This window comes from Bos grunniens, chromosome 3 (assembly GCF_055505025.1).
Source record: "Bos grunniens cultivar Pamir isolate PY7600 chromosome 3, Bosgru_T2T1.0, whole genome shotgun sequence".
In the NCBI taxonomy this organism is placed as follows: Eukaryota; Metazoa; Chordata; class Mammalia; order Artiodactyla; family Bovidae; genus Bos; species Bos grunniens.
The window spans coordinates 104,140,933-104,213,021 of NC_141167.1; the positions used below are offsets into that span (position 1 = coordinate 104,140,933).

General features: G+C 41.0%; 8 long non-coding RNA genes and 1 pseudogene across 8 annotated transcripts in view; 5 read left to right on the plus strand and 4 right to left on the minus strand.

The window, feature by feature from the left end:
* Window positions 1-5,721: 5,721 nt before the first annotated feature.
* Window positions 5,722-7,107, minus strand: LOC147376528 (uncharacterized). Its single transcript, XR_015161026.1, has 2 exons — window positions 6,900-7,107; window positions 5,722-6,255 (listed from the first exon to the last, which is right to left on the minus strand). It is a non-coding gene; the product is annotated as an uncharacterized LOC147376528 (long non-coding RNA).
* A 3,625-nt stretch (window positions 7,108-10,732) lies between these two features.
* LOC147376529 (uncharacterized) lies at window positions 10,733-12,272 on the plus strand. Its single transcript, XR_015161029.1, has 2 exons — window positions 10,733-11,189; window positions 11,748-12,272. It is a non-coding gene; the product is annotated as an uncharacterized LOC147376529 (long non-coding RNA).
* A 12,104-nt stretch (window positions 12,273-24,376) lies between these two features.
* LOC147376530 (uncharacterized) lies at window positions 24,377-26,187 on the plus strand. The gene is made up of 2 exons (XR_015161036.1): window positions 24,377-24,979; window positions 25,659-26,187. It is a non-coding gene; the product is annotated as an uncharacterized LOC147376530 (long non-coding RNA).
* A 5,581-nt stretch (window positions 26,188-31,768) lies between these two features.
* LOC147376531 (uncharacterized) lies at window positions 31,769-33,556 on the minus strand. Its single transcript, XR_015161028.1, has 2 exons — window positions 32,874-33,556; window positions 31,769-32,322 (listed from the first exon to the last, which is right to left on the minus strand). It is a non-coding gene; the product is annotated as an uncharacterized LOC147376531 (long non-coding RNA).
* Window positions 33,557-36,069: 2,513 nt separating this feature from the next.
* Window positions 36,070-40,140, plus strand: LOC147376532 (ATP synthase F(0) complex subunit C2, mitochondrial pseudogene; annotated as a pseudogene).
* A 7,501-nt stretch (window positions 40,141-47,641) lies between these two features.
* On the plus strand, window positions 47,642-49,028 carry LOC147376533 (uncharacterized). Its single transcript, XR_015161031.1, has 2 exons — window positions 47,642-47,893; window positions 48,455-49,028. It is a non-coding gene; the product is annotated as an uncharacterized LOC147376533 (long non-coding RNA).
* A 10,087-nt stretch (window positions 49,029-59,115) lies between these two features.
* Window positions 59,116-60,512, minus strand: LOC147376534 (uncharacterized). The gene is made up of 2 exons (XR_015161037.1): window positions 60,336-60,512; window positions 59,116-59,651 (listed from the first exon to the last, which is right to left on the minus strand). It is a non-coding gene; the product is annotated as an uncharacterized LOC147376534 (long non-coding RNA).
* A 3,934-nt stretch (window positions 60,513-64,446) lies between these two features.
* LOC147376535 (uncharacterized) lies at window positions 64,447-65,680 on the plus strand. Its single transcript, XR_015161684.1, has 2 exons — window positions 64,447-64,577; window positions 65,138-65,680. It is a non-coding gene; the product is annotated as an uncharacterized LOC147376535 (long non-coding RNA).
* Window positions 65,681-71,284: 5,604 nt separating this feature from the next.
* The window catches only part of LOC147376536 (uncharacterized), a 2,568-nt gene continuing 1,763 nt past the window's right edge, over window positions 71,285-72,089 (minus strand). The window contains exon 2 of the long non-coding RNA XR_015161035.1: window positions 71,285-71,823. This is a non-coding gene — a long non-coding RNA (uncharacterized LOC147376536). The remainder of the gene's footprint in view (window positions 71,824-72,089) is intronic.

The window sequence follows — 72,089 nt, forward strand, 5'->3', positions numbered from 1 at the left end:
CAGCCTAGTGCTCTGTGACAACCTAGAGGGGAGGGATAGGGGGCAGTGGGGTGGAAGTAAGGCTCACAGTGGAGGAGATATATGTGTACTTAGAGCTGATCCACATTGTTGCATGGTAGAAACCCACAGAACATAGTAAAGCAATTCTCTTCCAATTAAAAATAAATTTAAAAATTATATATGTCAGCTCTAAAGGCTAGAAAAACTGATAATTATGAATAACTACTCAAAATAACTGATCAATAATGTCAAAGATGCTCTAGATCTTATAAAGAATCGCATTGTGTAGACTGTTTCCCTCGCTAAGACCCCTGCCTGCTCCTCTCTTTCTTCTAGCTGTATCACTGCTAGTTAGAAGGTCAGTTGGAAGGCACTTGAAGAATCCACATCTTTTTACTAGTAACAGAGGTCTTCCTTCTCCACTGCCTGAGGGAAGATTTCAAGCATGTGCTCTTGCCTGAAAGGAGACCGTGTAGCATCTGCTGTGTTTCTATCTTGACTGGGCTGATGTAGTTCAGAAAAAGATCAGTGGCATAAACCGGGTGTTTGAAGAGGTAGGAACTTCTTTAGACTGAGTCCTGCTCCTGATCTCTTTCTCAGTCTCTCAGAGAACCAAGATGAGGACCGCTGTTCCCGCCCAGTCCTCTGAGATTGCACAATGCAGTAACCAGGATCACCATTAAGAAATAGACGCCCTTCAGGAATCCTGGAAGGAACAGCAATGTCTTGGGATGGATTAGGTGCTTTCACAACAGTCTTTTCATGATGAAGTCTTAGGAACTAGGTGGTACCTGCTGGAGTAAGAGAATTATCTAGGGAATATGTGACTTAGTTTTACCAACATAATTTTATATTTGCTTATCTTTCTCCATGAATTACTAATAGATTTCAATATATTTTTACCAATAAATTCTGTGGGTTGTCACTTACGCTTGGTAAATTGAAGGAGGATTAGTTTTTCTTAAGAAAAAGGTGTCTAATGAGGTTGCGGACTTAGAAAGAGGGATAATTAGTTCTTGATAACAGAGAAAGTGACTCAAGGACAAATGGTCCGCATTCTTTCCAAATAATGGATATTTTTTCATATAATGGATGTTTTCCATTTTACAAATGGGCATTTGTACCAAACCGAATCTCTGAATCCCTTGAAAATCGTGTAATATCTACATGAGAGTTTGCTAGATTTATCTCAGAAACTAGTAACAATGGTTATCTAGGAAAGAAGCTGACTGTTGGGGAATGAGTAGAAGAGAGGCTAAGTAAGCCATGAGGTAGAAAAGAAATCATCAGCAAATATACATGCTCAAAGAGTTATGGAGCACTGCCTCTAAAATTCCAAAGGAAAATGTTTTTTGAACCTACAATGTTACATGTAGCCAAACTATTAATCAATTATGAATAAAATAATATAATTTCCACAAATATATTTTCTGATAGCTTCTTGAGGTTTTGCTCCTACAAAACAAAGGTTAAAACTCAAATTGAGAAAGACCCAAAATGCAAAAAAAAAAAAAAAAAGCTATGGACATAATTGAGAGTAATAAGAGAATGAAAGCCCTAGGGTGACAAGTGTTGGGGAAACCTACAGATCATCATGATTCTACTGAGACACTTTGTCAAGGATACCAGAAATTATATTTCCAGTTGGAAACTCTATTTAATATAAGGACAGAAAGAATGACAGGCCAGTTAATTTAAAGATATACAGTAGTCAATACTGTGGTGGTAATTGATTATCACTCTACTCTCTGGAAAGGAAAAAATTGTATGTGTAGACATTGAATTCACAGCATAAAACTACACAAACTACATATTCATTACACTGAACTCTTAAAAAATTTATTTTTAGTTGGAGGGCAATTGCTTTACAATGTTGTACTGGCTTCATGCAGTAACATCAATCAGCCACAGGTAAACATATGTCTCCTCCCTCTTTGACCTCCCTGCCCCCTCCCACGCCGTCCCATCTCTCTAGGTTGTCACGGAGCACCAGATTGCATTCCTTGTGTCATACAGCAAATTCCCACTTTCTTTCTATTTTAGGTATGGCAATGTAGGTTTCCATGTTCCTCTCTCAATTCATCCCATCCTCTTCTTTCCCCACTGTGACAAGTCTGTTCTCTACGTCTGCATCTCTCTTGCTACCTTGCAACTAGGTTCATCAATGTCATTTTTCTAGATTCCATATATATGCAGCAATATATGATATTTGTTTTTCTCTTTCAGACTTGCTTCACTCTGTATAACAGGCTCTAGGCTCATCCACCTCATAGGATTGACTTAAATTTGTTCCTTTTAATGTTGAGTAATATTTCATTGTATACATGTACCTCAACTTCCTTATCCATTCATCTATGTTGCTTCCATGTCTATTTTCAATATTGCTGTGATGCATATTGGGATACATGTACCTTTTCAGTTATGGTTTCCTCAGAGTATGTGCCCAGTAGTGGGATTGCTGGGTCATTTGGTAGTTTTATTCCCTAGTTTCTTACGGGATCTCGATACTGTTCTCCATAATGACTGTATCAGGTTACTTTCCCACCAACAGTGCAAGAAGGTTCCCTTTTTCCTTTTCTCTTTGAAGGCTGAGCTCTGAAGAATTGATGCTTTTGAACTGTGGTGTTGGAGAAGACTCTTGAGAGTCCCGTGGACTGCAAGGAGATCCAACCACTCAATCCCAAAAGAAATCAACCCTGAATATTCACTGGAAGGACTGATGCTGAAGCTGAAACTCCAATACTTTGGCCACCTGAGGCAAAGAGCCAACTCAATGGGAAAGACCCTGATGCTGGGAAAGATTGAAGGCAGGAGGAGAAGGGGGCAACAGAAGATGAGATAGCATCTTGGATAGCATCACCTATTCAATGGACGTGAGTTTCTGTAAACTGCAGACAATAGTGAAGGACTGAGAAGCCTGGCCTGCGGCAGTCCACTGAGTTGCAAAGTGTGGGACATCGCTTAATGACTGAACCACAACAATGTCAAAGAGTGTTCTTTCTATGTTTTCATCTAAGAGTTTTAGGGTTTATGGTCTTACATTTAGATCTTCAATCCATTTTGAGTTTATGGTGTTATCTTTGTGTATCAGCTTCCTTGGTAGCTCAGATGGTAAAGTGTCTGCCTGCAATGTGGGACACCCAGGTTCAATCCCTGGGTTGGAAAAGGAAATGGCAACCCATTCCGGTACTCTTGCCTGGAAAATTCCCTGGATGGAGGAGCCTGGTAGGCTACAGTCCATGGGGTAGCAAAGAGAGGGACATGACTGAGCGACTTCACTTTCACTTTTCACTTTCATGCATTGGAAAACAAATGGCAACCCACTCAGTTTTCTTGCCTGGAGAATGCCAGCGATGGGGGAGCCTGGTGGGCTGCCGTCTATGGGGTCGCAGAAATCGGACATGACGCGAGTTCACTTTCTATGGTGTTAGGGAGTTTTCTAATTTCATTCTTTTACGTATAGCTGGTCAGTTTTCCCAGCACCACTTACTGAAGTGTCTATCTTTTCTCCTATGTATATTCTTGCCTCCTTTGTCAAACATAAGATGTCCATAGGTGCATGGCTTTATCTGGGCTTTCTATCTTGTTCCTTTGGTCTATATTTCCAGTTTTGTACCAGTACCATACTGGCTTGATGACTGTAGATTTGCAATACTACACATTTTTAAATTAATCTTAGTTATTAACATTTTAAATCAATTTCTCAAGTCCAGACAATCCACCAACAATTAATCAAGTCCAGATTTGTAGCATTGTCCAACAATTGTCCCTCATAAGCTTGAAAGAACACACAACTTGCTGTGCCAGCAGACTGTAAATTCCCAAAAGAATGAGGAAGAGGAACAGGAAGAAGAGACAAAGAAGATAGAGGAGTGGGAAGAGCAGACAACTTAAGATGCCAAAGCAAAAATCTAATACAGGAAAGATATAGGCTAAATATGCTGCAAACTATAAGATTATCACAACTGTAATGAGAAAAGTACTGCTTCTTTAAGTGGCATAGGGGCCAAGGCATTAAATTCATAGATTAAAAAGTAACCACACTGACAAAGTATGCTCATGGGCTGAGCAGTTCTGATGCACTGGCAGTAACATCTGATCCTCATTGTGCTTTCTGTGTGCTGACCGACTTCTAAATGCTTTATATATACATATAAATGTAAGGTTCACAACTAACCTATAAAATGAGTACTATTATTATTCCCACTTTTAAAGTGAAGAAAATGAGAACTTAAAATGAGACACAGAGATCTTAAGCAATTACCCAAGATAATTACCAGTTGTTACTTAGAGGAACCATGAAGTGAACTCAGGAAGGCTGGCTATAGGATCTGTGATCTCAGAAACATGATTGTGGTCACTTCTAGTGGAGAAAGTATGAGATGCAATTTATTTAGGAAACGTGGGTCTTTTGAAGGGTTGGTAATGTTTTTTTCTTATCTTCGTGTTTCTTGACAATAAAGAGATCAATGTATAATTACCCATTCATATAGCAAAGCTTTATGAACTTTCTGATTATGTTGATCATGTTCTCCTAAAATCATACAAAATTTTATTTTTTGTTTTCTTTTTTCTTGTTTTTCTTCAAGACAAAATTGGGGAGGGAATCATGTCAATAATATTAGGCCAGAGCCCTGTTCAAGAGTACAAAGTCAACCCTCCTAAAAATAAAATCACTTCTTCTTAGTGTTGGAAGCACAACAACAGTAAAATTCTTTACGCATTTTTTACCTATAAGGTGATTGAAATTAATGGAGTCAAGTTCCCTCTAATATGAGAACATGTTTAATAATAGACCTGCTTTTCATATAGTCACTCTCATGAAATACATTATTTTTGCCAAAGAATTAATATATTCCTCAGCCCTTTTAACCATTAAGAAAAAAAGTCTTCAAAAGATCATATGTACTTTCAGTTAAAAGAAAACAGATGTAATAGTAGAGAATTACATTGAAAGTTGAGACTCTGAACTTCAGTATAGTATGACTAGAAAACTGTGAATGAATTATTAAAATCTTTGATACATCTTTCAGATCCAATGCCTTCAACCCCGTTTGGAGACATTGTCTCTCTGATGACTGTTCTCCCTGCAGTTACTCTGCCCTGCCTCAGCACTCACCATCTCCTCTCATAGGTACATGTACCCCAGATACTCAAGGCTCACTCATCTCTTCACTCAAGTCTTTGCCCTAAAAGCCACTTTGGAAGAGCTTTTCTACACAGTTGTCTCTAACATTCCCCCTGCATCACTATAATTTGCCTTGTATGTGCACGTGTGTGTGTGTGCAAAATCCCTGCAAAAGTTTTGATGGAAAAAGGACTTTGGGCAGCATCCTCATGTCCCTAGCACATAAGAGACTGCTTGGCATGTGTTAATAATGGGGAAACATTTGTGAATAAATTAATTTCTATGAGTACATGGAATTGAATAGATTCTTGCCTACGGGTTTTACAAATAAGGGACCTGAGACTGAGAGAATTCAATTCTTTTCAGGGTCTTCAAGATAGAAAGATAGAAACAAGTCAGAAACCAATGAAGGAATTCTTTGATGGATCCAGTGCAAAAGACATATTTCAGACAAAGCTGAACTCAATGATGGAAAAGTCTAATTCTGATAATCCAAAGGGAAGGAAAAGGAATGCTCAGAAGAATACATGTAGCTGACAGAAGAGAGGAAATACACTATATGCAAAAAAAAAAAAAGAAAGAAAAATACATAATGGGCTATGAATATGTTTTATTGGAGAACCAAAGGAATAGACCCACTAATTGCTCATGGGGTAGATATCACAACAGGGATTACAGATGGGCACATGGCACAGAGAGTACAATCGATGATCCTGCTGCTCTTCTTCCAACAACGTGGTGTCAGCTTCAGGCAGCAAGCCTTTCCTCTGTCTGCTGTCGGTTGAGGAGGGAGATTAAGGAAGATGCAGTCTGTCCCCATGGCCAAAGGGAGGAAATGGAAGAGCCAGGATCTTGTTCCTTGGTCCAGATGAAATCTGGTGCTATTACTTCCACTTGGGTGGACACTTCTGCTCACATGGTGGGCATGGTGGTCCTGGAGGGCATTTCTTCTGGCTCAGTGGAGGTGGGCATGGATGAGGTGGGCAAGGCTCATGGCACTTGGGTGGGCACACTTTTGGAGGTGGATGGCAGGGCTCCTTGCACTGATGGTGATGCTGATGCTGATGCTGATGCGGATGGGGATGAGGATGCTGGTGGTGAGACATCCTTCCTGGGTCTCAAGGAATCTGAAATACAAACAGACAACTTTCTTAATACCTATGAGTCTGATTGGTAGAACATTTAGCTGTGCCAACAACCCTCCCATCACTAAGGACTCTTCTGGATTCCTAATGCAGACTTTATGTTTTTTCAGAGCTACTTCACCCTTCATTTTTAGTATCTCTTGCCCTCAGATCTTAGTCTTTTCTGATTAACCTTTGCTTCTACCACTTTCTCAAACAAAATTACCTACAAGGTGTTGTATGAATACAAACATACTCTGAAGTATAAGCTGGATAATAGACTTGTAGCCAATCCCCAAACAAATCTCTACTTATTTCTCCCATGAGGTCTTGGTTGCTGGCCAAGCTGACCTGACTGTGGGCTTCTGAGGAGAATTGGATGCTGAGAAGTGTGCATTTGGAACTAATGTGTGCTGTGCTGTAGCACAGTATCTTACTGTCTCTCAGGTTAAGACTGTGCCTCTGACTCCATTATCTCCTCACATTTAAGATTGCATTCATGACCAAATATCAAAAATTTACCCCTAAATCCTCATTATCTTCTTTTTCCCATACAGAGCTCTTATTGCTTCAATTAACACCACTTCTACCCCTGGATTAATCCCAACACCCAAGTTCCATAAAGATCTCTTAAGAGTTGTACTCACCAGAGGCTCCAAAGAAGACCTATGACCGTCACGACAATGACAGCACTGTGATGGAGATTCTTTTTATAAGGACCAGGCAGCTCCACCCAGGGGGGATACCCCAGGACTGGCATGATGCACTTGTTTCCCATCCCAAATTCCACATGATTGCAATCTCAAAAATCAATGCCCCAGTCATACTGATATCACACAGTTCCCTTGTCCGTGGACTTGCTCACCCTTCAGTGAGGAATTACAGAGTGATTCATTTAGACTTTGTCTCATACTTCCTCTCCCTGTGTCATGCGCCATAGGAAATATGAGGAATGCTTGAGAATGGTGCTATTCTTCCATAGTTAGAAATGTTGTTCCCCCTCTTGCCAGCTCCCCACGCATTGGTACGTAAAACTTACTACCCCATTCCATTTCTTGTGTCAGCATCCAGCTTTTTTTCCATTGATGACAGAGACCAGAGTTTCCTAACTGCATGTATTTTAACTCCTACCTCCAGCTTTTCTAAACTCGCCTTGTACCATATACTACTCTTGACATATAAGTGACTTAAACCTGGCCACAAAATGTACCTTGATTTTTAAGTGCAAGCAGTCTCATGTCAGATGTGCTTTCACATGGCTCCATACACGGACTTGAACAGGACAACGTGATCCCTCAGTTTCTTAGAACATAAATCACAAGCTCTGATCCCTTCTTGAAGCTCTACTTTTGCAGGTTTATGCACTGATCTGAACTCTGCAGACCCATGATCTGAGTCATTTATGGTCTACTAGAAACCCAAATTCCTCTCCTCTCATTATCTTCAAAATGAACTCAGTGTCTGGGCTATATGCATTTAGAAGCTTTCCCACTAATACTCCCTAAATATCTTGGACTTCTTTCCCCTACAGCAGTTAATTCAATTGACTCGATCAGGTCCTTTATTTTAAGTGACACTTAGTGTGTTTTCAGACATTCTTAGTACACTCAGGGGATGAACCTCCATGAATCGATTCAGCCATTCAATCCATGGGTATTTTTCCTTAAATGAATAAAATAGGGGTGACATAGAACCCACTGATAATTTATTAGTGTAATTTGTTGACCGACAGTAACACTTCAGCTCATAATATTTACTATGCCTTGCAGGGGAAAACTTGAGTACCTTGACTATCAGTTCAGTTCAGTTCAGTTCAGTCCAGTCACTCAGTCATGTCTGACGCTTTGCGACCCCATGAAACTGCAGTACCCCAGACTTCCCTGTCCATCACCACCTCCCAGAACTTGCTCATACTCATGTCCATCGAGTTGGTGATGCCATCCAAATATCTCATCTTCTATCATTCCCTTTCCTCCTGCTTCAATCTTTCCCGGCATCAGATCTTTTTCAATAAGTCACTTCTTCACATTAAGTGGCCAAATTATGGGCGCTTCAGCCTCAGCATCAGTCCTGCCTCTTGAGAATCCTGTATGCAGGTCAGGAAGCAAGTTAGAACTGCACATGGAATAACAGACTGGTTCCAAATAGGAAAAGGAGTTCGTCAAGGCTGTATATTGTCACCCTGCTCATTGAACTTTTATGCAGAATACATCATGAGAAATGCTGGGCTGGAAGAAGCACAAGCTGCAATCAAGATTGTCAGGAGAAATATCAATAACCTCATTTATGCAGATGACACTACCCTTATGGCAGAAAGTAAAGAGGAACTAAAAAGCCCCTTGATGAACATGAAAGAGGAGAGTGAAAAAGTTGGCTTAAAGCTCAACATTTAGAAAACTAAGATCATGGCATCTGGTCCCATCACTTCATGGGAAATAGATGGGGAAACAGTGGAAACAGTGTCAGACTTCACTTTTTTGGGCTCCAAAAGCACTGTAGATGGTGACTGCAGCCATGGAATTAAAAGACACTTACTCCTTGGAAGGAAAGTTATGACCAACCTAGACAGCATATTCAAAAGCAGAGACATTACTTTGCCAACAAAGGTCCATCTAGTCAAGGCTATGGTTTTTTGAGTAGTCATGCATGGATGTGAGAGTTGGACTGTGAAGAAAGCTGAGTGCTGAAGAATTGATGCTTTTGAACTGTGGCATTGGAGAAGACTCTTGAGAGTCTCTTGGACTGCAAGGAGATCCAACCAGTCCATCCTAAAGGAGATCAGTCCTGGGTGTTCATTAGAAGGACTGATGCTGAAGCTGAAACTCCAGTACTTTGGCCACCTCATGCGAAGAGTTGACTCATTGGAGAAGACTCTGATGCTGGGAGGGATTGGCAGCAGGAGGCAAAGGGGACAACGGAGGATGAAATGTCTGGATGGCATCACCGACTCAATGCACATGTGTTTGGGTGAACTCCGGGTGTTGGTGATGGACAGGGAGGCCTGGCGTGCTGCAATTCATGGGGTAGCAAAGAGTCATACACGACTGAGTGACTGAACTGAACTGAAATAAACTGAATGGAAAAACTTCTAAGTGGAACAGTCCAGATATTGAGACAATTTTGAAGATAAAGAGATGAGAAGAATTAGGGTTTCGAGCAGACCGAGAAGCAGCAGACCAACAAGCAACAGTAAGAACCAGACATGGAAAAATGAACTGGTTCAAAATAGGGAAAGGAGTAAGTAAAGGCAGTATATTGTCGCCCCGCTTATTTAACTTATATGCAGAGTACATGATGCAAAATTCTGGGCTGGATGAAGCACAAATTGGAATCAAGATTGCTGGAGAAATATCAATAACCTCAAGTATGAAGATGACGCCACCCTTAGGACAGAAAGCAAAGATGAACTAAAGATCCGCTTGATGAAAGTGAAAGAGGAGAGTGAAAAAGTTGGCTTCAAACTCCACATTCAAAAACCTAAGATCATAGCATTCGATCCCATCACTTCATGGGAAATAGATGGGGGAAAAAAGAACACAGTGAAAGACTTTATTTTGTTGAGATCCAAAATCACTGAGGACTGAGACTGCATTCATGAAATTAAAAGATGCTTGCTCATGGGAAGAAAACTATACCAAACCTAGACAGTGTATCAAAAAGCAGAGACATCACTTTGCTGACAAAGGTCCTTATACTCAAAGTTATGGTTTTTCCAGTGGTCATGTATGGATGTCAGAGTTGGACCAAAAAGAAGGCTGAGCACTGAAGAACTGAGGCTTTTGAACTGTGGTGCTGGAGAAGACACATGAGAGCCCCTTGGACACCAAGGAGAGCAAACCAGTCAATCCTAAAGGAAATCAACTCTGAATATTCATTGGAAGGACTGATATTGAAGCTGAAGCTCCAATATTTTGGCCTCCTGATGTGAAGAGCCAACTCCTTGGAAAAGACGTTGATGTTGGGAAATATTGAAGGCAGGAGGAGAAGGGGACGACAGAGGATGAAGTGGTTGGATGAAAATGTCCAACCATCACTGAGTCAATGGACATGAGTTTGAGCAAACTCTGGGAGATACTGAAGGACAAGCAAGTCTGGCATGCTGCAGTTCATGGGGTGGCAAAGAGATGGACCCGAATGAGCAACTGCACAGCATCAAACAACACGAGACTACAAATGACTCATGGTCAAGGGGCAGCAAAAGTAGAGTTTCATGAAGTGGCCCCAGTCTATGAGCTTATGGCTGAGAAACCTGAGGGATCATGTTGTCCTGTTCAAGTCCATTATGGAGCCATGTGAAAACACAGCTGAAATGAGACTGTTAGTACTGGAAAATCATGATAGACTTTGTGGCCATGGTTAAGTCTTTTAATTGTCAAGAAAAGCCCAGAGATCAGTAGAATGTGGTATAAGGGGAATTTAGAAAAACTGTGGGTGGGGGTTAAGATATGTGCATTTAGTAAACCCTAGTCATGACCATTGAGGGAGACAAACCTGGGTGTTGAAGGTGAAATGGAATGGGGTAGTAAGTTTTCCATACCAGATGTGTAGGGAGCTGGGGAATGTGGTAAGCACAATCTTAACCATGGAGGAGCAGAACCATTGTCAAAAAATTCCTCATATTTTCTAACTGATGCATTTCCTAACTGGTGCATGATACTGGCTGGGGCTTTGAGACAATGTATTGAGTGACTCACTCTGCACTGCCTCAGTGAAGGGTGAGGAAGTCCATGGCAATGGAGCTTTGTGATATCAGCGTGAGTGCGACAATTTGTTTTTGAGATTGCAAGCACATGGTATTTGGGGTAGGAAACAAGTGCATCATGCCAGATCTGGGATATTCCCTCTGGGTGGAGCTGCCTGGTCCTTATAAAAGGAGTCTCTACCACCATACTGCTATCTTCGTGTAACTCACTCATAGGTCTTCTTTGGAGGCTCTGGTGAGTACAATTTTAGATGTTTTTAGCACTCGTGTGGTAGGGTATAATCTTAGGGTAGAAGTGTCTGTATTTTAACAAATTAGTGCTCTCTATGGGAATAAGAAGATAATGAGAATTTAGGGGTAGTTTTCATTACTTCTTCTTGACATCTTTATGCTCTTAAATGTGTCAAGAAAAATGGAGTCAGCGGCACAATCTTAACCTAGGGAGAGTCAGGGAGATGAGATGCCGTGTCTCAGTGCACCCTGCATTCATTGCAAATGAAGTCTTCTCAGCCTGCAGTTCCACTGAGTGCATGTGGGCCTTTGCGTTTCTCCTTGGAAGCCAACAGTCAAGTCAGTTAGACCATCAACCAGAACCTCAAGGGAGAAATTAGTAGAGATGTGTTTTGAAAGAGGCTACAAGTTTCACATCCTGATTATTATTCTTCAGAGTGTGCTTGTATTCACACAGCACTTGTGTAAGTAATTTTTTCTTTGGAAAGTGGTAGAAGAGGGCTCCCTATTAATGAAGAATAGGACTTTCTGTTAAGAACAATGCTGTCTGTTTGTATTTCAGATTCCTTGAGACCCAGGAAGGATGTCTCACCATCTGCATCCGCATCCGCATCCGCATCAGCATCACCATCAGTGCAAGGAGCCCTGCCATCCACCTCCAATAGTGTGCCCACCCAAGTGCCAAGAGCCTTGCCCACCCCATCCATGCCCACCTCCACTGGGCCAGAAGAAATGCCCTCCTGTGCCACCATGCCCACCATGTGAGCACAAGTGTCCACCCAAGTGGAAGTAACAGCACCAGATTTCATCTGGACCAAGAAACAAGGCCCAGGCTCTTCCACTGTCCTCCCATCCGCCACGGTGACAGATTCCATCTTCCTTAATCTCCCTCCTCAACTGACAGCAGACAGAGAAAAGGCTTGCTTCCTGAAGTTGACACCACATTGTTGGAAGAAGAGCAGCAGGGTTATCGCTGGTACTCTCTGTGCCATGTGCCTGTCTGTATCCTCATTGTGATCTCTACCCCATGAGCAATTAGTGGGTCTATTCCTTTGCTTCTCCAATAAAGCATATTCATAGCCCATTATGTATTTCTTTCTTTCTTTTTGCATATAGTGTATTTCATCTCTTCTGTCAACTACAAGTATTGTTCTGAGTGTTCCTCTTCAGTCCCTTTGGTTTATCAGAATTAGACTTTCCATCATTGAGTTCAGCTTTTTCTGAAATATATCTTTTGGACTGGATCCATCAAAGAATTCCTTCATTGTCTTCTGATTTGTTTCTATCTTTTTCTACCTTGAAGACCCTGAAAAGAATTGAATTCTCTCAGTCTCAGGTTCCTTAATTGTAAAACCAGTAAGCAAGAATCTATTCAACTCCATGTACTCATACAAATTAATTTATTCACAAATGTTTCCCAATTATTAACACATGCCAGGCAGTCTCTTATGTGCTAGGGACATGAGGATGCTGCCAAAAGTCCTTTTTCCATCAAAACTCTTGAAGGGATTTTGTACAAGCACACACACTCACACACGTGCACATACAAGGCAAATAATAGTGATGCAGGGGGAATGTTAGAGACTGTGTAGAAAAGCTCTTCCAAAGTGGCTTTTAGGGCAAAGACCTGAGTGAAGAGATGAGTAAGCCTTGAGTATCTGGGGTACACTGTACCAGTGAGAGCACATGGTGAGTGCTGAGGCAGGGCAGAGTAACTGCAGGGAGAACAGTCATCAGAGAGACAATGTCTCCAAATGGGGTTGAAGACATTGGATCTGAAAGATGTATCAAACATTTTGATAATTTATTCACAGTTTTCTAGCCATACTATGCTGAAGTTCAGAGTCTCAACTTTCTATGTAATTCTCTACTATCACGTCTGTTTTTTTTTAACTGAAAGTACATATGATCTTTTGAAGACATTTTTTTGAAAATGGTTAAAAGGGCTGAGGAATATATTAATTCCTTGACAAAAAAATAATGTATTTCATGAGAATGACTGTATGAAAAGCAGGTCTGTTAGTAACAATGTTCTTATATTAGAGGGAAGTTGACTCCATTAATTTCCATCACCTTATAGGTAAAAAATGCATAGAGAATTTTACTGTTGTTGTGCTTCCAACACTAAGAAGAAGTGATTTTATTTTTAGGAGGGTTGACTTTGTACTCTTGAACAGGGCTCTGGCCTAATATTATTGACATGATTCCCTCCCCAATTTTGTCTTGAAGAAAAACAAGAAAAAAGAAAACCAAAAATAAAATTTTGTTTGATTTTAGGAGAACATGATCAACATAATCAGAAAGTTCATAAACCTTTCCTCTATGAAGTGGATAATTAGAGATTGATCTCTTTACTGTCAAGAAACATGAAGATAAGAAAAAGAACAATACCAACCCTTCAAAAGACACATGTTTCCTAATTAATTTGCATCCCATACCTTCTCCACTAGAAATGACCACAGTCATGTTTCTGAGATCACAGATCCTATAGCCAGCCTTTCTGAGTTCACCCCATGGTTCTGCTGCTTAACAACTGTATGATCTTGGGTAATTCGCTTAAGGTCTCTGTGTCTCATTTTAAGGTCTCATTTTCTTCACTTTAAAAGTGGAAATAATAATAGTACTCATTTTATAGGTTAGCTTGGGAGCCTTACATTTATACGTATATATAAAGCACTTAGAACTGTGTCAGCGCACAGAAAGTACAATGAGGATCAGATGTTACTGTGAGTGCATCAGAACTGCTCAGCCCATGAGCATACCTTGTCAGTGTGGTTACTTTTTAATCTATGAATTTAATGCCTTGGCCCCTATGCCACTTAAAGAAGCAGTACTGTTCTCCTTACAGTTGTGATAATCTTATAGTTTGCAGTATATTTAGCCTATGTCTTTCCTGTATTAGATTTTTGCTTTGTCATCTTAAGTTGTCTCCTCTTCCCACTCCTTGCCCTCCCCTTCTTCTGTTCCTCTATCTTCTTTGTCTCTTCTTCCTGTTCCTCTTTTCCTCATTCTTTTGGGAATTTACAGTCTGCTGGCACTGCAAGTTGTGTGTTCTTTCAAGCTTATGAGGGACAATTGTTGGACAATGCTACAAATCAGGACTTGATTAATTGTTGGTGGATTGTCTGGATTTGAGAAAGTGATTTAAAATGTTAATAACTGAGATTAATTTAAAAATGTGTATTATTGCAAATCTACAGTCATCAAGCCAGTATGGTACTGGTACAAAGCTGGAAGTATAGACCAAAGGAACAAGATAGAAGCCCAGATAAATCCATACACCTATGGACACCTTATGTTTGACCAAGGAGGCAAGAATATGCATAGGAGAAAAGATAGTCTCTTCAATAAGTGGTGCTGGGAAAGCTAGCCAGCTATATGTAAAAGATTGAAATTAGAAAACTCCCTAATACCATACGAAATGAAGTCGCGTCGTGTTTGACTCTGTGCAACCCCATAGACGGCCGCCCACCAGGCTCCCCCATCGCTGGGATTCTCCAGGCAAGAAAACTGAGTGGGTTGCCATTTGTTTTCCAATGCATGAAAGTGAAAAGTGAAAGTGAAGTCGCTCAATCATGTCTGTCTCTTTGCTACCCCATGGACTGTAGCCTTCCAGGCTCCTCCATCCAAGGAATTTTCCAGGCCAGAGTACCGGAGTGGGCTGCCATTTCCTTCTCCAGGGGATCTTCCCACCCCAAGGATTGAACCTGGGTCTTCCACATTGCAGGCAGACACTTTACCATCTGAGCTACCAGGGGAGCCTATACACAAAGATAACACCATACACAAAGAGAAACTCAAAATGGATTAAAGATCTAAATGTAAGACCATAAACCCTAAAACTCTTAGAGGAAAACATAGAAAGAAGACTCTTTGACATTGTTGTGGTTCAGTCATTAAGCGATGTCCCACACTTTGCAACTCAGTGGACTGCCACAGGCCAGGCTTCTCAGTCCTTCACTATTGTCTGCAGTTTGCAGAAACTCATGTCCATTGAATTGGTGGTTCTATCTAACCATCTCATCTTCTGTTGACCCCTTCTCCTCCTGCCTTCAATTTTTCCTAGCATTAGGGTGTTTTCCATTGAGTTGGCTCTTTGCTTCAGGTGGCCAAAATAATGGAGTTTCAGCTTCAGCATCAGTCCTTCCAGTGAATATTCAGGGTAGATTTCCTTTGGCATTGACTGGTTGGATCTCCTTGCAGTCCACAGGACTCTAAAGAGTCTTCTCCAACACCACAGTTCAAAAGCATCAATTCTTCAGAGCTCAGCCTTAAAAGAGAAAAGGGAAATGGGAACCTTCTTGCACTGTTGGTGGGAAAGTAACATGATACAGTCATTATGGAGAACAGTATCGAGATTCCTTAAGAAACTAGGGAATAAAACTACCAAATGACCCAGCAATCCCACTACTGGGCATATACTCTGAGGAAACCATAACTGAAAGGGACACATGTGTCCCAATATTCATTGCAGCAATATTGACAGTAGTCAGGACATGGAAGCAAACTAGATGAATGGATAAGGAAGTTGAGGTACATGTATACAATGAAATATTACTCAGCATTAAAAGGAACAAATTTAAGTCAATGCTGCGAGGTGGATCAACCTAGAGCCTGTTATACAGAGTGAAGCAAGTCTGAAAGAGAAAAACAAATATCGTACCTTGATGCATATATATGGAATCTAGAAAAATGACATGGATGAACCTAGTTGCAAGGTAGCAAGAGAGATGCAGACATAGAGAACAGACTTGTCACAGTGGGGAAAGGAGAGGATGGGATGAATAGAGAGAGGAACATGGAAACATACATTGCCACACCGAAAATAGAAAGAAAGCAGGAATTTGCTGTATGACACAAGGAAGGCAACCTAGTGCTCGATGACAAACATGGGATGGCGTGGGAGGGGGCGGGGAGGTCAAAGAGGGGGGAGACATATGGATACCTGCGGCTGATTGATGTTACTGTATGAAGCCAGCACAACACTGTAAAGCAATGACCCTCCAACTAAAAATAAATAAATTTTTTAAAAGTTCAATGTAATGAATATGTAGTATGTGTAGTTTTATGCTGTGAATAGCTATGTCTACACATACATTTTTTTTCCTTTCCAGAGAGTAGATAGATAATCAATTACCACCACAGTATTGACTTCTGTATAGCTTCAAATTAACTGGCCCATAATTCTTTCCGTCCTTATATTAAATAGAGTTTCCAAATGGAAATATAATTTCTGGTATCCTTGACAAAGTGTCTCAGTAGAATCTTGTTGATCTGTAGGTTTCCCCAACACTTGTCACCCTAGGGCTTTCATTCTCTTGTTACTCTCAATTATGTCCATAGCTTTTTTTTTTTTTTTTTTCTTTTGCATTTTGAGTCTTTTTCAATTTGAGTTTTTACCTTTGCTTTGTTGGAGCAAAACCTCAAGAAGCTATTAGAAAATATATTTGTGGAAATTATGTTATTTTATTCATAATTGACTAATAGTTTGGCTACATGTACCATTGTAGGTTCAAAAATATTTTCCTTTGGAATTTTAGAGGCACTGCTCTTTAAGTCTTCAAGCATGCATATTTGCTGATGATTTCTCCTCTGCATCATGGCTTACTTAGCCTCTCTTCCACTCATTCCCCAGACAGTCAGCTTCTCTCCTAGATAACCGCTGTTACTAATTTCTAAGTAAAATCTAGCAAACTCTCATGTAGATATTACATGATTTTCAGAGAGATTCAGAGATTCGGTTTAGTACAAATGTCCATTTGTAAAATGGAAAATATCCATTATATGAAAAAAATATCCATTAGTTGGAAAGAATGAGGACCATTTGTCCTTGAGTCACTTTCTCTGTTATCAAGAACTAATTATCCCTCTTTCTAAGTCCGCAACCTCATTAAGCACCTTTTTCTTAAGAAAGACTAATCCTCCTTCAACTTACCAAGCATAAGTGACAAGCCACAGAATTTATTGGTAAAAATATATTGGAATCCATTAGTAATTCATGGAGAAAGATAAGCAAGTATAAAATTATGTTGGTAAAACTAAGTCACATATTCCCTAGATAATTCCAGCAGGTACCACCTAGTTCCTAAGACTTCATCATGAAAAGACTGTTGTGAAAGCACCTAATCCATCCCAAGACATTGCTGTTCCTTCCAGGATTCCTGAAGGGCGTCTGTTTCCTAATGGTGATCCTGGTTACTGCATTGTGCAATCTCAGAGGACTGGGCAGGAACAGCGGTCCTCATCTTGGTTCTCTGAGAGACTGAGAAAGAGATCAGGAGCAGGACTCAGTCTAAAGAAGTTCCTACCTCTTCAAACACCCAGGTTATGCCAATGATCTTTTTCTGAACTACATCAGCCCAGTCAAGATAGAAACACAGCAGATGCTACACGGTCTTCTTTCAAGCAAGAGCACATGCTTGAAATCTTCCCTCAGGCAGTGGAGAAGGAAGACCTCTGTTATTAGTAAAAAGATGTGGATTCTTCAAGTGCCTTCCAACTGACCTTCTAGCTAGGAGTCATAACAGCTAGAAGAAAGAGAGGAGCAGGGCAGGGGTCTTAGCGAGGGAGACCTTAGTCAACATGATGGTATTCTTTATGAGATCTGGAGCATCTTTGACATTATTGATCAGTTATTTTGAGTAGTTATTCATAATTATTAGTTTTTCTACCTTTAGAGCTGACATATATAATTTTTAATTTTATTTTTAATTGGAAGATAATTGCTTTACTGTGTTCTGTTGGTTTCTACCATGCAACAATGTGGATCAGCTCCTAGTACACATACATCTCCTCCACCGTGAGCCTTATGTCCACCCCACTGCCCCCTATCCTTCCCCTCTAGGTTGTCACAGAACATGAGGCTGAACTCCCTGAGCTATAAAACAGCTTTCCATCGTCATCTGTTTTGCACAGGGCAATGCCTGTATTTCAGCGCTACTCTCTCAATTCGTTCCACCCTCTCCTTCCCTCATGTGCACACAAGTTTGTTTTCTACATCGACATTTCTATTCCTGCCCTTGAAAGAGGTCCATCAGGGCTATTTTTCTGGATTCCATACATATCTGTTAATACACAATTTTGTTTTTCTCTTCCTGAAATACCTCACTGTGTGTAAAAGGCTCTAGATTTGTCCACCTCCATTCAACTGACTTAGATTTGTTCCTTTTTATTGGTTGAGTTATTTTTCATTATATGTATGTGCCACAATACCTTCATCCACTCCTCTGTTGATTGACATCTAGGTTGCTTCCATGTCCTGGCTATTGTAAATAGCACTGCAATGAACACTAGGTACACATGACCTTTTGAATCACGGTTTTCTCAGGGCAACTACTGGGCCATTTGGTAGTTTTGCTCCTAGTTTTTACATGAATCTCTGTACTGTTCTCCATAGTAGCTGCATCAATTTACATTTTTTTTTAAGTTTTATTGTGTTAGGAACACCTAACATGAGGTGTATTCTCTGAACAGTATTTTAAGTATATAATACAGTGTTGTTATACATAGGCTTGATGGTGTGAGCTGATCTCGAGAACTGAGATACCTTTCAGGACTGAAATTTTATACTGTCAACTAAAATATATAGTCACAACCTGAAAGGAGACTTTTATTTTATCTGGTGGGAAAGTTTAGGACTCCAAGCCCAGGAGACAGCATCTCAGTAGCTCTGAGAAAAGTGTTCCCCTTGGAACATGGAGTGGGAGTCAGGCTGCATACAAATTTACAGCAAAGGGAGCAGGCAGACTGAACATCAAAGATCAGGTATCAAATAAGCAATTTAGCATTGGATGTATGGGAAGATTCAAGCCTCTGGGCTCACTGAATTCATTGTTTTCATATGTACCTCAGCTATGTGGGCCAAATCCTATTTCCTTGTTCACCTTAAGCAGTGGCAGCTGTGCCAGATGGCTGCTCCTTGTGTTCCCCCAGCTCCTCAGCAATCACCATGGCAGGTGGCAGCATCTGCAGGATTGAGCTTTGGGAGCCCGCATTCACATTTGGAGGCCAGAAATCGCTGATGGCTATGACATTTCTTTTTCTTTTTCTTTTTTTTAAATTTTATTTTATTTTTAAACTTTACAATATTGTATTAGTTTTGCCAAATATCGAAATGAATCCGCCACAGGTATACCTGTGTTCCCCATCCTGAACCCTCCTCCCTCCTCCCTCCCCATACCCTCCCTCTGGGTCGTCCCAGTGCACCAGCCCCAAGCATCCAGTATCATGCATCGATACTACCCAAAGCAATTTATAGATTCAATGCAATCCCTATCAAGCTACCAACGGTATTCTTCACAGAGCTAGAACAAATAATTTCACAATTTGTATGGAAATACAAAAAACCTCGAATAGCCAAAGCTATCTTGAGAAAGAAGAATGGAACTGGAGGAATCAACCTACCAGACTTCTGGCTCTATTACAAAGCCACAGTTATCAAGACAGTATGGTACTGGCACAAAGACAGAAATATAGATCAATGGAACAAAATAGAAAGCCCAGAGATAAATCCACGCACATATGGACACCTTATCTTTGACAAAGGAGGCAAGAATATACAATGGATTAAAGACAATCTCTTTAACAAGTGGTGCTAGGAAAACTGGTCAACCACTTGTAAAAGAATGAAACTAGAACACTTTCTAACACTATACACAAAAATAAACTCAAAATGGATTAAAGATCTCAACGTAAGACATTTCTTGTTTATTGATTTGGCAGTAGAGATTTTCATTTCACAATACCTATTGATTCAGTTCAGTTCAGTCGCTCAGTCGTCTCCGACTCTTTGCGACCCCATGAATCGCAGCACGCCAGGCCTCCCTGTCCATCACCCACTCCCGGAGTTCACTCAGACTCACGTCCATCGAGTCAGTGATGCCATCCAGCCATCTCATCCTCTGCCGTCCCCTTCTCCTCCTGCCCCCAATCCCTCCCAGCATCAGAGTCTTTTTCAATGATAAGCAACACCCTTTTACTCCATGCCTCCATCCTCCAGATCCTGACAACTACTATTCTATTCTTCATTCCATGAGCTTGACTCTTTTCGATACCTCATATAAGGGGATTCATGTGGTACTTGTCCGTCTGTTTCTGGCTTATTTCTCTTGGCATAATGTCTTCCAGGTGAGTTCATGTTGTGTCATAGGACAGGATTTCCTTCTTTTCAAGAAGGAATAATAATCCTTTGTATGTATATACTACAGTTTACTTATCCACTCATCTGTTGATGGACATTAAGGTTGTTACCACACTTTGGCTACTGTGAGTACTGCTGCAGTGAACTTGGGAGTGCTAATGTGTCTTTGAGACTTTGATTTCAATTATTTTGGGTCAATGATTTAGATGTAGAATGGGTGAAACCTATGGTAGTTCTGTTCTTTCTGTTTTTAACTTTCTGAGTGACCTTCATATTCTTCATAATGGTCACACCATTGTGCCCTCCACTGCCAGGTACAAGGGTTCTTTTTTCCTCCATAAATAATCTCACCAACATTTGCTATTTTGCTTTTTTGATTATAGTCATTTTTCAGGTGTGAAGTGATACATCATTGTGGTTTTGATTTGCATTTCCCTGATGATTAGCAATGATATTAAACTCCTTTTCATGTACCTGTGGTTATATATATATATATCTTCTTTAAAGAAAGCTCTATTGAAGTCCCTTACCTATTTAAAATTAAGGTTCTTAAATTTGTTTCTATTATGTTGTACGAGCTCCTTACATACTTTGAAAATTAACCCTTTATCATATATATGGGGCTCATATTTCCGTGGGCATTGTAACCAGAAAGAGTTAATTTTGAATTTACGCTGGATCAGCTTCTGTGATTTTAACCCTCATCTTGCCACTTTTGTTATTGTAGCATTCATAATGGACTGCTTTTGGGAGATAACCTGAGCTGTCTACCTGTGAGGGACTGTAAGGAAGCAAATCTAACATATATTCCCTTGCCTGAGGCTTGCCATCAGTTCAGTTCAGTTCAGTTGCTCAGTCGTGTCTGACTCTTTGCAACCCCATGAATCACAGCACGCCAGACCTCCCTGTCCATCACCATCTCCCGGAGTTCACTGAGACTCACGTCCATCGAGTCGGTGATGTCATCCAGCCGTCTCATCCTCTGTCCTCCCCTTTTCCTCCTGCCCCCAATCCCTCCCAGCATCAGAGTCTTTTCCAATGAGTCAACTCTTCCCATGAGGTGGGCAAAGTACTGGAGTTTCAGCTTCAGCATCATTCCTTCCAAAGAACACCCAGGGCTGATCTCCTTTAGAATGGATTGGTTGGATCTCCTTGCAGTCCAAGGACTCTCAAGAGTCTTCTCCTGCAGGGAGCGAGCTCCGCCCGTGGCAAAGGTCATGAGGAAGGAGGCTTGGCATATGCAAAGGCGGGATCAAGCCTCAGGCGTCTCCCTGGAAATTCTCGAGCATCTACCCCCAAAACCAGAGTCTGCCTACTTTATGCTTTGTGCTTTCACCTACACCTCTGACTTTGGGGGCTGTCCCCCACTACCTCTCTCTGAAAAAAGAGTTAGCTTACAGCTCCAGTTAATGATTCCTGGGTGTGACAGTGTTTCAACCTACAAACTCCTTTGGAAATCCTCTAGCCTGCCTGAATAGGTTTTTCCGGCCACATGTGATTGTTCAGAGCCTCCCAACTGTGAGAGGCAGGAGATATTCTAAACTGTCTAAACACAGATTGCTTTGAGTAGTTAAAAGATTGATTAGAAATTGTATTGGTGAAGGGTTTTTCACTTATTGGGCCAATGTTTGCTGCTAAGTCTCCATACTCCTTACCTACTGTGTCCTTGGCAGTGTATTGATTGATATAATGGGTGTATAGAAATGTAAGTAGTAGCCTCAATGTTTGTAACCTTAGACCCTTTTGTTAATTCTTTTCTTGATTGAGCCCACCTCACCTTTGCACTATAGGAATGCAGCTTTGTCCAGTGCTTTTTTGGAGGCTGGTGCCTGACTTTGGAATAATCACCTTTAGAGAAAGAGAAGTTTCTTAAAATGTTAAGAGGCCTCCTGGCCAGAAGATGATGTAATTCACCTGAACTTTTGCATATGATAAGTTTGAAAGCCTGGCTTCGATTAGGACCAGGAACTGCTGTCCTTGCATGACTCCACCCCTTCCCCCATTATCCTCTATGCACAACTTAAGGTATAAAAACTACTTTGGAAAATAAAGTGCGGGCCTTGTTCACTGAAACTTGGTCTCCCCATGTCACTCTCTCTCTCAAATTCTGGCTGAGTCTCCATCTGGAGCGCGGAACCCGCCATGCTTGCTAATTATGCCTGGGCTTCTAAGATCCGACCAGGGAGGCCTCAGTGTCTCCTCTCCTTCGGGAGAACGGAAGGACACCTGCGGCCTACGTAAGTGGTGCAAACTTCTTGTCTTGAAGTTTTATTGATGTCCCGCGTAAACCAAGCTACTCAGCCTCTTTTCTCCACTAAATTTTCCTGCTGAGCTATCCTCATCCTATTACTCTTTATATCTTTGATAACATATTTAAATAAATAGGTCGCCGACGCCGTCCCCACTTCGAATACCCTGGATCAGCCGGGGCTGGTCCCTGGCATTCTCCAACACCACAGTTCAAAAGCATCAATAATTCAGTGCTTAGCTTTCTTCACAGTCCAACTCTCACATCCATACATGACCACTGGAAAAACCATAGCCTTGACTAGACGGACCTTTGTTGGCAAAGTAATGTCTCTGTTTTTCAATATGCTATCTAGGTTGGTCATAACTTTTCTTCCAAGGAGTAAGCATCTTTTAATTTCATGGCTTTCCATACTAGAGGAAATTTGCAAGGACTGAGTAGTCTTTTACTTTGTTTCCTTACCTCCACCCCATTCCTGACCCATAAAAGAACCTGGCAACCAGAACCCAGATGATTATTTGGTGGCACTAACTCGTCATTATCTCAGCCAGTGGGTTCCTGAACAAAGTCCCTTTCTAGTCTAGATGGGCTTCCCTCATAGCTCAGTCAGTAAAGAATCTGCCTTCAAGAAATGAATCGCCAGTCCAGGTTCGATGCAGGATACAGGAAGCTTGGGGCTGGTGCACTGGGATGACCCAGAGGGATGGTATGGGGAGGGAGGTGGGAAGGGGGTTCAGGATTGGGAACACATGTATACCCGTGGCAGATTCATGTTGATGTATGGCAAAACCAATACAATACTGTAAAGTAATTAGACTCTAATTAAAATAAATAACTTTAAATTTGAAAAAAGAATTTAGCCACAAAAGTAAATAAATAAATAAATAAATATGCCATCTAAAAAAAAGAATCTGCCTTCAGTGCAGGAGACTCGGGTTTGATTCCTGGGTGAAAAATGAAATTTTTCGTTTCTTTTTTTCCTTTTCCTAGTCTAGACACCTCATCTCAGATTCACTGCAGCAAGCGGAACAAGCTTGGACTTGGTAACAGACTATGTCACATGCCTTATATTAGACATTTTTTTGTTTCCATAGCAAAATTTTGAGGCAAGTATAGCTCTTGTCTCTAATTTACAGCAGTGTTAGTAAGCTGATCTTCAGAGCAGTTGGGAAACATTTAATGTCACAAAGTACCGGTGCCTATAGATGTCTGCATACCCAGGGCACTCAAGGTCCCCCATGGAAGGCTTAGTGCTTAGTATTAGCTGAAGCGATGCTGCATTTCAACAAATTATACTAATAAATTCCTGATGGGTTCTATGTCATCCTTAGTTTCTTTGTTTAGAGAAAAATATCCATGGATTGAATGGGGGGGTCAATGACTCATGGAGCTTCATTCCTTGAGTATACTGAGAATGTCTGAAAAAACACTAAATGTCATTTCAAAAAATAAAAAAAAATGGCAGGATAGAATCAATTGAATTAACTGTTGTAGGGTAAAGTGTCAAAGGATATTTGGGGAGTACTAGTGGAAAAGCTTCTTAATGGATAGAGCCCAGACATTGAGTCAATTTTGAAAATAATGAGAAGAGAGGAATTTGGGTTTCTAGTAGACTGCAAGTTGCTCATGGTCATGTGGCTGCAGAGACCAGATCAGTGTATACATCTGCAGAAGTAGAGCTTAGTAAAGCATCTCAACTTGTGACTTTATGGTCCAGAAAACTGAAGGATCAAGTTTTCCTGTCGGGTCCATGAATGGAGCCGTGTGAAAACACACCTGGCATGAGACTGCCAACACCAGAAACTAGAAAGTTAGAAAAACAAGATTCAACTTTGTGGCCCCAAGTCATTTAATTGTCAAGAAAAGGCTAGAGACCAATGAGGCATGGTGAAAGGAAGGTGGGTTTAAAAAAACTGTGGGTAGTGCTTAAGATATGTGAGATTAGTAAATCCCAGTCTCGACCATCAAGGGAAACAAAGCTGGGTGCTGGCAGGTGAAATGGAATAGGGAGGAAGTTTTACATAGCAGATTCTTGGGGGCTGGGGAGTGAAAGAATCACCAAGTCTGACAATGGAGGAACAACACTATTGTCAAAGAATTCCTCATATTTCCTAATCAGTGCATAACAATGGCACAGGGAGTATGTGACCAGGTCTCCATTGAATCACTCTGCACTTCCTTAGTGAAGGATAAAGAAGTCCATGGACAAGGGAGATTTGTGATATCAGCATGAGTGTGGCAATTTATTTTTGAGATTGCAAGCATGTGGTATTTGGGGGTGGGAAACAAGTGCATCGTGCCAGTCCTGGGATGTTCCCCTGGGTGGAGCTGCCTGGTCCTTATAAAAGGAGTCTCCATCACAGTGCTGTCGTTGTCGTGAAGGTCATAGGGATCTTTGGAGCCTCTGGTGAGCACAACTCTTAGAGATCTTGATGGAACTTGGATGTTGGGTTTAATTTGGGGGTAGAAGTGGCTTTAACTGAAGCAATTAGTGCTCTGTATGGGAAAAAGAAGATAATGAGGATTAAGGGAGAAATTTTTGGTATTTGGTCATGTATGCGATCTTAAATGTGAGAAGAAAATGGAGTCAGAGGCACAGTCTTAACCTGAGAGAGAGTAGGGGGGATGAGATACTGTGCTACAGCACAGCACACATTAGTTCCAAATGCCCCCTTCTCGGCATCCAATCCCATTGAGTGCCTAGTTTGAGCCTTTGCATTTCTCCTCAGAAGCCCACAGTCAGGTCAGCTTGTCCAGCAACCAAGACCTGATGGGAGAAATAAGTAGAGATTTGTTTGGGGATTCGCTGCAAGTTTATTAACCAGATTCTTCTTCAGGGTATGTTTGTATTCGTACAACACCTGTGTAGGTAATTTTGTTTTAGAAAAGGTAGAAGGAGACACTAATCAGAAAAGACTGAAGATGAGGGCAAGAGATACTAAAAAAGAATGGTGATGAAGCTATAAAAAACCATAAAGACTGTATTAGGAATCTAGAAGTGTCCTTAGTTACGGAAGGGTTGTTGGCACAGCTAAATGTTCTACCAATCGGACTCTCTGCTATGAAGAAAGTTGTCTGTATTTCAGATTCCTTGAGACCCAGGAAGCATGTCTAACCATCCGCATCCGCATTCGCATCCACATCAGCATCACCATCAGTGCAAGGAGCCCTGCCATCCACCTCCAAAAGTGTGCCCACCCAAGTGCCATGAGCCTTGCCCACCTCATCCATGCCCACATCCACTGAGCCAGAAGAAATGCCCTCCTGGGCCACCATGCCTACCATGCAAGCAGAAGTGTCCACCCAAGTGGAAGTAACAGCACCAGATTTCATCTGGACCAAGAAACAAGATCCAGGCTCTCCCATTGTCCTCCCTTTGGCCATGGTGATGGATTGCATCTTCCTTAATCTCCCTCCTGGACTGACAGCTGGCAGAGAAAAGGCTTGCTTCCTGAAGCTGACACCACGTTGTTGGAAGAGCAGCAGGATCATCGCTTGAACTCTCTTTGCCATCTGTGTGTCTGTATCTGCACTGTGATCTCTGCCCCATGAGCAATTAGCATGTCTATTCTTTGCTTCTCCAATAAAGCATATTCATAGTCCATTATGTATTTCTATCTTTCGTTTTTTTGCATATAGTGTTTTTCATCTCTTCTGTCAACTACAAGTATTCTTCTGAGTGTTCCATTTCATTCCCATTGGATTATCAGATTTAGACTTTTCCCTCATTGAGTTCAGCTTTGCCTGAAGTATGTATGTTTGGAATGGATCCATCAAGGAATTCCTTCTTTGGGTTCAGACTTCTTTCTATCTTTGTCTACCTTGAAGACCCTGAAAAGAATTGAATTCTCTCAGTCTCAGTTTCTTTATTTGTAAAACCAGTAGGCAGACTCTATTCAACTCAGTGTACACATAGAAGTTAATTTATTCACAAAGGTTTCCCAATTATTAACACATGCCAGGCAGTCTCTTATGTGCTAGGGACATGAGGATGGTGACTAAAGTCCTTTTTCCATCTAAACTCTTGAAATGAGTTTGCACAAACACACACATACACACGCACATGTGCAGATACAAGGCAAATAATAGTGATGCCTGGGGGTATTTTAGAGACAACTGTGTAGAAAAGGTTTTCCAAAGTGACTTTTAGGGCAAAGACTTGAGTGAAGAGAAGAGTGAGCCTTGAGTATCTGGGGTACAATGTACCAGTGAGAGGCGATGGTGAGTGCTGAGGCAGGGCAGAGTAACTGCAGGGAGAACAGTCATCAGAGAGACAATGTCTCCAAATGGGGTTGAAGACATTGGATCTGAAAGATGTGTCAAAGATTTTGATAATTTATTCACAGTTTTCCAGCCATACTAGGCTGAAGTTCAAAGTCTCAACTTTAGGTCATTCTCTACTATCACATCTATTTTCTTTTAACTGAAAGTACATATGATCTGTTAAAGACAGTTTTTAAAAATGGTTAAAAGGACTAAGGAATATACGTATACCTATGGCTGAGCGCTGAAGAATTGATGCTTTTGAACTCTGGTGTTAAAGAAGACTCTTGCGAGTTTCTTGGACTGCAAGGAAATCCAACCAGTCCATTCTAAAGGAGATCAGTCCTGGGTGTTCATTGAAAGGACTGATACTGAGGCTGAAACTTCAATACGTTGGCCACTTCATGCGAAGAGTTGACTCATTGGAAAAGACCCTGATGCTGGGAAGGATTGGGGCCAGGAGGAGAAGGGGTCGACAGAGGATGAGATGGCTGGATGGCATCACCAACTCTATGCACATGAGTTTGGGTGACCTCTGGGAGTTTGCGATGGACAGGGAGGCCTGGCATGCTGCAGTTCACGGGGTGGCAAAGAGTCGGACACGACTGAGTGACTGAACTGAACTGAACTGATGGCTGATTCACGTTGAGGTTTGTCAGAAAACAGCAAAATCCCGTAAAGCAAGTCTTCATCAATAAAAATTAAATTAATTTAAAAAATTAATTCTTTTGCAAAGCAAAAATTTATTTTATGAGAGTGATGATATGAAAGGAAGCTCTATTATTAAGAGTGTTCCCATCTTATAGGGAAGTGGACTCCATTAAATTCCATCACCTTATAGGTAACAAAATGCGTAGAGAATTTTACTGTTGTTGTGATTCCAACACTAAAAAGACCTGATTTTATTTTTACGGGTGTTGACTTTGACCTCATGGATAGGCCTCTGGCCTAATATTATTAACACTATTCCCTCCCCAATTTTGTCTTGAATAAAAACAAGAAAAAGGAAAAGAAAAAATAAATTTTTTTTATTTTAGGAGAACATGATCTACACATTCAGAAAGTTCATAAAGCTTTGCTGTATGAAGTGGATAATCATAGACTGATCTCTTTATTGTCAAGAAACATGAAGTTAAGAAAAAGAAAAATACCAACCCTTCAAAAGACCCAAGTTTTCTTATTAAATTGCATCCCATACCTTGTCCACTAGAAGTGACCACAATCATGACTCCTAATAATCACTTTCTTGCTTTTTCTTTATGGGTTTTAACTACTGAGAAGCAAAAAGCTAAGGAGAAAAGGAAAGATATAAACATCTGAAAGCAGAGTTCCAAAGAATAGCAAGAAGAGATAAGAAAGCCTTCTTCAGCGATCAATGCAAAGAAATAGAGGAAACAACAGAATGGGAAAGACTAGAGATCTCTTCAAGACAATCAGAGATACCAAAGGAACATTTCATCCAAAGATGGGCTCGATAAAGGACAGGAATGGTATGGACCTAACAGAAGCAGAAGATATTAAGAAAAGGTGGCAAGAATACACAGAAGAACTGTACAAAAAAGATCTTCACAACCCAAATATTCACGATGGTATGATCACTCACCTAGAGCCAGACATCCTGGAATGTGAAGTCAAGTGGGCCTTAGAAAGCATCACTACGAACAAAGCTAGTGGAAGTCATGGATTCCAGTTGAGCTATTCCAAATCCTGAAAGATGATGCTGTGAAAGTGCTGCACTCAATATGTCAGCACATTTGGACAACTCAGCAGTGGCCACAGCACTGGAAAAGGGCAGTTTTCATTCCAATCCCAAAGAAAGGCAATGCCAAAGAATGCCCAAACTACCACACAACTGCACTCATCTCACATGCTAGTAAAGTAATGCTCAAAATTCTCCAAGCCAAGCTTCAGCAATATGTGAACTGTGAACTTCCAGATGTTCAAGCTGGTTTTAGAAAAGGCACAGGAACCAGAGATCAAATTGCCAACATCTGCTGGATCATGGAAAAAGCAAGAGAGTTCCAGAAAAGCATCTATTTCTGCTTTATTGACTATGCCAAAGCCTTTGAGTGTGTGGATCACAATCAACTGTGGAAAATTCTGAAAGAGATGGGAATACCAGACCACCTGATCTGCCTCTTGAGAAATTTGTATGCAGGTCAGGAAGCAACAGTTAGAACTGGACATGGAACAACAGACTGGTTCCAAATAGGAAAAGGAGTTCGTCAAGTCTGTATATTGTCACCCTGTTTATTTAACCTCTATGCAGTGTACATCATGAGAAACGCTAGACTGGAAGAAACACAAGCTGGAATCAAGAGTGCTGGGAGAAATATCAATAACCTCAGATATGCAGATGACACCACCCTTATGGCAGAAAGTGAAGAGGAACTCAAAAGCCTCTTGATGAAGGTGAAAGTGGAGAGTGAAAAAGTTGGCTTAAAGCTCAACATTCAGAAAATGAAGATCATGGCATCCAGTCTCACCACTTAATGGGAAATAGATGGGGAAACAGTGGAAACAGTGTCAGGCTTTATTTTTCTGGGCTCCAAAATCACTACAGATGGTGACTGTAGCCATGAAATTAAAAGACGCTTACTCCTTGGGAGGAAAGTTATGACCAACCTAGATAGCATATTGAAAAGCAGAGACATTACTTTGCCAACAAAGGTTCGTCTAGTCAAGGCTATGGTTTTTCCTGTGGTCATGTATGGATGTGAGAGTTGGACTGTGAAGAAGGCTGAGCGCCGAAGAATTGATGCTTTTGAACTGTGGTGTTGGAGAAGACTCTTGAGAGTCCCTTGGACTGCAAGGAGATCCAACCAGTCCATTCTGAAGGAGATCAGCCCTGGGATTTCTTTGGAAGGAATGATGCTAAAGCTGAAACTCCAGTACTTTGGCCACCTCATGCAAAGAGTTGACTCATTGGAAAAGACTCTGATGCTGGGAGGGATTGGGGGCAGGATGAGAAGGGGACGACAGAGGATGATATGGCTGGATGACACCACTAACTCGATGGACGTGAGTCTGAGTGGACTCCGGGAGTTGGTGATGGACAGGGAAGCCTGGCGTGCTGTGATTCATGGGGTCACAAAGAGTCAGACATGACTCATCAACTGATCTGATCTGATAGGAATATCTCAAAAATTATAGTTAAGTTACTAGCTTTTTCACTACATAAATGGAATTATACTGTATACCTTATTTTTGTCTCTCATCCTTCAGTTGACACTATGTAGCTTTGGTCTATCCACTAGTGACGTTTAGTATGTCATTGTGTGACTATACAGCACTTCATTTCTCTCCTTGTTGTACTGTTGGTTGACCTCAAAGTTGTTTCCTTTGTGGAGCTGTTAGGAACACTAGGACGTTTTCCTCATGTCTGTTAGTGCACATGTTCACACATTTCTGTAGCAAATGATCCCAGAAGTATCCCACTTCTGCTTTTACAGATAATGCCAAACTGTTTTCCCAAGTACTGGCAACAATTCCAGACTCCTCCCAGAGGTGTTGTGTATTTGCTGCTTGTCCTGTGTCTTAATTAAATTAGTTTGTCATTTCCAGACTTTTGAAGGCTGTACCCATCAGGTTTGCATTTTGAATACTCTTTCTTAAATGTTGTGACTTTCAGAAGCTCTAAAAATAGTTTTGTTGACCATATGAAGGTATTTTCTTTGTAAAGTGACTGTTGTCCACTTTTCTTTTCAGTGTCTGTTTATGACTGACTTTATGAGTTATTTACATATTTTGGATACTGATTTTTAATAACAGTTAGGCTAACACATCGCAGCTAAGATTTTCTCCTGTTTTCCTCTAGAAATTGTAGAATCATAGATCTTATGTTGTAGTCTATGATACAATTTGAGTTAATATTTATATGGTGTTAGCTAAAGGCCAAGCTTCAATTATTTGTGTATCAGTATCCAACAGTTTGAGTATCATTTAGTGACAAGGTTATTTTTCATCTGTTGAATTACCGAGACACCCTTGTTGAAAATCAGTTGACCATGTATGGTGTGGATCTATGTCTGATGTTCTATTATTGCATTGATCTCTGTGTCTTTTCTTATGGGATAGCATCCTCTCTTAATTAGTGCAGCTCTATCATGCAGTCCTACAATTCATTCAGCAATTTTGATTTATCTTTAATTTATAGTTGAGAATTGCATAGATATAAAATTTGAGACCGTTAGGCCATCAGCATAGTATGACTGTCAAACTATGAATAAATAATGAAAATCATTATTAAATCTTTGGATCCCAACCTCTCTGACCCCATTTGGAGGCAGTGTCTCCTTGATCACTGTCCTTTCTGTGGTTAATTTCCTCTGCCTTAGCACTTGCCGTCACCTCTCATGGTACAATGTAAACCAGATACACTCAAAGCTCACTCATTTCATCACTCAGGTCATTGCCCAAAAAGCCACTTTGGAAGACCTCTTCTCCAAATTTTCTCTAACATATACACACACAGGACTATTATTTGTCTTCTTCATATGTGCGTGTGTGTGTGTGTAAAATGCCCTCAAGAATTTAGATGGACAAGGACGTTGGTCACCATTATCATGTCCTTAACATATGGGTCTGGCATGTATCAATAATTAAGAAATATTTGTGAATATATTAATTTCTATGAGTACACTGAGTCAAATACACTCTCTCCTCATTTTCTCAGGTTAGGAAACTGAGGCTGAGAGAATTCAGTTCTTTTCAGGGTCCTATAAGGGAAGAGAGATAGACACGTTTGAAACCAGTGAAAGAATTCCTTGATGGATCCAATCCAAAACATATTTCAGGCAAACCTGAACTCAAATCAAGGAAAAGTCTAACTCCAAAAATCCAATGGGAGTAAAAGGAACACACAGAAGAATACTTGTTGTTGACAGGAGACATTAAAAACACAAAGTGCAAAAGAAAAACGTAAGAAGAAATGTGCACTCACTAAGACACAGGCTTTATTGGAGAATCAAAGAATAGACACACTAAGTTCTCACAGGGTAGAGATCACAATGTGGATTACAGACGGGCACATGGCAAAGGCGATCAGGCGATGATCCTGCTGCTCTTTATTCAACAAGGTGGTGTCAGCTTCAGGAAGCAAGCCTTTTCTCTGTCAGCTGTCGGTTGAGGAGGGAGGTTAAGGAAGATGAAATCCGTCACCATGGCCGAAGGGTGGACAACGGGAGAGCCTGGATCTTGTTGTTTCTTGGTCCAGATGAAATCTGGTGCTGTTACTTCCACTTGGGTGGACACTTCTGCTCACAGGGTGGGCATGGTGGCCTAGGAGGGCATTTCTGCTGGCTCACTGGAGGTGGGCATGGATGAGGTGGGCAAGGCTCATGGCACTTGGGTGGGCACACTATTGGAGGTGGATGGCAGGGCTCCTTGCACTGATGGTGATGCTGATGCTGATGCTTTTGCGGATGCGGATGTGGATGCGGATGCGGATGCGGATGGTGAGACATGCTTCCCTGGGTCTCAAGGAATCTGAAATACAAACAGCATTGTTCATAACAGAAAGCCCTATTCTTCCACTAATAGGGAGCCCTCTTCTACCACTTTTGAAGAAAAAATTACTTGCACAAATGCTGTGTGAATACAAGCACACTCTGAAGAAAAATAATCAGGATGTGAAACTTCTAGCCAATCTCAAAAACATCTCTACTAATTTCTCCCTTGAGGTTCTGGTTGCTGGTCTAACTGACTTGACTGTTGGCTTCCAAGGAGAAATGCAAAGGCCCACATGCAGCACTCAGTGGAACTGCAGGCTGAGAAGACTTCATTTGCAATGAATGCACTGAGACACGGCATCTCCTCTCCCTGACTCTCCCTAGGTTAAGATTGTGCCGCTGATTCCATTCCTCTCGTCTCCTTTAAGAGCACATTTAAGACGTCAAGAACAAGACTAAAAACTACCGCTAAATTCTCATTACCTTCTTATTCCCATAGAGAGCACTAATTTGTTAAAATACAGCCACTTCTACCCTAAGATTATACCCTACCACACAAGTGCTAAAAACATCTAAAACTGTACTCACCAGAGGCTCCAAAGAAGACCTATGACTGAGTAGCACAAAGATAGCAGTATGGTGGTAGAGACTCCTTTTATAAGGACCAGGCAGCTCCACCCAGAGGGAATATCCCAGATCTGGCATGATGCACTTGTTTCCCACCCCAAATACCATGCGCTTGCAATCTCAAAAATAAATTGTCACACTCATGCTGATATCACAAAGCTCCATTGCCATGGACTTCCTCACCCTTCACTAGGCAGTGCAGAGTGAGTCACTCAATACATTGTCTCAAAGCCCCAGTGCCAATATCATGCACCAGTTAGGAAATATGAGGAATTCCTCGACAATGGTACTGCTCCTCCATGGTTAAGATTGTGCTTGCCACATTCCCCAGCTCCCTACGCATCTGGTATGGAAAACTTACTACCCCATTCCATTTCAGCTTCAGCACCCAGCTTTGTCTCCCTCAATGGTCATGACTAGGGTTTACTAAACACACATATCTTAACCCCCACCCACAGTTTTTCTAAATTCCCCTTATACCACATTCTACTGATCTCTGGGCTTTTCTTGACAATTAAAACACTTAACCATGGCCACAAAGTCTATCATGATTTTCCAGTACTAACAGTCTCATTTCAGCTCTGTTTTCACATGGCTCCATAATGGACTTGAACAGGACAACATGATCCCTCAGGTTTCTTAGCCATAAGCTCATGCAATAGGATCCCTTCATGAAATTCTACTTTTTCTGCCACACTACCATGAGTCATTGTGGTCTAGGGTTGTATGATGCTGTTCAGTTGCTCATTCGTGTCCAACTCTTTGCGACCCCATGGACTGCAGCATGCCACACTTCCTTGTCCTTCACTATCTCCCAGAGTTTGCTCAAACTCATTTCCATTGACACCATCCGACCATCTCATCTTCTGTCGTCCCATCTCCTCCTGCCTTCAATCTTTCCCAACATCCCAACAAGGTTTTTTCCAATGAGTTGGCTCTTCACATCAGGAGGCCAAGATATTGGAGTTTGAGCTTCAATATCAGTCCTTGCAAAGAATATTCAGAGTTGATTTCCTTTAGGATTGACTGGTTTGCTCTCCTTGGTGTCCAAGGGGCTCTCATGTGTCTTGTCCAGCACCACAGTTCAAAAGCCTCAGTTCTTCAGTGCTCAGCCTTCTTTATGGTCCAACTCTGACATCCATACATGACCACTGGAAAAACCAGAACTTTGAGTATAGGAACCTTTGTCAGCAAAGTGATGTCTCTGCTTTTTGATACACTGTCTAGGTTTGGTATACTTTTCTTCCCATGAGCAAGCATCTTTTATTTCATGACTGCGGTCTCAGTCCTCAGTGATTTTAGAGCCCAAGAAAATAAAGTCTGTCACTGTTTTCATTTTTTCCCCCATCTGTTTCCCTGAAGTGATTTGATCGAATGCTATGATCTTAGTTTTTTGAATTTGAAGTTTGAAGCCAACTTTTTCACTCTCCTCATTCACTTTCATCAAGAGGATCTTTAGTTCATCTTTGCTTTCTGCCCTAAGGGTGGCATCATCTTCATACTTGAGGTTATTGATGTTTCTCCCGGCGATCTTGATTCCAGCTTGTGCTTCATCCAGCCCAGCATTTTGCATGATGTACTCTGCATATAATTTAAGTATGCGGGGTGACAATATACTGCCTTTACTTACTCCTTTCCCTGTTTTGAGCCAGTTCATTTTTCCATGTCCAGTTCTTAGTGTTGCTTGTTGTTCTGCTGTTTTTGGTCTACTAGAAACCAAATTCCTCTCATCTCATTATCTTCAAAATTGTCTCAATATCTGGACTGTATCCATTTCGAAGCTTTTCCACTAGTACCCCCCAAATATCTTGTGCTAATTTACACTACAGCCGTTAATTCAGTTAACTCTATCAGGCCCTTTTTTGAAATGACATTTGGTGTGTTTTCAGACTTTCTTAGTACACCCAGGGAATGAAGCTCCATCAATCATTCATTCCAGCATTCAATCATGGGCTATTTTTCCCTAAATAAATAAATGATGGATGACATAGAATCCATTCATAATTTATTAGTATAATTTGTTGAACCACAGTATAATAATAATAAATAAACCATACCTTTACTTGATATATTAATAATAATAAGTAAGTAAGCATAATAATCATAAGTAAATAACACTTCAGCTAATAATTTGCACTCTGCTTTCCAGGGAAAGCTTGAGTCCTGGGCTATGCAGACATCCATGCACACCAGTACTGTGTGACATTAAATATTTCCCAACCTCCCTGAAGACCAGTTTATTTACATAGTTGTAATTAGAGATAAAAACTATACCTGCCTCAAAATTTGGTATCAAAACAACAAAATGCCTAATATAAGGCACATTACATGATCGGTCCTATGGAAATATGAGGCTTCCCTGGTGGCTCAGATGGTAAAGCGTCTGTCTACAATGCGGAAGACCAGGGTTCGATCCCTGGGTTGGGAAGATCCCCTGGAGAAGGAAATGGCAATCCACTCCAGGACTATTGCCTGGAAAATCCCATGGACAGAGGAGCCTGGTAGGCTACAGCCCATGGGGTCGCAAAGAGGCGGACACGACTGAGCGACTTAAAAAAAAAAAAACCTGATAAGGGGTTAATTTCCAAAATGTATAAGAAACTTATACAACATAATAGCAAAAAGTTTAGGAGCCTTTATTTCAAATATGCAAGGGACTTGAATAGAGTTCTGTTTGCAGAAGACATATTGAAAAGGAGTCTAATATCACTACTGATCATCCAGGATATGAAAATCAAACACACAATGACATATCACTTCACACCTGTTAGAATGATTGTAATCAGAAAAACAAGAAATCCTAGTGAAAGTTGGTGAGTTTGTGGACAAAATAAGGAGACTTTTACCTGTTAGTGCAATGGTAAATGGTTCAACCATGATGAAAAATATGAAGGTTACTCAAAAGTTAAAAAATAGAAACCAGAACTACCATATGTATTCCCCATCCACATTAGTGTATTTATCCAAGTTAATTTAAATCAGGGTCGCCAAGACATATTAGCACTTTCAAGTTCACTGCAGCAGTACCCACAATAGCCAAGACGTGTTAACATCCTAAATGTCCATCAACACATGAATGGATAAATAAACTGTAGTATACACATACAGTGGATTATTATTCGTCCTTAAAAAGAAGGAAATCCTGTCATGAGACAACATGGATCAACCTGGAAGACATTATACCAAGAGAAGTAAGCCAGACCCAGGAGGACAAATGCTGCATGAATCCCCTTATATGAGGTATTGAAACAGTCAAACTCGTGGAAGTAAAAGGGCACATGGGCATATGCCCTGAGTAAACTGTGCTTCAAAAGGTAAATGTACCCCAGTGTTCATTGCATACCGCCGCTATGGAGAACGGCATGGAGATCCTTAAAAAATTAGGAATAAAACTACAATATGGCCCAGCAATCCCTGGGGATACTTCTCTGGACATATGCCCTGAGAAAATTGTAATTCAAAAAGGCACATGTACTCCAGTGTTCATTGCATCACTGTTTCCAATAGCCTGGATGTAGAAGCAACCTAGATGTCCATCAACAAACGAATAGGTAAAGAAGTTGTTGTACATAAATACAATGGAATGTCACTCAGCCATAGAAAGGAGCAGATAGGAGTTCAGTTTAACTGAGGTGGACAAATCTAAAGCCCGTTATACAGAGTCAATCAGTCAGAAAGAGAAAAACAAATATCACATTTTAACACATATATATATGAAATCTGGAAAAATGGTGCTAATGAAACTATTTGCAGAGCAGGAATAGAAATGCAGATGTAGAGTACAGGGCTTCCAAACACAGAAAGAGAAAGAGAGGGTGGGATGAATTGCGAGTGTAGCATTGAAATATATGCATTGCCATGTGTAAAAGAGATGGCTAAAGGAACTTTGCTGAAGAGCACAGGGAGCTCAGCCTTGTGCTCTGTTATCATCTAGAGGGATGGGGTGGGGGGCCATGGGGTGAAACTGAGGCTCAAGGTGGAGGGGCTATATGTGTACTTAAAGCTGATCCACATCATTGTAGGCAGAAAGCAACACAACATTGTGGAGCAGTTATCCTCCAATTAAAAATAAATTTCAAAAGAAGGAATGTGAGCTCTATAAGGCAGCAAAACTAATACGAATTATGAATAACTGCTCACAATAACTAATTAATGTGAACCGTGCCCCCAAATGTGATTAAAATAGGATTATTATTTAGTGTGAGGGCCCCCTCCCTAAGACCCTTGCACAGCTCTCCTCTGTCTTCAAGCTGACATCACTACTAATTCAAAGGCTTCAGTCTGAAGACAATTTCAGAATCCACACCTTCTTACTAGTAAGAAAGGTCCTCCCACTGCCTGAGGGAATATTTCATGCCTTGTGCTCTCTCCTGAAAGAAGGCAGTGTGGTGTCTGCAATATTTCTTGATTAGGTTGGTGTGCTACAGGAAAAAAAAAAAAAAAAATCAGTGACATAACCTGGGCATTTGAAAAGGTAGGAACTTCTTTAGATTGAGCCCTGGTCCTGATCGCTTTCTCAGTATCTCAGAGAACCAAAATGAGGACAGATGTTCCTCTGAGATTCCACAGTGCAGTAACCAAGATCACTGTTAGGAAACAGACATCCTTCAGGGATCTCAGAAGGAACAGGGATGTCTTGGAATGGGTCAGGTTTTTTCACGACATTCTTTTTTCATGTTGACGTGTTAGGAACTAGGTGGGGCCTGCTGGAGCAAGAGAATGCTCTAAGGAACATGTGACTTAGAACAATTCTACCAACATAATGTTAAACTTGCTCTTCTTGCCGGATGAATTAATAATGGATTCCAAAGCTACTTTTTACCAATACATTTTATGGGTTGTCACTTAGGTTTGATAAATGAAGGAGGATCAGGCTCTCTTTAAAAACAAAAAAGAGTGCTTAATGAGGTTACTGATGTGGAAAAAGGGATAATTAATTCCTAATACACAGAGAAAATGGCTTAAAGACAGGTGATACTCACTTTTTTCAAATAATGGATCATTGAAGCATCTGTAGCAAATTAAATCTCTGAAAACCATGTAACAGCTACATGAGGGCTTGCTAGATTATACTTAGAAACCAGTAATAGTGGTTATCTAGGAGAGAAGTTGACTGTCTGGGGGATGAGTAGGAGAGAGACCAAATAAGACATGAGGCAAAGAAGACATCATCTGTACATATACATGCTCGAAGGGGAAGGAGCGATGCCAAGGGAAAATATTTTTTGAACCTACCTACAGTTTTACATGGAGCCAAACTATTCATCAAAAATGAATAAAGTAAAATCCATTTGTTCCTTTTCCAGGAAATCTTCCCAACCCAGAGATCAAGCCAAGGTCGAAACTCTTTCTACATATTAGCCTCCTGAAAACAATTAAATTCTCTCAGCCTCAGTTTCCCTATTTGTAAAAAAGTGGAAAAGAACGTATTCAACTCAGTGTACTCATAAAAATTAACTTATTCACAAATGTTTCCTAATTATTAACACATGCCCTGTAGTATCTTACATGCTGTTAACTGTTAACATGAGTATGGTGACCAAAGTTCTTGTCTGTGTAAATTCTTCAGTGAATTTCACACATACACACACACACACACAATCCAGCTTGTTATTCTTCCAACCTGCGGTTTCCCATGATGTACTCTGCATTTACATTAAATATGTAGGATAACAATAATACTCCCTCATCATACTCCATTCCCTATTTTGAACCAGTCAGCTGTTTCATGTCCAGTTCTGACTGTTGCTCTTGACCTGCGTGCAGTGTGTCAGGAGACAGGTAAGGTGGTCTGGTACTCCTGCCTCACTGAGAAGTTTCTGCAGTTTGTTGTGATCCACACAATCAAAGGTTTTGGCATAGTGAGGGAAGCAGAAGTACATATTTTTCTGGAATTCCCTTGATTTCTCCACGATCCAGTGATGGTTGGCAGTTTGATCTCTGGTTCCTCTGCCTTTTTAAAACACAGATTGTACATCTGGAAGTTCTGGGTTCACATACTGCTGAAGCCTAGGTTGAAGGATTTTAAACCTAACCTGCTCGCACGTGAAATGAGAGTAATTGTAACATAGTATAAACATGATTTGGCATCACCCTTCTTTGTGGTTGGAATGAATGATGACCTTTCCCTGTGCTGTGGCCACTGCTGATGTTTCCAAATTTACTGACATATTAGGGCAGTGTTTAAACAGCACTATCTTTTAGGATTGGGTCACCACCACTATCTTCATTTGTAATAATGCTTCCTAGGGCCCACTTGACTTCACACCCCAGAAGGTCCAACTCTGAGTGAGTGATCACACCATTGTGGTTATTTGCATCATTAAGACTCCTTTTTTTTTTATATATAGTTTTTATGTATATTCCTGTCACATTTTCTTAATCTCTTCTGCTTCTGTTAGGGCCTTATTGTTTCTGCCCTTTATCCTGCCCATCCTTGCATGAATAGTCCCCTGGATATCTCCAATTATCTTGAAGACATCTCTATTCTTTCCCATTCTATTGTTTTCCTCTATTACTTTGCACTCTTCATTTTAAAAGGCTTTCTTATCTCCCCTTGCTGTTCTCTGGAACTCTGCTTTCCCTTTCTCCCTTGCCTTACTCTTCTCATATTTCCTCACCTATTTGTAAAGCCTCCTCAGACAACCACTTTGCTTCTTGCATTTCTTTTTCTTTGGAATGGTTTTGGTCACTACCTCCTATATAGTGTTACAAACTTCTGTCCATAGTTACTCAGGCACTCTGTCTATCATATCTCATCCCTTGAATCTATTCATCCTCTCCAGTGTATAATCATAAGGGATCCACTTGCGCCAAGTTCGTCTCAACCCCCTCCTTGATCAGGAGAACCTCTACACTACTGAGCCGACCACTGTCTGCAGTGGTGCTAAGACGACGGGAGACACGGAGAGATAAGAGCCACAGCAGCTTGGCAGCCCCTCGTCCCCTTACCACCTCACTTACTTCTAGCCACAGCTTCCACACCAGTGCCATTTCAAGGGACATAGACCCAGCAGCCAAGTTCTTTGGAGCTGGGGCTCCCACAGTAGGGGTGGCTGGCTTCGGAGCTGGAATGGGGACTGTGTTCGGGAGACTCATCATTGGCTATGACAGGAGCCCTTCTCTGAAGCAGCTGCTCTTCTCCTAGGCCATCTTGGGCTTTGCCCTCCCGGAGGCCATGGGGCTCTTTTGCCTGCTGGCAGCCTTTCTCCTCCTCTTCGCCATGTGAGGGAGCCGTATCCACCTCCCATAGTTCTTTTTCCCGTGTCTCCTCTGCCCTGGGTGTTCCTTTTCCTGTACCTCCCCAGGCAGTCTGGGGAAAGTGGTTGGCTCAGGGCTTGACAGAAAGAAGACAAATAAATACTGTATGAATAAGAAGAAAAAAAAAAAGATAAAAACTGTGCACCAAATTCCTCTATAAGAAGTATGGAGAGGGTTCCACTAACCACTGAACAATTCTTGACCACTAGGTGGATATTCTACAATTCAACTTAATTCTGATACTCTTTATTTGAAGATAGTATCAGATTCCATGGGTTAACAGTTCAGTCCTAATAACCACGATGGTGTGATCACTCACTTAGAGTTGGACCTTCTGGGGTGTGAAGTCAAGTGGGCCCTAGGAAGCATTATTACAAATGAAGATAGTGGTGGTGACCCAATCCTAAAAGATAGTGCTGTTTAAACACTGCCCTAATATGTCAGTAAATTTGGAAACATCAGCAGTGGCCACAGCACGGGGAAAGGTCATCATTCATTCCAACCACAAAGAAGGGTGATGCCAAATCATGTTTATACTATGTTACAATTACTCTCATTTCACGTGCGAGCAGGTTAGGTTTAAAATCCTTCAACCTAGGCTTCAGCAGTATGTGAACCCAGAACTTCCAGATGTACAATCTGTGTTTTAAAAAGGCAGAGGAACCAGAGATCAAACTGCCAACCATCACTGGATCGTGGAGAAATCAAGGGAATTCCAGAAAAATATGTACTTCTGCTTCCCTCACTATGCCAAAACCCTTGATTGTGTGGATCACAACAAACTACAGAAAATTCTTAATGAGGTGGAGTACCAGACCACCTTACCTGTCTCCTGACACACTGCATGCAGGTTAAGAGCAACAGTTAGAACTGGACATGAAACAGCTGACTGGTTCAAAATTGGGAATGGAGTATGGCGAGGGAGTATTATTGTTATCCTACATATTTAATGTAAATGCAGAGTACATCATGGGAAACCACAGGTTGGAAGAATAACAAGCTGGATTGTGTGTGCATGTCTGTGTGAAATTCACTCAAGAATTTACACAGACAAGGACTTTGGTCACCATACTCATGTTAACAGTTAACAGCATGTAAGATACTACAGGGCATGTGTTAATAATTAGGAAACATTTGTGAATAAGTTAATTTTTATGAGTACACTGAGTTGAATACGTTCTTTTCCACTTTTTTACAAATAGGGAAACTGAGGCTGAGAGAATTTAATTGTTTTCAGGAGGCTAATATGTAGAAAGAGGTTCGACCTTGGCTTGATCTCTGGGTTGGGAAGATTTCCTGGAAAAGGAACAAATGGATTTTACTTTATTCACATTTGATGAATAGTTTGGCTCCATGTAAAACTGTAGGTTCAAAAAATATTTTCCCTTGGCATTGCTCCTTCCCCTTCGAGCATGTATATGTACAGATGATGTCTTCTTTGCCTCATGTCTTATTTGGTCTCTCTTCTACTCATCCCCCAGACAGTCAACTTCTCTCCTAGATAACCACTTTTACTGGTTTCTAAGTAAAATCTAGCAAACTCTCATGTAGCTGTTACATGGTTTTCAGAGATTTAATTTGCTACAGATGCTTCAATGATTCATTATTTGAAAAAAGTGAGAGTCACCTGTCTTTTAGTCATTTTCTCTGTGTATCAGGAATTAATTATCCCTTTTTCCACATCAGTAACCTCATTAAGCACTCTTTTTTTTTTTTTTTAAAGAAAGCCCGATCCCCCTTCATTTATCAAACCTAAGTGACAACCCATAAAATGTATTGGTAAAAAGTAGCTTTGGAATCCATTAGTAATTCATGAGGCAAGAAGAGCAAGTTTAAAATTATGTTGGTAGAATTGTTCTAAGTCACATGTTCCTTAGATCATTCTCTTGCTCCAGCAGGCCCCACCTAGTTCCTAACACTTCAACATGAAAAAAAAAAAAATGTAGTGGAAAATAACTGACCCATCCCAAGACATCCCTGTTCCTTCTGAGATCCCTGAAGGATGTCTGTTTCCTAACAGTGATCTTGGTTACTCCACTGTGGAATCTCAGAGGAACATCTGTCCTCATTTTGGTTCTCTGAGATACTGAGAAAGCGATCAGGTCCAGGGCTCAATCTAAAAAAGTTCCTACCTTTTCAAATGCCCAGGTTATGTCACTGATTTTTTTTTTTCCTGTAGCACACCAACCTAATCAAGAAATATTGCAGACACCACACTGCCTTCTTTCAGGAGAGAGCACAAGGCATGAAATATTCCCTCAGGCAGTGGGAGGACCTTTCTTACTAGTAAGAAGGTGTGGATTCTGAAATTGTCTTCAGACTGAAGCCTTTGAATTAGTAGTGATGTCAGCTTGAAGACAGAGGAGAGCTGTGCAAGGGTCTTAGGGAGGGGGCCCTCACACTAAATAATAATCCTATTTTAATCACATTTGGGGGCACGGTTCACATTAATTAGTTATTGTGAGCAGTTATTCATAATTCGTATTAGTTTTGCTGCCTTATAGAGCTCACATTCCTTCTTTTGAAATTTATTTTTAATTGGAGGATAACTGCTCCACAATGTTGTGTTGCTTTCTGCCTACAATGATGTGGATCAGCTTTAAGTACACATATAGCCCCTCTACCTTGAGCCTCAGTTTCACCCCATGGCCCCCCACCCCATCCCTCTAGATGATAACAGAGCACAAGGCTGAGCTCCCTGTGCTATTCAGCAACCTTCCTTTAGCCATGTCTTTTACACATGGCAATGCATATATTTCAATGCTACGCTTGCAATTCATCCCACCCTCTCTTTCTCTTTCTGTGTTTGGAAGCCCTGTACTCTACATCTGCATTTCTATTCCTGCTCTGCAAATAGTTTCATTAGCACCATTTTTCTAGATTTCATATATATGTGTAAAATGTGATATTTGTTTTTCTCTTTCTGTCTGATTCACTCTGTATAACAGGCTTTAGATTTGTCCACCTCAGTTAAACTGAACTCCTATCTGCTCCTTTCTATGGCTGAGTGACATTCCATTGTATTTATGTACAACAATTTCTTTACCCATTCATTCGTTGACTGACATCTAGGTTGCTTGCATGTCCAGGCTATTGGAACCAGTGATGCAATGAACACTGGAGTACATATGCCTTTTTGAATTACAATTTTCTCAGGGCATATGCCCAGAGAAGTATCCCCAGGGATTGCTGGGCCATATTGTAGTTTTATTCCTAATTTTTTAAGGATCTCCATGCTGTTCTCCATAGCGGCTGTATGCAATGAACACTGGGGTACATTTGCCTTTTGAAGCACAGTTTACTCAGGGCATGTGCCCATGTGCCCTTTTACTTCCACGAGTTTGACTGTTTCAACACCTCATCTAAGGGGATTCATGCAGCATTTGTCCTCCTGGGTCTGGCTTACTTCTCTTGGCATAATGTCTTCCAGGTTGATCCATGTTGTCTCATGACAGGATTTCCTTCTTTTTAAGGACGAATAATAATCCACTGTATGTATATACTACAGTTTATTTATCCATTCATGTGTTGATGGACATTTAGGATGTTAACACGTCTTGGCTATTGTGGGTACTGCTGCAGTGAACTTGAAAGTGCTAATATGTCTTGGCGACCCTGATTTAAATTAACTTGGTTAAATATACTAATGTGGATGGGGAATACATATGGTAGTTCTGGTTTCTATTTTTTAACTTTTGAGTAACCTTCATATTTTTCATCATGGTTGAACCATTTACCATTGCACTAACAGGTAAAAGTATCCTTATTTTGTCCACAAACTCACCAACTTTCACTAGGATTTCTTGTTTTTCTGATTACAATCATTCTAACAGGTGTGAAGTGATATGTCATTGTGTGTTTGATTTTCATATCCTGGATGATCAGTAGTGATATTAGACTCCTTTTCAATATGTCTTCTGCAAACAGAACTCTATTCAAGTCCCTTGCATATTTGAAATAAAGGCTCCTAAACTTTTTGCTATTATGTTGTATAAGTTTCTTATACATTTTGGAAATTAACCCCTTATCAGGTTTGTTTTTTTTTTAAGTCGCTCAGTCGTGTCCAACTCTTTGCGACCCCATGGGCTGTAGCCTACCAGGCTCCTCTGTCCATGGGATTTTCCAGGCAATAGTCCTGGAGTGGATTGCCATTTCCTTCTCCAGGGGATCTTCCCAACCCAGGGATCGAACCCTGGTCTTCCGCATTGTAGACAGACGCTTTACCATCTGAGCCACCAGGGAAGCCTCATATTTCCATAGGACCGATCATGTAATGTGCCTTATATTAGGCATTTTGTTGTTTTGATACCAAATTTTGAGGCAGGTATAGTTTTTATCTCTAATTACAACTATGTAAATAAACTGGTCTTCAGGGAGGTTGGGAAATATTTAATGTCACACAGTACTGGTGTGCATGGATGTCTGCATAGCCCAGGACTCAAGCTTTCCCTGGAAAGCAGAGTGCAAATTATTAGCTGAAGTGTTATTTACTTATGATTATTATGCTTACTTACTTATTATTATTAATATATCAAGTAAAGGTATGGTTTATTTATTATTATTATACTGTGGTTCAACAAATTATACTAATAAATTATGAATGGATTCTATGTCATCCATCATTTATTTATTTAGGGAAAAATAGCCCATGATTGAATGCTGGAATGAATGATTGATGGAGCTTCATTCCCTGGGTGTACTAAGAAAGTCTGAAAACACACCAAATGTCATTTCAAAAAAGGGCCTGATAGAGTTAACTGAATTAACGGCTGTAGTGTAAATTAGCACAAGATATTTGGGGGGTACTAGTGGAAAAGCTTCGAAATGGATACAGTCCAGATATTGAGACAATTTTGAAGATAATGAGATGAGACGAATTTGGTTTCTAGTAGACCGAAAGCAGCAGAACAACAAGCAACGCTAAGAACTGGACATGGAAAAATGAACTGGTTCAAAACAGGGAAAGGAGTAAGTAAAGGCAGTATATTGTCACCCCGCATACTTAAATTATATGCAGAGTACATCATGCAAAATGCTGGGCTGGATGAAGCACAAGTTGGAATCAAGATCGCCGGGAGAAACATCAATAACCTCAAGCATGAAGATGATGCCACCCTTAGGGCAGAAAGCAAAGATGAACTAAAGATCCTCTTGATGAAAGTGAAAGAGGAGAGTGAAAAAGTTGGCGTCAAACTCCACATTCAAAAACCTAAGATCATAGCATTCGATCCCATCACTTCAAGGAAATAGAAGGGGGAAAAAATGAAAACCATGACAGACTATTTTCTTGGGCTCTAAAATCACTGAGGACTGAGACTGCAGTCATGAAATAAAAGATGCTTGCTCATGGGAAGAAAACTATACCAAACCTAGACAGTGTATCAAAAAGCAGAGACATCACTTTGCTGACAAAGGTCCCTATACTCAAAGTTATGGTTTTCCCAGTGGTCATGTATGGATGTCAGAGTTGGACCATAAAGAAGGCTGAGCACTGAAGAACTGAGGCTTTTGAACTGTGGTGCTGGACAAGACACATGAGAGCCCCTTGGACACCAAGGAGAGCAAACCAGTCAATCCTAAAGGAAATCAACTCTGAATATTCATTGGAAGGACTGATATTGAAGCTCAAACTCCAATATTTTGGCCTCCTGATGTGAAGAGCCAACCTATTGGAAAAGACCTTGTTGGGATGTTGGGAAAGATTGAAGGCAGGAGGAGAAGGGACGACAGAAGATGAGATGGTCGGATGGTGTCAATGGAAATGAGTTTGAGCAAACTCTGGGAGATAGTGAAGGACAAGGAAGTGTGGCGTGCTGCAGTCCACAGGGTCGCAAAGAGTTGGACACGAATGAGCAACTGAACAGCATCATACAACCCTAGACCACAATGACTCATGGTCGTGTGCAAAAAAAGTAGAATTTCATGAAGGGATCCTATTGCATGAGCTTATGGCTAAGAAACCTGAGGGATCATGTTGTCCTGTTCAAGTCCATTATGGAGCCATGTGAAAACACAGCTGAAATGAGACTGTTAGTACTGGAAAATCATGATAGACTTTGTGCCCATGGTTAAGTCATTTAATTGTCAAAAAAAGCCCAGAGATCAGTAGAATGTGGTATAAGGGGAATTTAGAAAAACTGTGAAGCAACTGACAAACAACTAATCTCAAAAATATACAAGCAACTCCTACAGCTCAACTCCAGAAAAATAAACGACCCAATCAAAAAATGGGCCAAAGAACTAAATAGACATTTCTCCAAAAAAGACATACAGATGGCTAACAAACACATGAAAAGATGCTCAACATCACTCATTATCAGAGAAATGCAAATCAAAACCACTATGAGGTACCATTTCACACCAGTCAGAATGGCTGCGATCCAAAAGTCTACAAATAATAAATGCTGGAGAGGGTGTGGAGAAAAGGGAACCCTCCTACACTGTTGGTGGGAATGCAAACTAGTACAGCCACTATGGAGAACAGTGTGGAGATTCCTTAAAAAACTGGAAATAGAACTGCCTTATGATCCAGCAACCCCACTGCTGGGCATACACACTGAGGAAACCAGAAGGGAAAGAGACACGTGTACCCCAATGTTCATCGCAGCACTGTTTATAATAGCCAAGACATGGAAGCAACCTAGATGTCCATCAGCAGATGAATGGATAAGAAAGCTGTGGTACATATACACAATGGAGTATTACTCAGCCATTAAAAAGAATACATTTGAATCAGTTCTAATGAGGTGGATGAAACTGGAGCCTATTATACAGAGTGAAGTAAGCCAGAAGGAAAAACATAAATACAGTATACTAATGCATATATATGGAATTTAGAAAGATGGTAACAATAACCCGGTGTACGAGACAGCAAAAGAGACACTGATGTATAGAACAGTCTTATGGACTCTGTGGGAGAGGGAGAGGGTGGGAAGATTTGGGAGAATGGCAATGAAACATGTAAAATACCATGTAGGAAACGAGTTGCCAGTCCAGGTTCGATGCATGATGCTGGATGCTTGGGGCTGGTGCACTGGGACGGCCCAGAGGGATGGTATGGGGAGGGAGGAGGGAGGAGGGTTCGGGATGGGGAACACATGTATACCTGTGGCGGATTCATTTTGATATTTGGCAAAACTAATACAATTATGTAAAGTTTAAAAATAAAATAAAATTGGAAGAATAAAAAAAAAAAATTAAAAAAAAAAAAAAGAAAAGAAAAACTGTGGGTGGGGGTTAAGATATGTGTGTTTAGTAAACCCTAGTCATGACCATTGAGGGAGACAAAGCTGGGTGCTGAAGCTGAAATGGAATGGGGTAGTAAGTTTTCCATACCAGATGCGTAGGGAGCTGGGGAATGTGGGAAGCACAATCTTAACCATGGAGGAGCAGTACCATTGTCAAGGAATTCCTCATATTTCCTAACTGGTGCATGATATTGGCACTGGGGCTTTGAGACAATGTGTTGAATGACTCACTCTGAACTGCCTCAGTGAAGGGTGAGGAAGTCCATGGCAATGGAGCTTTGTGATATCAGCATGAGTGTGACAATTTATTTTTGAGATTGCAAGCACATGGTATTTGGGGTGGGAAACAAGTGCATCATGCCAGATCTGGGATATTCCCTCTGGGTGGAGCTGCCTGGTCCTTATAAAAGGAGTCTCTACCACCGTGCTGCTATCTTCATGTTACTCAGTCATAGGTCTTCTTTGGAGCCTCTGGTGAGTACAATTTTAGAGGTTTTTAGCACTTGCGTGGTAGGGTATAGTCTTAGGGTAGAAGTGGCTGTATTTTAACAAATTAGTGCTCTCTATGGGAATAAGAAGGTAATAAGAATTTAGGGGTAGTTTTTAGTCTTGTTCTTGACGTCTTAAATGTGCACTTAAATGAGACGAGAGGAATAGAATCAGTGGCACAATCTTAACCTAGGGAGAGTCAGGGAGATGAGATGCCGTGTTTCAGTGCACCCTGCATTCATTGCAAATGAGCCTTCTCAGCCTGCAGTCCCACTGAGTGCTGAGTGTGGGCCTTTGTGTTTCTCCTTGGAAGCCAACAGTCAAGTCAATTAGACCAGCAACCAGGACCTCACGGGAGAAATTAGTAGAGATGTGTTTTGAGATAAGCTACAAATTTCACATCCTGATTATTCTTCTTCAGAGTGTGCTTGTATTCACAGCATTTGTGTAAGTAATTTTTTCTTTGGAAAGTGGTAGAAAAGGGCTCCCTAATAATGGAAGAATAGGGCTTTCTGTTAAGAACAATGCTGTCTGTTTGTATTTCAGATTCCTTGAGACCCAGGAAGGATGTCTCACCATTCGCATCCCCATCCGCATCCGCATCCGCATCCGCATCCGCATCCGCATCCGCATCCGCATCAGCATCAGCATCACCATCAGTGCAAGGTGCCCTGCCATCCACCTCCAAAAGTATGCCCACACAAGTGCCATGAGCCTTGCCCACCTCATCCATGCCCATCTCCACCGAGCCAGAAGAAATGCCCTCCTAGGCCACCATGCCCACCATGCGAGCAGAAGTGTCCACCCAAGTGGAAGTAACAGCACCAGATTTCCTCTGGACCAAGAAACAACAAGATCCAGGCTCTCCCGTTGTCCATCCTTCGGCCATGGTGACAGATTTCATCTTTCTTAACCTCTCTCCTCAACCTACAGCTGACAGAGAAAAGGCTTGCTTCCTGAAGCTGACACTATCTTGTTGGATAAACAGCAGCAGGATCATCGCCTGATCGCTCCTTGCCATATGCCCGTCTGTAATCCGCGTCGTGATCTCTATCCTGTGAGCAATTAGTGTGTCTATTGTTTTGCTTCTCCAATAAAGCCTGTGTCCTAGTTGAGTGCACATTTCTTCTTATGTTTTTCTTTTGCACTTTGTGTTTTTAACGTCTCCTGTCAACTACAAGTATGCTTCTGTGTGTTCCTTTTACTCGTACCATTGGATTTTCGGACTTAGACTTTTCCTTCATTGAGTTCAGCTTCGCCTGAAATATGTCTTTTAGATTGGATCCATCAAGGAATTCTTTCACTGGTTTCAAACGTGTCTATCTCTCTACCTTGTAGGACCCTGAAAAGAACTGAATTCTCTCAGCCTCAGTTTCCTTACTTGAGAAAATGAGGAGAGAATGTATTCAACTCAGTGTACTCATAGAAGTTAATATAGACACAATGTTTCCTAATTATTGATACATGCCAGGCCATCTCTTATATGCCAGGCGCATGATAATGCTGACCAACATTCTTGTCCATCTAAATTCTTGAGGGAATTTTACACACACACCCACACACACACACATATGCAGAAGACAAATAATAGTCCTGCATGTGTATGTTAGAGAAAATTTGGAGAAAAGCTCTTCCAAAGTCGCATTTTGGGCAATAACTTGAGTGAAGAAATAAGTGAGCTTTGAGTGTATCTGGGATACATTGTACCATGAGAGGTGTGGGCAAGTGCTAAGGCAGAGGAAATTAACCACAGAAAGGACAGTGATCAAGGAGACACTGCCTCCCAACTCCAATACTTTGGCCACCTCATGCGAAGAGTTGACTCATTGGAAAAGACCCTGATACTCTGAGGGATTGGGGGTAGGAGGAGAAGGGGATGACAGAGGGTGAGATGACTGGATGGCATCACCGACTTGATGGACATGAGTTTGTGTGAACTCCGGGAGTTGGTGATGGACAGGGAGGCCTGGCGTGCTGTGATTCATGGGTTCGCAAAGTGTAGGACACGACTGAGCGACTGAACTGAACTGAATTTAAGTGAAGCCTTCTGTGGGGGACTTTGACTGCCCTGGGTATGCAGACATCTATAGGCACTGGTACTTTGTGACATTAAATGTTTCCCAACCGCTCTGAAGATCAGCTTCCTAACACTGCTGTAAATTAAAGACAAAAGCTATATTGGCCTCAAAATTTTGCTATGAAAACAACAAAATGTCTAATATAATGCACATATCATAGTCTGTTACCAAGCCCAAGCTTGCTTCGCTCGCTGCAGTGAATCTGAGATGAGGTGTCTAGACTAGGAAAAGGAAAAAATGAAATGAAAAATTTCATTTTTCACCCAGGAATCAAACCCCAGTCTCCTGCATTGCAGGCCGATTCTTTACCAACTGAGCTATGAGGGAAGCCTACCTAGACCAGAAAGGGACTTTGTTCGGGAACCCGCTGGCTGAGACAATGACAAGCTAATATCTCAAAATAATCATCTTGCTGGGGCCTGGTTGCCAGGTTCTTTTATGAGTCAGAAATGGAGTGCGAATAAGGAAACAAAGTAAAAAACTACTCAATTGCAAATTGAGTACAAAATTACAAAATTGCAAATTTCCCCTAGTATGTCAAGCCTCATGGGGAGGAATGTGTTACATTTGCTTCCTTACAGTCCCTCAAAGGTGGGCAGCTCAGGTTATCTCCCAAAGGCAGTCTATTATGCATGCTTACAATAGCAAAAGTGGCAAGATGAGGGTTAAAAATCACAGAAGCCGATCCAGCACAGATTCAAAATTAACTCTTCCTGGTTACAAGGCTTAAGGTAATATGAGCCCCATATATATGATAAGGGGTTAATTTCCAAAGTATGTAAGAAGCTCCTACAACATAATAGAAAAAAATTTAACAACCTTAATTTTAAATAGGTAAGGGACTTGAATAGAACTTTCTTTAAAGAAGACATATATATGTATATTCACAGGGACATGAAAAGGAGTTTAATATCACTACTAATCACCAGGGAAATGCAAATCAAAACCACAATGATGTATCACTTCACACCTGAAGAATGACTAAAGAAGAAACTCATAGGGCCTGGACTCCATCTTAGGCCTGTTTGTGCTGATCATGCTCAGCCACCTTTCCAATGGATTTTGAACTCCGTGTTTAGTGCCTATGAAAACAACAACAGAAGGATAAGACCCCCTCCACACAGGGGAACCTTGCAGATCGTATCTAGGTTACTCATCGCCTAAGAGCAAACATACACTAATCACCCCTTCCTCCTGACAGGCCATAAATTTTTCTGTATCTACCGGAGTGTAACCTCAGGTTTATTGATTATTGGCTAACTGTTTGAGCACATGAGCACATAGCATGTGAATGATGGGGTTATTGGGATTGTATTTTCCTTGGTTTACCTAAGTCTCAAGGATTTTGTAGTGGTGGGTTCAGACACGAACACATGGGGTATAAAAGATTTTCACAAATGCTGGTCGGGGTCCTTGACTAAGAGGAGACTCTGCCTTGGGCCCGCCGGTGCAATAAACTGCACTCCACTATCTGCATTGTCCTTCTGAGTGAGTTTGTTTCCCGGAACGTGTGGCTACAACATGACTATAATCAAAAAAGCAAAATAGCAAATGTTGGTGAGATTATGGAGGAAAAAAGCACCCTTGTACCTGGTAGTGGGAAGGCAAAATGGTGTAACCATTATGAAGAATATGAAGGTCACTCAAAAAGATAAAAATAGAAAAAACAGAACCATCATAGGTTTTACCCATTCTACACCTACATTATTTACCCAAAATAATTTAAGTCAAAGTCTCAAAGACATATTAGCACTCTCAAGTTCACTGCAGCAGTACTCACAGTAGCCAAAGTGTGGTAACAACCTAAATGTCCATCAACAGATGAGTTGATAAGTAAACTGTAGTATATACATGCAAAGGATTATTATTCCTTCTTGAAAAGAAGGAAATCCTGTCCTAGGACACAACATGAACTCACCTGGAAGACATTATGCCAAGAGAAATAAGCCAGAAACAGACGGACAAGTACCACATGAATCCCCTTATATGAGGTATCGAAAAGAGTCAAGCTCATGGAATAAAGAATAGAATAGTAGTTGCCAGGAACTGGGGAAGGGAGGGCATGGAGTAAGAGTATTGCTAATCAATGGGTATTGTGAAATGAAAATCTCTACTGCCAAATCAATAAACAAGAAATGTCACAGCCATCAGCGATTTCTGGCCTCCAAATGTGAATGCGGGCTCCCAAAGCTCAATCCACCAGATGCCACCACCCGCCATGGTGATCCACCCGCCATGGTGATTGCTGAGGAGCTGGGGGTACACAAGGAGCAGCCATCTGCCACAGCTGCCACTGCTTAAGGTGAACAAGGAAACAGGATTTGGCCCACATAGCTGAGGTACATATGAAAGCAATGAATTCAGTGAGCCCGGAGGCTTGAATCTTCCCATACATCCAATGCTAAATTGCTTATTTGATACCTGATCTTTGATGTTCAGACTGCCTGCTCCCTTTGCTGTAAATTTGTATGCAGCCTGACTCCCACTCCATGTTCCAAGGGGAACACTTTTCTCAGAGCTACTGAGATGCTGTCTCCTGGGCTTGGAGTCCTAAACTTTCCCACCAGATATAATAAAAGTCTCCTTTCAGGTTGTGACTATATTTTTTAGTTGACAGTATAAAATTTCAGTCCTGAAAGGTATCTCAGTTCTAGAGAACTACTCACACCATCAAGCCTGTATAACAACACTGTGTTATACACTTAAAATACTGTTAAGAGAATACACCTCATATTAGGTGTTCCTAACACAATAAAACTTAAAAAAAAAAAAAGTAAATTGATACAGCTACTATGGAGAACAGTACGGAGATTCATGTAAAAACTAGGAGTAAAACTACCAAATGGCCCAGCATATGCCCTGAGAAAACCGTGATTCAAAAGGTCATGCGTACCTAGTGTTCATTGCAGCACTATTTACAATAGCCAGGACATGGAAGCAACCTAGATGTCAATCAACAGAGGAGTGGATGAAGGTGTTGTGGCACATACATATAATGAAAAATAACTCAACCAATAAAAAGGAATAAATCTAAGTCAGTTGAATGGAGGTGGACAAATCTAGAGCCTTTTACACACAGTGAGGTAAGTCAGGAAGAGAAAAACAAAAATTGTATATTAACAGATATGTATGGAATCTAGAAAAATAGCCCTGATGGACCTCTTTCAAGGGCAGGAATAGAAATGCAGATGTAGAAAAGAAACTTGTGTGCACATGAGGGAAGGAGAGGGTGGAACAAATTGAGAGAGTAGCACTGAAATACAGGCATTGCCCTGTGCAAAATAGATGACAATGGAAAGTTGTTTTATAGCTCAGAGAGTTCAGCCTCATGTTCTGTGACAACCTAGAGGGGAAGGATAGGGGGCAGTGGGGTGGACATAAGTCTTACAGTGGAGGAGATATATGTGTACTTAGAGCTGATCCACATTGTTGCATGGTAGAAACCAACAGAACACAGTAAAGCAATTATCTTCCAATTAAAAATAAATTTAAAAATTATATATGTCAGCTCTAAAGGTAGAAAAACTAATAATTATGAATAACTACTCAAAATAACTGATCAGTAATGTCAAAGATGCTCCAGATCTCATAAAGAATAGCATCATGTAGACTAAGGTCTCCAAAGCTAAGACCCCTGCCCTGCTCCTCTCTTTCTTCTAGCTGTTATCACTGCTAGTTAGAAGGTCAGTTGGAAGGCACTTGAAGAATCCACATCTTTTTACTAGTAACAGAGGTCTTCCTTCTCCACTGCCTGAGGGAAGATTTCAAGCATGTGCTCTTGCCTGAAAGGAGACCGTGTAGCATCTGCTGTGTTTCTATCTTGACTGGGCTGATGTAGTTCAGGAAAAGATCAGTGGCATAACCTGAGTGTTTGAAGAGGTAGGAACTTCTTTAGACTGAGTCCTGCTCCTGATGTCTTTCTCAGTCTCTCAGAGAACCAAGATGAGGACCGCTGTTCCTGCCCAGTCCTCTGAGATTGCACAATGCAGTAACGAGGATCACCATTAGGAAACAGACACCCTTCAGGAATCCTGGAAGGAACAGCAATGTCTTGGGATGAATTAGGTTCTTTCACAACATTCTTTTCATGATGAAGTCTTAGGAACTAGGTGGTACCTGCTGGAGTAAGAGAATTATCTAAGGAATATGTGACTTAGTTTTACCAACATAATTTTATATTTGCTTATCTTTCTCCATGAATTACTAATGGATTTCAATATATTTTTACCAATAAATTCTGTGGCTTGTCACTTATGCTTGGTAAGTTGAAAGAGGATTAGTCTTTCTTAAGAAAAAGGTGCTTAATGAGGTTGCAGACTTAGAAAGAGGGATAATTAGTTCTTGATAACAGAGAAAGTGACTTAAGGACAAACGGTCCTCATTCTTTCCAAATAATGGATATTTTTTTCATATAATGGATATTTTCCATTTTACGAATGGACATTTGTACTAAACCGAATCTTTGAATCTCTCTGAAAATCGTGTAATATCTACATGAGAGTTGCAGATTTTACTTAGAAACTAGTAACAGCGGTTATCTAGGAGAGAAGCTGACTGGGGAGTGAGTGAAAGAGAGGCTAAGTAAGCCATGAGGTAGAAAAGAAATCATCAGCAAATATGCATGCTCGAAGACTTAAAGAGCAGTGCCTCTAAAATTCCAAAGGAAAATATTTTTGAACCTACAATGTTACATGTAGCCAAACTATTAGTCAATTATGAATAAAATAATATAATTTCCACAAATATATTTTCTAAAAGCTTCTTGAGGTTTTTTCCTCCAACAAAACAAAGGTAAAAACTCAAATTGAGAAAGACTCAAAATGCAAAAGAAAAAAAAAAAAAAAGCTATGGATATAATTGAGAGTAACAAGAGAATGAAAGCCCTAGGGTGACAAGTGTTGGGGACACCTACAGATCAACAAGATTCTACTGAGACACTTTGTCAAGGATACCAGAAATTATATTTCCAGTTGGAAACTCTATTTAATATAAGGATGGAAAGAATTACGGGCCAGTTAATTTAAAGCTATACAGTAGTCAATACTGTGGTGGTAATTGATTATCACTCTACTCTCTGGAAAGAAAAAAAAATGTATGTGTAGACATAGCTATTCACAGCATAAAACTACACAAACTACACATTCATTACATTGAACTTTTAAAAATTTATTTATTTTTAGTTGGAGGATCATTGCTTTACAGTGTTGTGCTGGCTTCATACAGTAACATCAATCAGCCGCAGGTATCCATATGTCTCCCCCCTCTTTGACCTCCCCGCCCCCTCCCATGCCGTCCCATCTCTCTAGGTTGTCACAGAGCACCAGGTTGCCTTCCTTGTGTCATACAGCAAATTCCCACTTTCTATTTTCGGTGTGGCAATGTATATTTCCATGTTCCTCTCTCTATTCATCCCATCCTCTCATTTCCCCACTGTGACAAGTCGGTTCTCTATGTCTGCATCTCTCTTGCTACCTTGCAACTAGGTTCATCCATGTCATTTTTCTAGATTCCATATATATGCATCAAGATATGATATTTCGTTTTCTCTTTCAGACTTGCTTCACTCTGTATAACAGGCTCTAGGTTCATCCACCTCACAGCATTGACTTAAATTTGTTCCTTTTAATGCTGAGTAATATTTCATTGTATACATGTACCTCAACTTCCTTATCCATTCATCTAGTTTGCTTCCATGTCCTGACTATTGTCAATATTGCTGCAATGAATATTGGGATACATGTGTCCCTTTCAGTTATGGTTTCCTCAGAGTATATGCCCAGTAGTGGGATTGCTGGGTCATTTGATAGTTTTATTCTCTAGTTTCTTAAGGAATCTCGATACTGTTCTCCATAATGACTGTATCAGGTTACTTTCCCACCAATAGTGCAAGAAGGTTCCCTTTTCCCTTTTCTCTTTTAAGGCTGAGCTCTGAAGAATTGATGCTTTTGAACTGTGGTGTTGGAGAAGACTCTTGAGAGTCCCGTGGACTCAAGGAGATCCAACCAGTCAATGCCAAAGGAAATCAACCCTGAATATTCACTGGAAGGACTGATGCTGAAGCTGAAACTCCAATACTTTGGCCACCTGAGGCAAAGAGCCAACTCAATGGAAAACACCCTGATGCTAGGAAAAATTGAAGGCAGGAGGAGAAGGGGTCAACAGAAGATGAGATGGTTGGATAGAATCACCAATTCAATGGACATGAGTTTCTGCAAACTGCAGACAATAGTGAAGGACTGAGAAGCCTGGCCTGCGGCAGTCCACTGAGTTGCAAAGTGTGGGACATCGCTTAATGACTGAACCACAACAATGTCAAATAGTGTTCTTTCTATATTTTCGTCTAAGAGTTTTAGGGTTTATGGTCTTACATTTAGATCTTTAATCCATTTTGAGTTTCTCTTTGTGTATGGTGTTATCTTTGTGTATAGGCTTCCCTGGTAGCTCAGATGGTAAAGTGTCTGCCTGCAATGTGGGAGACCCAGGTTCAATCCTTGGGGTGGGAAGATGCCCTGGAGAAGGAAATGGCAGCCCACTCCGGTACTCTGGCCTGGAAAATTCCTTGGATGGAGGAGCCTGGAAGGCTACAGTCCATGGGGTAGCAAAGAGACAGACATGATTGAACGACTTCACTTTCACTTTTCACTTTCATGCATTGGAAAACAAATGGCAACCCACTCAGTTTTCTTGCCTGGAGAATCCCAGCGATGGGGGAGCCTGGTGGGCGGCCGTCTATGGGGTTGCACAGAGTCGAACACGACGCGACTTCATTTTGTATGGTATTGGGGAGTTTTCTAATTTCAATCTTTTACATATAGCTGGCTAGCTTTCCCAGCACCACTTATTGAAGAGACTATCTTTTCTCCTATGTATATTCTTGCCTTCTTGATCAAACATAAGGTGTCCATAGGTATATGGGTTTATCTGGGCTTCTATCTTGTTCCTTTGGTCTATATTTCCAGTTTTGTACCAGTACCATACTGGCTGGATGACTGTAGATTTGCAACACTACACATTTTTAAATTAATCTTAGTTATTAACATTTTAAATCACTTTCTCAAGTCCAGACAACCCACCAACAATTAATCAAGTCCTGATTTGTAGTGTTGTCCAATAATTGTCCCTCATAAGCTTGAAAGAACACACAACTTGCTGTGCCAGCAGACTGTGAATTCCCAAAAGAATGAGGAAAAGAGGAACAGGAAGAAGAGACAAAGAAGATAGAGGAACAGAAGAAGGGGAGGGTGAGGAGTGCGAAGAGGAGACAACTTAAGATGCCAAAGCAAAAATCTAATACAGGAAAGACGTAGGCTAATTATGCTGCAAACTATAAGATTATCTCAACTGTAATGAGAAAAGTACTGCTTCTTTAAGTGGCATAGGGGCCAAGGCATTAAATTCATAGATTAAAAAGTAACCACACTGACAAGGTATGCTCATGGGCTGAGCAGTTCTGATGCACTGGCAGTAACATCTGATCCTCATTGTGCTTTCTGTGCGCTGACACAGTTCTAAGTGCTTTATATATACGTATAAATGTAAGGCTCCCAAGCTAACCTATAAAATGAGTACTATTATTATTCCCACTTTTAAAGTGAAGAAAATGAGACCTTAAAATGAGACACAGAGACCTTAAGCAAATTACCCAAGATCATACAGTTGTTAAGCAGCAGAACCATGGAGTGAACTCAGGAAGGCTGACTGTAGGATCTGTGATCTCAGAAACATGACTGTGGTCATTTCTAGTAGAGAAGGTATGGGGTATAAATTTATTAGGAAACGTGCATCTTTTGAAGGGTTGGTATTGTTCTTTTTCTTATCTTCATGTTTCTTAACAATAAAGAGATCAATCTATAATCATCCACTTCATAGAGCAAAGGTTTATGAACTTTCTGAATGTGTTGATTATGTTCTCCTAAAATCAAACAAAAGTTTATTTTTTGTTTTCTTTTTTCCTGTTTTTCTTCAAGACAAAATTGGGGAGGGAATCATGTCAATAATATTAGGCCAGAGCCCTGTTCAAGAGTACAAAGTCAACCCTCCTAAAAATAAAATCACTTCTTCTTAGTGTTGGAAGCACAACAACAGTAAAATTCTTTATGCATTTGTTACCTATAAGGTGATGGAAATTAATGGAGTCAACTTCCCTCTAATATGAGAACATGTTTAATAATAGACCTGCTTTTCATATAGTCACTCTCATGAAATACATTTTTTTGCCAAAGAATTAATATATTCCTTAGCCCTTTTAACCATTTTCAAAAAAATGTCTTTAAAAGATCATATGTACTTTCAGTTAAAAGAAAACAGATGTGATAGTAGAGAATTACATAGAAAGTTGAGACTCTGAACTTCAGCATAGTATGGCTAGAAAACTGTGAATGAATTATCAAAATCTCTAATACATCTTTCAGATCCAATGTCTTCAACCCCATTTGGAGACATTGCCTCTTTGATGACTGTTCTCCCTGCAGTTACTCTGCCCTGCCTCAGCACTTGCCATCTCTCACTGGTACAGTGTACCCCAGATACTCAAGGCTCACTCATCTCTTCACTCAAGTCTTTGCCCTAAAAGCCACTTTCGAAGAGCTTTTCTACATAGTTGTCTCTAACATTCCCCCTGCATCACTATTATTTGCCTTGTATGTGCGTGTGTGTGTGTGTGTGTGTGTGTGTGTGTTTGTGCAAAATGCCTACAGGAGGTCTGATGGAAAAAGGACTTTGGGCAGCATCCTCATGTCCCTAGCACATAAGAGACTGCCCAGCATGTGTTAATAATGAGGAAACATTTGTGATTACATTAATTTCTATGAGTACACGGAGCTGAATAGATTCTTGCCTACTGGTTTTACAAATAAGGAACCTGAGACTGAGAGAATTCAGTTCTTTTCAGGGTCTTCAAGGTAGACAAAGATAGAAACAAATCAGAAGCCAATGAAGGAATTCTTTGATGGATCCAGTGCAAAAGACATATTTCAGACAAAGCTGAACTCAATGATGGAACATTCTAATTCTGATAATCCAAAGGGAATGAAAAGGAACACTCAGAAGAATACTTGTAGCTGACAGAAGAGAGGAAATACACTATTTGCAAAAAAAAAAAAAAAAAAGAAAGAAAGAAAGAAAAATACATAATGGTCTATGAATATGCTTTATTGGAGAAGCAAAGGAATAGACCCACTAATTGCTCATGGGGTAGGGATTACAACGTGGATACAGACAGGCACATGGCACAGAGAGTACAAGCGATGATCCTGCTGCTCTTCTTCCAACAACGTGGTGTCAGCTTCAGGCAGCAAGCCTTTCCTTTGCCTACTGTCGATTGAGGAGGGAGATTAAGGAAGATGCAGTCTGTCACCATGGCCGAAGGGAGGAAATGGAAAAGCCTGGATCTTGTTTCTTGGTCCAGATGAAATCCAGTGCTGTTACTTCCACTTGGGTGGACACTTCTGCTCACATGGTGGACATGGTGGCCCAGGAGGGCATTTCTTCTGGCTCAGTGGAGGTGAGCATGGATGAGGTGGGCAAGGCTCATGGCACTTGGGTGGGCACACTATTGGAGGTGGATGGCAGGGCTCCTTGCACTGATGGTGATGCTGATGCTGATGCTGATGCGGATGGGGATGCGGATGCTGGTGGTGAGACATCCTTCCTGGGTCTCAAGGAATCTGAAATACAAACAGACAACTTTCTTAATACCTATGAGTCTGATTGGTAGAACATTTAGCTGTGCCAACAACCCTCCCGTCACTAAGGACTCTTCTGGATTCCTAATGCAAACTTTATGTTTTTTTAGAGCTACTTCACCCTTCTTTTTTTAGTAACTCTTACCCTCAGATCTTCAGTCTTTTCTGATTAGGCTTTGCTTCTACCACTTTCTAAAACAAAATTACCTACAAGGTGTTGTACGAATACAAACATACTCTGAAGAATAAGCTGGATAATAGACTTGTAGCCAATCCCCAAACAAATCTCTACTTATTTCTCCCATCAGGTCTTGGTTGCTAGCCAAGCTGACCTGACTGTGGGCTTCTGAGGAGAAATGCAAAGGCCCAAACTAGGCACTCAATGGGATTGGATGCTGAGAAGGGGGCATTTGGAACTAATGTGTGCTGTGCTGTAGCACAGTATCTCATCCCCCCTACTCTCTCTCAGGTTAAGACTGTGCCTCTGACTCCATTTTCTCCTCACTTTTAAGATTGCATACATGACCAAATACCAAAAATTTACCCCTAAATCCTCATTATCTTCTTTTTCCCATACAGAGCTCTAATTGCTTCAGTTAAAGCCACTTCTACTCCCAGATTAATCCCAAAACCCAAGTTCCAAAAAGATCTAAGAGTTGTGCTCACCAGAGGCTCCAAAGATCCCTATGACCATCAGGACAATGACAGCACTGTGATGGAGACTCCTTTTATAAGGACCAGGCAGCTCAACGCAGGGGGAACATCCCAGGACCGGCATGATGCACTTGTTTCCCAACCAAATTCCACGTGCTTGCAATCTCAAAAATCAATGCCCCAGTCATACTGATATCACACAGTTCCCTTGTCCATGGACTTGCTCACCCTTCAGTGAGGAATTACAGAGTGATTCATTTGAGACTTTGTCTCATACTTCCTCTACCTATATCGTGCACCATTTAGGGAATATGAGGAATGCTTGAGAATGGTGCTATTCTTCCATAGTTAGAGATGTTGCTTCCCCCTCTTGCCAGCTCCCCAAGCACTGGTACTAAAACTTACTACCCCATTCCATTTCATCTGTCAGCACCCGGCTTTTTGTCCATTGATGACAGAGACCAGAGTTTCCTAACTGCACGTATTTTAACTCCTACCTCCAGCTTTTCTAAACTCACCTTGTACCATATACTGCTTCTTGACATTTAAGTGACTTAAACCTGGCCAAAAAATCTACCTTGATTTTTTAGTGCAAGCAGTCTCATGTCAGATGTGCTTTCATATGGCTCCATACACGGACTTGAACAGGACAACGTGATCCCTCAGTTTCTTAGGCCATAAATCACAACCTCCGACCCCTTCCTGAAGCTCTACTTTTGCAGATTTATGCACTGATCTGAACTCTGAAGACCCATGATCTGAGTCATTTGTGGTCTACTAGAAACCCAAATTCCTCTCCTCTCATTATCTTCAAAATGAACTCAGTGTCTGGGCTATATGCATTTAGAAGCTTTTCCACTAATACTCCCTAAATATCTTGCACTTCTTTCCCCTACAACAGTTAATTCAATTGACTCGATCAGGTTATTTACTTTAAATGACACTTAGTGTGTTTCCAGACATTCTTAGTACACTCAGGGGATGAACCTCCATGAATCATTGATTCAGCCATTCAATCCATGTGGATTGTTCCTTAAATGAAAAAAATAGGGGTGAAATGGAACCCATTCATAATTTATTAGTGTAATTTGTTGACCGACAGTAACACTTCAGCTCATAATATTTACTATGCCTTTCAGGGGAAAACTTGAGTACCTTGGCTATCAGTTCAGTTCAGTTCAGTCCAGTCACTCAGTCATGTCTGACTCTTTGCGACCCCATGAAACTGCAGTACCCCAGACTTTCCTGTCCATCACCACCTCCCAGAACTTGCTCAGACTCATGTCCATCGAGTTGGTAATGACATCCAAATGTCTCATCTTATATCATTCCCTTTCCTCCTGCTTCAATCTTTCCCGAAATCAAGATATATTTCAATAAGTCACTTCTTCGCATTAAGTGGCCAAATTATTGGCGCTTCAGCCTCAGCATCAGTCCTGCCTTGTGAGAAACCTGTATGCAGTTCAGGAAGCAACAGTTAGAACTGCACATGGAACAACAGACTGGTTCCAAATAGGAAAAAGAGTACGTCAAGGCTGTATATTGTCACCCTGCTTATTTAACTTCTATGCAGAGGACATCATGAGAAACGCTGGGCTGGAAGAAGTACATGCTGGAATCAAGATTGCCAGGAGAAATATCAATAACCTCAGATATGCAGATGACACCACCCTTATGGCAGAAAGTGAAGAGGACCTAAAAAGCCCCTTGATTAAAGTGAAAGAGGAGAGTGAAAGAGTTGGCTTAAAGCTCAACATTCAGAAAACTAAGATCATGGCATCTGGTCCCATCACTTCATGGGAAATAGATGGGGAAACAGTGGAAACAGTGTCAGACTTCACTTGTGGGGGCTCCAAAATCACTGTAGATGGTGGGTGCAGCCATGAAATTAAAAGACACTTACTCCTTGGAAGGAAAGTTATGACCAACCTAGACAGCATATTCAAAAGCAGAGACATTACTTTGTCAACAAAGGTCCATCTAGTGAAGGCTATTGTTTTTCGAGTAGTCATGCATCGATGTGAGAGTTGGACTGTGAAGAAAGATGAGCGCCAAAGAATCGATGCTTTTGAACTGTGGCATTGGAAAAGACTCTTGAGAGTCTCTTGGACTGCAAGGAGATCCAACCAGTCCATCCTAAAGGAGATCAGTCCTGGGTGTTCATTAGAAGGACTGATGCTGAAGCTGAAACTCCAGTACTTTGGCCAACTCATGCAAAGAGTTGATTCATTAGAAAAGACTCTGATGCTGGGAGGAATTGGGGGTGGGAGGAAAAGGGGACGACAGAGGATAAGATGTCTGGATGGTATCACCTACTCAATGCACATGAGTTTGGTGAACTCCGGATGTTGGTGATAGACAGGGAGGCCTGGCGTGCTGCAATTCATGGGGTCACAAAGAGTCGGAAACATTTCAGCAACTGAACTGAATTCAGTGGAAAAACTTTTAAATGGATACAGTCCAGATATTGAGAGAATTTTGAAGATAATGAGAAGAGAGGAATTTGGGGTTCTAGCAGACCAAGAAGCAGCAGACCAACAAGCAACAGTAAGAACCGGACATGGAAAAATGAACTGGTTTAAAACAGGGAAAGGAGTAAGTAAAGGCAGTATATTGTCACCCCGCTTATTTAACTTATATGTAGAGTACATCATCAAAATTCTGGACTGGATGAAGCACAAGTTGGAATCAAGATTGCAAGAGAAATATCAATAACTTCAAGTATGAAGATGACGCCACCCTTAGGGCAGAAAGCAAAGATGAACTAAAGATCCTCTTGATGAAAGTGAAAGAGGAGAGTGAAAAAGTTGGCTTCAAACTCCACATTCATAAGATCATAGCATTCAATCCCATCACTTCATGGGAAATAGATGGGGGGAAAATGAACACAGTGACAGACTTTATTTTCTTGAGCTCCAAAATCACTGAGGACTGAGACTGCATTCATGAAATTAAAAGATGCTTGCTCATGGGAAGAAAAGTATACCAAACCTAGACAGTGTATCAAAAAGCAGAGACATCACTTTGCTGACAAAGGTCCCTATACTCAAAGTTATGGTTTTTCCAGTGGTCATGTATGGATGTCAGAGTTGGACCATAAAGAAGGCGGAGCACTGAAGAACAGACGCTTTTGAACTGTGGTGCTGGAGAAGACACATGAGAGCCCCTTGGACACCAAGGAGAGCAAACCAGTCAATCCTAAAGGAAATCAACTCTGAATATTCATTGGAAGGACTGATATTGAAGCTCAAACTCCAATATTTTGGCCTACTGATGTGAAGAGCCAACTCCTTGGAAAAGATGTTGATGTTGGGAAATATTGAAGGCAGAAGGAGAAGGGGATGACAGAAGATGAGATGGTTTGATGGTGTCAATGGACATGAGTTTGAGCAAACTCTGGGGGATAGTGAAGGACAAGGAAGTCTGGCATGCTGCAGTCCATGGGGTCGCAAAGAGTTGGACACGAATGAGCAACTGAACAGCATCAAACAACACTAGACCAGGGTGACTCATGGTCATGTGGCAGAAAAAGTAGAATTTCATGAAGGGACCCCATTCCATGAGCTTATGGCTGAGAAACCTGAGGGATCATGTTGTCCTGTTCAAGTCCACTATGGAGCCATGTGAAAACACAACTGAAATGAGACTGTTCATACTGGAAAATCATGATAGACTCTGTGGCCATGGTTAAGTCATTTAATTGTCAAGAAAAGCCCAGAGGTAAGTAGAACGTGGTATAAGAGGAATTTAGAAAAACTGTGGGTGGGGGTTATGATATGTGCATTCAGTAAACCCTAGTCATGACCATTGAGGGAGACAAAGCTGGGTGCTGAAGCTGAAATGGAATGGGGTAGTAAGTTTTCCATACCAGATGCGTAGGGAGCTGGGGAATGTGGGAAGCACAATCTTAACCATGGAGGAGCAGTACCATTGTCAAGGAATTCCTCATATTTCCTAACTGGTGCATGATATTGGCACTGGGGCTTTGAGACAATGTATTGAGTGACTCACTCTGCACTGCCTCAGTGAAGGGTGAGGAAGTCCATGGCAATGGAGCTTTGTGATATCAGCATGAGTGTGACAATTTATTTTTGAGACTGCAAGCACATGGTATTTGGGGTGGGAAACAAGTGCATCATGCCAGATCTGGGATATTCCCTCTGGGTGGAGCTGCCTGGTCCATATAAAAGGAGTCTCTACCACCGTGCTGCTATCTTTGTGCTACTCAGTCATAGGTCTTCTTTGGAGCCTCTGGTGAGTACAATTTTAGAGGTTTTTAGCACTCGTGTCGTAGGGTATAATCTTAGGGTAGAAGTGTCTGTATTTTAACAAATTAGTGCTCTCTATGGGAATAAGAAGATAATAAGAATTTAGGGGTAGTTTTCAGTACTTCTTCTTGACATCTTTATGCTCTTAAATGTGTCGAGAAGAATGGAGTCAGCGGCACAATCTTAACCTAGGGAGAGTCAGGGAGATGAGATGCCGTGTCTCAGTGCACCCTGCATTCATTGCAAATGAAGCCTTCTCAGCCTGCAGTCCCACTGAGCGCTGATGGGCCTTTGCATTTTTCCTTGGAAGCCAACAGTCAAGTCAGTTAGATCAGCAAACAGGACCTCAAGGGAGAAATTAGTAGAGATGTGTTTTGAGATTGGCTAGAAGTTTCACATCCTGATTATTCGTCTTCAGAGTGTGTTTGTATTCACACAGCACTTGTGTAAGTAATTTTTTCTTTGGAAAGTGGTAGAAGAGGGCTCCCTATTAGTGGAAGAATAGGACTTTCTGTTAAGAACAATGCTGTCTGTTTTGTATTTCAGATTCCTTGAGACCCAGGAAGGATGTCTCACCATCCGCATCCGCATCCTCATCCACATCCGCATCCACATCAGCATCAGCATCACCATCAGTGCAAGGAGCCCTGCCATCCACCTCCAAAAGTGTGCCCACCCAAGTGCCATGAGCCTTGCCCACCTCATCCATGCCCACCTCCAGTGAGCCAGCAGAAATGCCATCCTAGGCCACCATGCCCACCATGCGAGCAGAAGTGTCCACCCAAGTGGAAGTAACAGCACCAGATTTCATCTGGACCAAGAAACAACAAGATCCAGGCTCTCCCGTTGTCCTCCCTTCAGCCATGGTGACCGACTGCATTTTCCTCAACCTCCCTCCTCGACCGACAGCTGACAGAGAAAAGGCTTGCTTCCTGAAGCTGACAACTCCTTGTTGGATAAAGAGCAGCAGAATCATCGCCTGATCGCTCTTTGCCATGTGCCCGTCTGTAATCCATGTTGTGATCTCCACCCCATGTGTAATTAGTGTGTCTATTTTTACTTCTCCAATAAAGCCTGTGTCATAATTGAGTCCACATTTCTTCTATGTTTTTCTTTTGCACTTTGTGTTTTTAATGTCTCCTGTCAACTACAGGTATTCTTCTCAGTGTTCCTTTTCATTCCCATTGGATTTTCAGAGTTAGACTTTTTCTTCATTGAGTTCAGCTTTGCCTGAAATGTCTTTGGATTGGATCCATCATGGAATTCTTTCACTGGTTTCAAACATGTCTATCTCTCTTCCTTGTAGGACCCTTAAAAGAACTGAATTCTCTCAGCCTCAGTTTCCTTACCTGAGAAAATTAGGAATGAATGTATTCAACTCAGGGTACTCATAGAAATTAATATATACACAAATGTTTCCTAGTTATTGATACACGCCAGGCCATCACTTATATGCTAGGGACATGATAATGGTTACCAGTGTCCTTGTCCATCTAAATTCTTGGGGGCATTTTACACACACACACACAAACATACGCAGAAGACAAATAATGGTTCTGCGTGTGTATATGTTAGAGAAAATTTGGAGAAAAGCCCTTCCAAAGTGGCTTTTTGGGCAATGACCTGAGTGATGAAATGAGTGAGCTTTGAGTGTATCTGGGATACATTGTATCATGAGAGGTGAGGGCAAGTGCTAAGGCAGAGGAAATTAACCACAGAAAGGACAGTGATCAAGGAGACACTGCCTCCAAATGGGGTCAGAGAGATTCTTTGGGATCCAAAGATTTAGTAATGATTTTCATTATTTATTCATAGTTTGACAGCCATACTATGCTGATGGCCTAACAGTCTCAAATTTTATATCTATGCAATTCTCAACTATAAATTAAAGATAAATCAAAATTGCTGAATGAATTGGAGGATTGCATTATAGAGCTGCACTAATTAAGACAGGATGCTATCCCATAAGAAAAGACACAGAGATCAATGCAATAATAGAACATCCAAACATAGATCCACACGATACATGGTCAACTGATTTTCAACAAGGGTGTCTTGGTAATTCAACAGATGAAAAATAACCTTGTCACTAAATGCTACTCAAACTGTTGGATACTGATACAAGAATAATTGAAGCTTTGCCTTTACCTAACACCATATAAATATTAACTCAAATTGTATCACAGACTACAACTTAAGATCCAAGACTCTACAATTTCTAGAGGAAAACACAGGAGAAAATCTTAGCTGCCATGGGTTAGGCTAACTGTTATTAAAAATCAGTATCCAAAATATGTAAATAACTCATAAAGTCAGTCATAAACAGCACAGTGAATAGAAAACTGGACAACAGTCACTTTACAAAGAAAATGCCTTCATATGGCCAACAAAGTTATTTTTAGAACTTCTGAAAGTCACTAACATTAAATAAAGAGTATTCAAAATGCAAACCTGATGGGTACAGCCTTCAAAAGTCTGGAAATGACAAACTAATTTAATTAAGACACAGGACAAGCAGCAAATACACAACACCTCTGGGAGGAGTCTGGAATTGTTGCCAGTACTTGGGAAAACAGTTTGGCATCATCTGTAAAAGTAGAAGTGAGATACTTCGGGAACATCGCCTAGAGAAATGTGTGAACATGTGCACTAACAGACATGAGGAAAACGTCCTAGTGTTCCTAACAGCTCCAAAAAGGAAACAACTTTGAGGTCAACCAACAGTACAACAAGGAGAGAAATGAAGTGCTGTATAGTCACACAATGACATACTAAACTTCACTAGTGGATAGGCCAAAGCTACATAGTGTCAACTGAAGGATGAGAGACAAAAATAAGGTATACAGTATAATACCATTTATGTAGTGAAAACGCTAGTAACTTAACTATAATTTTTGAGATATTCCTATCAGATCAGATCAGTTGATCAGTCGTGTCTGACTCTTTGTGACCCCATGAATCACAGCACGCCAGGCTTCCCTGTCCATCACCAACTCCCGGAGTCCACTCAGACTCATGTCCATCGAGTCATTGATGTCATCCAGCCATCTCATCCTCTGTCGTCCCCTTCTCATCCTGCCCCCAATCCCTCCCAACATCAGAGTCTTTTCCAATGAGTCAACTCTTTGCATGAGGTGGCCAAAGTACTGGAGTTTCAGCTTTAGCATCATTCCTTCCAAAGAAATCCCAGAGCTGATTTCCTTCAGAATGGACTGGTTGGATCTCCTTGCAGTCCAAGGGACTCTCAAGAGTCTTCTCCAACACCACAGTTCAAAAGCATCAATTCTTCGGCGCTCAGCCTTCTTCACAGTCCAACTCTCACATCCATACATGACCACAGGAAAAACCATAGCCTTGACTAGACGAACCTTTGTTGGCAAAGTAATGGCTCTGCTTTTCAATATGCTATCTAGGTTGGTCATAACTTTCCTCCCAAGGAGTAAGTGTCTTTTAATTTCATGGCTACAGTCACCATCTGTAGTGATTTTGGAGCCCAGAAAAATAAAGCCTGACACTGTTTCCACTGTTTCCCCATCTATTTCCCATTAAGTGGTGGGACTGGATGCCATGATCTTCGTTTTCTGAATGTTGAGCTTTAAGCCAACTTTTTCACTCTCCACTTTCACCTTCATCAGGAGGCTTTTGAGTTCCTCTTCACTTTCTGCCATAAGGGTGGTATCAACTGCATATCTGAGGTTATTGATATTTCTCCTTGCACTCTTGATTCCAGCTTGTGTTTCTTCCAGTCTAGTGTTTCTCATGATGTACTCTGCATAGAAGTTAAATAAACAGGGTGAGAATATACAGCCTTGACGAACTCCTTTTCCTATTTGGAACCAGTCTATTGTTCCATGTCCAGTTCTAACTGTTGCTTCCTGACCTGCATACAAATTTCTCAAGAGGCAGATCAGGTGGTCTGGTATTCCCATCTCTTTCAGAATTTTCCACAGTTGATTGTGATCCACACACTCAAAGGCTTTGGCATAGTCAATAAAGCAGAAATATTGCTTTTCTGGAACTCTCTTGCTTTTTCCATGATCCAGCGGATGTTGGCAATTTGATCTCTGGTTCCTCTGCCTTTTCTAAAACCAGCTTGAACATCAGCAAGTTCACAGTTCACATATTGCTGAAGCTTGGCTTGGAGAATTTTGAGCATTACTTTACTAGCGTGTGAGATGAGTCCAATTGTGTGGTAGTTTAGGCATTCTTTGGCATTGCCTTTCTTTGGGATTGGAATGAAAACTGCCCTTTTCCAGTGCTGTGGCCACTGCTGAGTTGTCCAAATGTGCTGGCATATTGAGTGCAGCACTTTCACAGCATCATCTTTCAGGATTTGGAATAGCTCAACTGGAATCCATGACTTCCACTAGCTTTGTTCGTAGTGATGCTTTCTAAGGCCCACTTGACTTCACATTCCAGGATGTCTGGCTCTAGGTGAGTGATCATACCATCGTGAATATTTGGGTTGTGAAGATCTTTTTTGTACAGTTCTTCTGTGTATTCTTGCCACCTTTTCTTAATATCTTCTGCTTCTGTTAGGTCCATACCATTCCTGTCCTTTATCGAGCCCATCTTTGGATGAAATGTTCCTTTGGTATCTCTGATTGTCTTGAAGAGATCTCTAGTCTTTCCCATTCTGTTGTTTCCTCTATTTCTTTGCATTGATCGCTGAAAAAGGCTTTCTTATCTCTTCTTGCTATTCTTTGGAACTCTGCTTTCAGATGTTTATATCTTTCCTTTTCTCCTTAGCTTTTTGCTTCTCAGTAGTTAAAACCCATAAAGAAAAAGCAAGAAAGTGATTATTAGGAGTCATGATTGTGGTCACTTCTAGTGGACAAGGTATGGGATGCAATTTAATAAGAAAACTTGGGTCTTTTGAAGGGTTGGTATTTTTCTTTTTCTTAACTTCATGTTTCTTGACAATAAAGAGATCAGTCTATGATTATCCACTTCATACAGCAAAGCTTTATGAACTTTCTGAATGTGTAGATCATGTTCTCCTAAAATAAAAAAAATTTATTTTTTCTTTTCCTTTTTCTTGTTTTTATTCAAGACAAAATTGGGGAGGGAATAGTGTTAATAATATTAGGCCAGAGGCCTATCCATGAGGTCAAAGTCAACACCCGTAAAAATAAAATCAGGTCTTTTTAGTGTTGGAATCACAACAACAGTAAAATTCTCTACGCATTTTGTTACCTATAAGGTGATGGAATTTAATGGAGTCCACTTCCCTATAAGATGGGAACACTCTTAATAATAGAGCTTCCTTTCATATCATCACTCTCATAAAATAAATTTTTGCTTTGCAAAAGAATTAATTTTTTAAATTAATTTAATTTTTATTGATGAAGACTTGCTTTACGGGATTTTGCTGTTTTCTGACAAACCTCAACGTGAATCAGCCATCAGTTCAGTTCAGTTCAGTCACTCAGTCGTGTCCGACTCTTTGCCACCCCATGAACTGCAGCATGCCAGGCCTCCCTGTCCATCGCAAACTCCCAGAGGTCACCCAAACTCATGTGCATAGAGTTGGTGATGCCATCCAGCCATCTCATCCTCTGTCAACACCTTCTCCTCCTGGCCCCAATCCTTCCCAGCATCAGGGTCTTTTCCAATGAGTCAACTCTTCGCATGAAGTGGCCAACGTATTGAAGTTTCAGCCTCAGTATCAGTCCTTTCAATGAACACCCAGGACTGATCTCCTTTAGAAAGGACTGGTTGGATTTCCTTGCAGTCCAAGGAACTCGCAAGAGTCTTCTTTAACACCAGAGTTCAAAAGCATCAATTCTTCAGCGCTCAGCCATAGGTATACGTATATTCCTTAGTCCTTTTTACGATTTTTAAAAACTGTCTTTAACAGATCATATGTACTTTCAGTTAAAAGAAAATAGATGTGAAAGTAGAGAATCACCTAAAGTTGAGACTTTGAACTTCAGCCTAGTATGGCTGGAAAACTGTGAATAAATTATCAAAATCTTTGACACATCTTTCAGATCCAATGCCTTCAACCCCATTTGGAGACATTGTCTCTCTGATGACTGTTCTCCCTGCAGTTACTCTGCCCTGCCTCAGCACTCACCATCGCCTCTCACTGGTACAGTGTACCCCAGATACTCAAGGCTCACTCTTCTCTTCACTCAAGTCTTTGCCCTAAAAGTCACTTTGGAAAACCTTTTCTACACAGTTGTCTCTAAAATACCCCCAGGCATCACTATTATTTGCCTTGTATCTGCACATGTGCGTGTGTATGTGTGTGTTTGTGCAAACTCATTTCAAGAGCTTAGATGGAAAAAGGACTTTAGTCACCATCCTCATGTCCCTAGCGCATAAGAGACTGCCTGGCATGTGTTAATAATTGGGAAACATTTGTGAATAAATTAACTTCTATGTGTACACTGAGTTGAATAGAGTCTGCCTACTGGTTTTACAAATAAAGAAACTGAGACTGAGAGAATTCAATTCTTTTCAGGGTCTTCAAGGTAGACAAAGATAGAAAGAAGTCTGAACCCAAAGAAGGAATTCCTTGATGGATCCATTCCAAACATACATACTTCAGGCAAAGCTGAACTCAATGAGGGAAAAGTCTAAATCTGATAATCCAATGGGAATGAAATGGAACACTCAGAAGAATACTTGTAGTTGACAGAAGAGATGAAAAACACTATATGCAAAAAAATGAAAGATAGAAATACATAATGGACAATGAATATGCTTTATTGGAGAAGCAAAGAATAGACATGCTAATTGCTCATGGGGTAGAGATCACAATGCAGATACAGACACACAGATGGCAAAGAGAGATCAAGCGATGATCCTGCTGCTCTTCCAACAACGTGGTGTCAGCTTCAGGAAGCAAGCCTATTCTCTGCCAGCTGTCAGTCCAGGAGGGAGATTAAGGAAGATGCAATCCATCACCATGGCCAAAGGGAGGACAATGGGAGAGCCTGGATCTTGTTTCTTGGTCCAGATGAAATCTGGTGCTGTTACTTCCACTTGGGTGGACACTTCTGCTTGCATGGTGGGCATGGTGGCCCAGGAGGGCATTTCTTCTGGCTCAGTGGATGTGGGCATGGATGAGGTGGGCAAGGCTCATGGCAGTTGGGTGGGCACACTTTTGGAGGTGGATGGCAGGGCTCCTTGCACTGATGGTGATGCTGATGCTGATGCTGATGTTGATGCGGATGCGGATGGGGATGCGGATGGTTAGACATGCTTCCTGGGTCTCAAAGAATCTGAAATACAGACAACTTTCTTCATAGCAGAGAGTCCGATCGGTAGAACATTTAGCTGTGCCAACAACCCTTCCGTCACTAAGGACACTTCTTGATTCCTAATACAGTCTTTATGGTTTTTTATAGCTTCATCACCATTCTTTTTTAGTATCTCTTGCCCTCATCTTCAGTCTTTTCTGATTAGTGTCTCCTTCTACCATTTTCTAAAACAAAATTACCTACACAGGTGTTGTACGAATACAAACATACTCTGAAGAAGAATCTGG